Below are 72,089 nucleotides of genomic sequence, written 5' to 3' on the forward strand. Positions count from 1 at the left end.
GTGAGACCTATGTGGGCGGGTAAGCTCTTGTCTGATGACTTCTAGTATCTTAGCAAAGCTGGAGAGAATCAACTGGGGGGAAGATGACGTCTCCAAGCAGTGGTGGATTAAAGGAAGGGTTTTTTGAATGATCTTACTAGTGGTCTCTGTCGAGTTGATCATCGCCCACTTGACAGCATAACCATTAATTTTACTCATCTCCAGAGAGTGCTGCACTAAGAGACTTGTTTTTGGGCAGGCTGAGGATGGAGTATTTAATACTATGATTATGCTATTTGGGTAGTGGTCGCTTGAGGGATCGGTGCCAGTTGTAAATTGCTTCAGTCGGTTGTTTAGGGATTGGGAGCATAAAATAAAATCGATGATTGTGGTAGCTCCTCTACCATGAAAAGTCGTCTTAAACTCTACAGCAGGACACACTAAGATGTTCGCGAATTCAAGTTCTAGTACCGAAATACAAGTATTTAGTGCATGACCCACTGTACTGTGGGTGAAGTGGGCCAGGGGGACGTCGTGCTCATCTAAGAGCCCGCAAATACCTTTGCTATAGTTATTACACAAATACACATTGAAGTCCCCACCCCACACAATATGACAGTTTAACTCTTGGTTCATAGCTTTTTGGTCTTGTAAATACAAAGTAATTCCCAATAGAGATTTTACACAGTCGCTAGATGAAGAGTTATTATACATATTGATGAGATAATAACATGAGTGGTTATCTGGAACTATTTTAAGGATTTGAAAAATTGGCGAGGCTAGCGGAACTTCCATGAACGTAAAAGGAATTAAATTGGAAGCATAGATGGCTAAGCCGCCCTTAGGTCTACCATGTGTGGACGGTAAGGAAGGAAGGTGAAATGTTTTAAAACCCTGGATATGAATAGGGTCAATTGCCCAAGTTTCTTCTAGGCAGATTAACTTAAATTTGTTGGTTGCTTCCGCCCAGGACTGAAGATGGATTTTCGATCTTAAGCCAGCTATGTTCCAGAATAGAATTGGAAGGTCCTGGGTTGATGAAAAAGTAGGGTTTGGAGGCTGAGGTTCAGCGGAAAAGTGTGGGAATTCGGACGGGGACTGAGTAGTTATAGCAGGAAAAGAAGAATTGGGTTTGGGCTCACTAAGTTGAGAAATAGTGGTTTGTATATTTGGAAGCAGGTCTACGGGGGTAACTAACGCGGTGTGACACACGGCCTGTTGGGGAGAAGATAACTGCTGTTGGGTCAGGGTGTGCTGGGGAGGGGAAGACTCAAGCTCGGTACCACTCAAGGGTGGCAAGAAGGAATCAGCCGTCCGGATGCTGTTACAGGGGTCTTTTGGGTTGGGAAAGACGCTGTTGTAGCTGCTGTCTGTTGTGGGTAGAGAAGGTAGTCAGTCCACCATATCCAAGCAATCATATCGATTGGATAGTGGTGGACCTCTCCAATTGCTAAAATGGCCTGATGATGGATTATTAAAGCCATACCCCGACCACTGATCTCGGCCTCTGACTCCGCCCCAGTTTCCTACCCTGGTCCAGGACCACGGAGGACCTGCGTTACGTCGTGTACTAGGGGGATAGAAATGCGACAGATTATGGGTAGCTATCCCTTCAGTAGAGATTTGATCACCCCAGGAGCAAATATGCTCGACTGTATTTGGGTCTTCAAAATTTACTATAGTACAGTCGCCCTGTGTGTTTTTTGGTAGATTGCCTAACCAAGGCACTCTACGCACTGTAGTAACTCTGTTGTCCATAAAGATTGGGAGCGGTCTATTATTGGACAACCAGAATATTACTTTATTTTTTAAGGACCAAACCGGTTCATCTTGGTTTGGGGGGAGTCCTGGAACCCCAGTCATTATTACTACATATGGAGAGGCCTCAGGTGGGAGATGGATAGGAGGGATCCTTCTCTTACGATTGTTGGGAATGGTATTGAATCCAGTAGCATTATTGGATTGGGCAGGAGCCGGAGTGGGGGCTGCAGAGGTGGGTAAGGAAGAAGGAGGGTTTGGTAGGGAGGGTGCTGTTGGTTTAGGTTTGGTTACAGTGCGGGGTGGTAAAGGGTTGGAGGATTTAGGAGGCGGTTGCGTCTTGGTTGTAGATGCTAGGGAATGGTTTTTAATAGGCTTCTCAGGGACTTTTTGTTTGTTGGAATTGGGGTTCTGCGCAGAGGTTCCAGGTTTTAGCGCTTTGGCGTTTGGAGTGTTTGAAGTAGTAGACCTGCCTTTCGCCAGATTGGAATCCTTCTTGTTTCCTGTACTTTGGGATAGTGCAAGGGACAGTTGGGTAAGTTGAGACTGAACCATATGTAGGGCCTTTTCTATGGGTTCCAAGTGAGATTTAAATAAATCACCAATTCTGGTGAGCAATAGGCTGTCGTTGCTACACGTGTTGGTTGTAAGATTACCAGTTACCATATCTCCTCCGCTGTAATGGCTACTTGAGCTGGTACAGCTGATGTTCAAATTAACAGAAATGGAATCCACTATATGAACATTTGACAGTGAAGGAGAATGGTGGTGGGGTGAAGGGTTAGGGTTTTGCGGAGGAAAATTAGAGGAAAGAGGAGTTGTAGGGATAGTTGTAACAGGAGGAATGGTGGTATGGGGGGACTTAGTGGTTGTCTTCTTCTTTAGTTTTTTAGGGATTGCTCCTTCTCGTATACCCCTAGCCATTGTGGAAGAGGGGGAGTTATCTTGTTGAGTAGCAAAGATAGCAGGAGATTTTTCCAGGGACAGATGGGATTCAGACAAGTCTAAAGATGCAGAAAGGTCCACTGTGCGGGGAACAGTGTGCGTCTCTGCATGCACTGTCACTGGTGGAGGTAGATCAACAGGACGTAAGGGGGTTTTTGCATTAGCCAGTAGGCCCATCGAAGAGCGTCTGGCAATCATCAAGTCCTGTGAGATCCTCCGATCCAGAAGAATGATGCCCTGCTCAATGGCATTGTTGGCTTTAGTTATAAATTGGTCAATTGGGCCAATGACCTCACCAGCGGATTGAGCCTGCTTTTTAACTGTGTTCCTAGTGGTTCTCGTGGACATTGTATTGTGAGGGTTATTTACAATAGTAAGGAACAATGAGTTTTCTTAAGCCAGAACCAAAAGGTTAGTGTGGTATAACAGTGGCAGAATATTAAAGCACAAACTGCAAATAGGGTGGCCCAGTCCAGTCCTGCCCGGTCTTGAACGGGCTTAAATGGGCCCGCCCTTGGCCCGGGCTTCGCCCCGCGCTGCGGGAGGGACTGAACTAGTTTTTATGTTACGCTGTGATGAAGGGGCGTGACAGCCGGGGGAAGAGGCACCAGCTGTGGAAGCTAGAGGCTGCTGGTCCTCGCAGTCCCCCGGTGTGGTCAGCAGTAGTTTATTTTAATCTATGGTCCAGCGCACGCTGGGAGCATGCAGAGATACCGCCGAATGCGGAACTGCTCCCACCAGCAGCGCGACCTGGCAGTAGAGCCCCTTTGATCTCTGGAGCCCTCCGTGGGCGATGAGCAGCCTCCTTGTGCAAGTATCCGGTGAAACAGAGCAAGTGAGCGGCACCCGCGGAGCGGGTGTCGCGAAAGGTAAATGGACGATGATGAGGGGGCGTGACCGCCGGGGGAAGAGGCACCAGCTGTGGAAGCTAGAGGCTGCTGGTCCTCGCAGTCCCCCGGTGTGGTCAGCAGTAGTTTATTTTAATCTATGGTCCAGCGCACGCTGGGAGCATGCAGAGATACCGCCGAATGCGGAACTGCTCCCACCAGCAGCGCGACCTGGCAGTAGAGCCCCTTTGATCTCTGGAGCCCTCCGTGGGCGATGAGCAGCCTCCTTGTGCAAGTATCCGGTGAAACAGAGCAAGTGAGCGGCACCCGCGGAGCGGGTGTCGCGAAAGGTAAATGGACGATGATGAGGGGGCGTGACCGCCGGGGGAAGAGGCACCAGCTGTGAAAGCTAGAGGCTGCTGGTCCTCGCAGTCCCCCGGTGTGGTCAGCAGTAGTTTTATTTAATCTATGGTCCAGCGCACGCTGGGAGCATGCAGAGATACCGCCGAATGCGGAACTGCTCCCACCAGCAGCGCGACCTGGCAGTAGAGCCCCTTTGATCTCTGGAGCCCTCCGTGGGCGATGAGCAGCCTCCTTGTGCAAGTATCCGGTGAAACAGAGCAAGTGAGCGGCACCCGCGGAGCGGGTGTCGCGAAAGGTAAATGGACGATGATGAGGGGGCGTGACCGCCGGGGGAAGAGGCACCAGCTGTGGAAGCTAGAGGCTGCTGGTCCTCGCAGTCCCCCGGTGTGGTCAGCAGTAGTTTATTTTAATCTATGGTCCAGCGCACGCTGGGAGCATGCAGAGATACCGCCGAATGCGGAACTGCTCCCACCAGCAGCGCGACCTGGCAGTAGAGCCCCTTTGATCTCTGGAGCCCTCCGTGGGCGATGAGCAGCCTCCTTGTGCAAGTATCCGGTGAAACAGAGCAAGTGAGCGGCACCCGCGGAGTGGGTGTCGCGAAAGGTAAATGGACGATGATGAGGGGGCGTGACCGCCGGGGGAAGAGGCACCAGCTGTGGAAGCTAGAGGCTGCTGGTCCTCGCAGTCCCCCGGTGTGGTCAGCAGTAGTTTATTTTAATCTATGGTCCAGCGCACGCTGGGAGCATGCAGAGATACCGCCGAATGCGGAACTGCTCCCACCAGCAGCGCGCCCTGGCAGTAGAGCCCCTTTGATCTCTGGAGCCCTCCGTGGGCGATGAGCAGCCTCCTTGTGCAAGTATCCGGTGAAACAGAGCAAGTGAGCGGCCCAGAGTTAAAAGAAACCTTTAAAGAATCTACCACCTCTCTAAAGAACAAGGTGGTAAGTTGGCTATCTATCTATAGACCACTCCCACAAGGTGTTACGAGCGAGGTCCTCATGGTAAGAAGGGTCCCATGGGTGGGTAGCACTAGAAAATCTATCAATGGAGACTGTGTCCTGATTAGTTTTAGAGATCCTAGGACCGTTTCCCACATTTGTGGTTAGTCTCCTGACGACCAAGAGAGCAACATTCAGCCCCTACCCCTTTCTTTCTTCTACCCGCCATTGACACATGTATGGGAGGAAGAGAGATGGGATGGCCTACAGGAGAGGGTGGGTAGGTGGGATGCAAGAGCGAGAGGAGATTTCTACTACCCTAGAATCCAATACCAATCGTATTCTACATTAAACAATGGGGAGGAGGGCTGGGAAACTTGTTATGGGGGGAGTGACTGGAGAGGTAGAGAGAGAGGAGATTGCCGCCGCCCTAGAGCCCACCACCCCACATTCTTCCCGACATCAAATGGGTACTCCCACTTAGATATGGTGGATTGACATTTTATGCGCGTTGGCAGTAATCAGTACTGCCACCCACGGGAGGGTAAGGAATTAGACATCATACCTCCTAGATCCACCACTGTCTTGATGACAGAGCTCGGGCAGCCTGAATCTATTCACCTGAATCTCATTTATTGGAGAACTGCGCTAATCGAGGGCGGCAGCTTGTACACAGTGTTTGTGGACTTGCGAGCCGCCTTCGATTTGGTGCCAAGATCCAAGTTGTGGAATGTCCTGGCTGATCTAGGTGTTCCGCTAGACATTCTCGCCATTCTGATGAAATTGCATCAGAATAACTTTGCCCGTGTCAGATGTGGTAGAAATGGCAATTTCACTGAAAGATTCCCTGTTGACAGAGGGGTGAGACAGGGCTGTGTGCTTGCACCGACCCTGTTCTGCCTCTTTGTGAACGGGTAATCACCCATCTGACCAGGATTAATGACATTGATGCCCCCAAATTGAACGGCAGCAGCAATTATGTTTGCGGATGATACCCTGCTGTTGTCGAAATCCCCCATGGGAATACAACGTGTACTGGATGGGTTTCTGGAATTCTGCACAGAGAGGGGTCTTGAGATTAATGTCACCAAAACAAAATATATGATCTTAAACCCTACCCCATCATCACGTCCCAATCCCTCGCTAGGTCTAGCGCGGCTAGAGAGGGTATAACCCTCAATGAGAACATGACCTCGGGTACACAACAGAACAGGGCAAATATGAAACTGGTCCAGATAACGGGTGGTATCTCTAGGATGGCGAATACATCATCATATCGTCCACTTGGTCCTGTCATTCAGATCTACAAATCCCAGGCAAGGGGGGCAGTCACCTATGGGGGTGAGTTGTGGGGCCATACCTCTGCCAAAAACTTAACAAGCACGGAAAATAAATTCATCAGGCAGTTGGCAGCTCCCCCACCAAGTACCCCGTTACTCCCACTGAGAATGGATTTGGGTATCAGGCCAATTGCAGAAGAACTGGGTCTCAAACCACTAACCTTCTGGCGACGTTTATGGAGCAGCCAAGATCTTATCAACTACAGAATGGAGCTCCAGGAGTTTTTTACTTTACAAAAAGCCTCCAACATCCCATGGCTTGGATACATAAAAAGTTCCTGCGAGAGCCTGGACCTACCAGAACTTTGGACTGATCCGGTAAATGCAAGCACCAGGATTCCACGCAAGGTATTGTCAAAAGTCTACTATGACCGAAAGTTGGCCAATATCTTGAACACAATGCGTGAGGGATCCCTAACGAAGTCATTCATTCAAAGCAAAGACTTCTACTTACTGGAATGTGTTCTGGATGGTATAACTCCTGTGCTGACCAGAAAGTTATTTCTGCAATGGAGATACGGCACACTTCCCCTTAGAACATTCACTAGCTACTGTTCTTCTCCCCCGACTACTGAGCACTGCCCGGCATGTGCGCATTTTAAAGAAAATGATCTACATGTGGTCTTCTTTTGCAAAGCTTACAAAAGAATCAGAAGATATTGGCTAATCCCCCCTTTTAAAAATCTGGGCTTCAGACAGTTCCTTCCTGCGTACAGAATTTTAAAAACTGATGTCTCCCCCCCAATCGTGTTCGCAGTGGCAAAGTACCTAACAGCAATGTGGTTCACTCGCAATCACCTTTTGAAGATGGAACTGGCTTTTTAAAACAAACTTAACCTTATTACTGATTTTTAACCTTATTTTTATGTTGAATTGATTAATGTGTAGCAGTGTAACTTCATAAGCAATGTTTTATTGATTTGTGAAATGATTGTATTGATTGTATATCTTTGATGATCTACAGATCGAAATAAAGATTGAAATGGTAAATACAATATTAAATATAAACCTCTTCTGCCCCCTCACACACTTGCACTCTTCCCAATGTTAGTTAGAGTGGATTTGGAATAGCAAATCTGACCCAAGAAATATATGCATTTTTCCTAATGTTAGTTGGGCTACAGTTAGAATAATAAATCTGATCCCAGTCCCCAAATATATCCATGTTCTCCAATGTTAGTTGAAATGTAATCAGACTAGTAATACTGACTCCTCTAATTGTATGCACCTTCACCATTTTAATGGGGCGGCAACTGGAGTTTTAAATATTGCCCCTTAAGTATATGCTCTTTCACCAAAGTCTGTTGGGCTGGAGTTCGAACAGTACATGAACACCCACAAGTATTATTTATTTTTGTCTGTTTTTTAACAAATTACAATACATTATATGTTTGTTTGGGGATTTTTACTTGTTGTGTTTTACATTTAATTATCTTTGCTTATGCATAAATTATTTTGTATTTTGAAAACACTTAAATACTTTGCAGTGTTTTGAATATACATGTTAGTTTCTTAACAAATAAAATGCATTATTTAGAATTTGTGGATTTTTAAAAGATTTCATATGCCGAACATTTTTTTTAAATTATTTGCGAAGATATTTGTTTTTATTTTTAGATACTTAGAAGTTTAGTAAAGACATTTTTTGGGGAAATAATATTTTTTCATAAATATTTTGTATATTCTTTTGTGATTATGTGTAAAATAAACAATATATTTTGAATAAAGTATAATTGACAACATATGTTTAATTATGTCAAACATATTTTTCAAATGATTACAATTTATTGCAAATTACAATTAAATAATTGTCATTTTTAAAATTATATCATCAATGTTTTTACGCTATGTTTTAGTTTTTAATATTTTGTGAATTCTTATGTTAATTTTAAAAATCATTATTATTGTAAGTTATTGCTTAGGATAAGATATTTTCAAACCTTTGATTTGTTGTAGGATAATATTTTGGAATCAATATTTGCATGATTTTAATTAAAGGTCAAGGTTTTGTGATGTTTAGGTCTGTTTATTTTAACCTAGACATTAATGCAAGTCAATATTATCCTAGATATTATTGTAAGTCAACATTCTGGAGAACATCCCTTCCAAATGCTGCAGCTGCCAGCAACCTGTCCCTGAGCAGTGCAGAGGTTGGTGGTAACAGTGGGTGCCACAGGGAACAGCTGCAATGTTGTGAGGTTCTGGAGGTACTGTGGAGCAGCATGAGCCAGCATGGATGCAATGCTATAGAGGAGCAGACAGGAATATTTTGGAGAGCACAAACGACAATGCAGAACTTTGTCCTTGAGCGAGGTGTGAAACAGGTGCAGGGGGCCACTGACGGCAGTCCACCCGCTGCCATGAGACCCTTACCTGCATCAAAAATGGGTTCTCACTGTCGTGATACGATGAAACAGCCTTTTTATTTTTTTTTATCTTTCCATGATTTATGCTTTGTGAAAGTTTTTTTTTAATCTTGAAGATGCAAGTCACTTTACTTTGTAACTTACAAGGAACTATTTCGAAGTCTAAACTTCTACAAATTAAGTAAATGCCATGGACAGCCACGTTTCAATATTCCATTGGAGGATTCAGGGACTTGAGGAATTTGAATTTAATTTTGAATGTACTTCCGTTGCTTTAAGCATCAGAAACTGCCTTTTGCTGTAGGAAATAAAAAAAATACACTTTAAAAAAGTCAAGCAGTCATGAATGAAAGTAAATGTTCATAATATGTTTCCCTGATTGTACCTGTTCATCTTAACTACATCAGCTCAGCTGTTGCATACCTTCTTTGAGGACAACATGACGGTCATAGTCTAGGTTGTTGTAGATACATATTTTTTCAGTTTTTTTTCTCTTTAATCCCAACTTGTCACTATAAATCTTCCTGTCCATTTTTTTTTCCTCAGAGGAGAGATCACTGAACAGAAAAAAATAATGCTCTCTAGCTATATCCATTTGTGCATACTCGAGAATAACTGTAAAGGTACAGCCCCTGATTTTAATGTAAAGTGGACAGTTCGAGCAAGAAGTTGGTCATATCTTCAATTTGATGACAAGAGCAAGTCTCAGAAGATGCTTTCTTCATTTTCTTTAAAACCGTTTCAGTAGTAGTATGGTACTTCTTGCTATTACAAAGAATCTTCTTTTACCTGTAGTTGGTTAGCTTTAGCTGGTAAGACTGGGTATGCTGGGAAGGACTGAAGAGGCTAATTTGCCCTGTAGGTCTACAGTTTTCAAGGGCCTTAAGTTTATTTCCTGTTTGTAGTTTGGTAAACAGTTTGCTGATGGTCATGCGTATCTGTTTTATTGACATTATACTTTGAGAAAGATTTTCAGGAGTTGGAAGTAGTTCCATCCTCATGACTTCTTTCATCCAGGAGGATAACACATTTTGAGATTGAAAAACTCACTCCAAGTTTTTTCTACAAGGTTTTCTCCTGCCGCTTTCAATCTTTCCACACTATGAGGCCGATAACGATGCGGTACGTCAGAGCCTTTCGAGCCGCATTGTAATGGGCTCCTCGGTTTTCTTTCCAACCACCGCCTTATGATCCTGGCGGTTGGAAAGTAAACCGGCCAGTCATTCCGGCTGGCTTCCGACAGACTCCAGGGCCAGTCGGAAGCCAGCCAGTAATCGCAAGTGCAGGCTTTTATGCCCTTGAGATTACGATGCACGGTTTCCGTCATGGTTTTCATGCCGGCCTGTCCTACATGGAAACCATGTCGGAAAGCGTGCTTGGGGCACCCCAGCAGGGCTCCTTTGGGTGTGAGGCCTCCGGTTAGGGGCCAGGGGGGCACCATTAGTGCCCCCTGCTGATCCCTGCACCCTGTGGCAGGCCCCTTGAGGTGCAGGTCTGACCACACATCCCATTTCCCTATGGCAGCATGCATTACGGCCGGTTTGCATGTTCCTATAAGAAAATGTAGGAATTCAACCGAACAGTGTTCAGTCGCATCCTAATTAAGCCGTTGGGACAGCCAACCGGGTGTGAGTCGTTCCCTGGATCGAGTCAGGGTTGGGGGAAGCAATTCTGCCTGCATTGAAATCGGCCCCTATATATTTTATAAGATGATTTGTACTCCGGATGGAACAATAGCTAACTTCTGATTCCAACAGTGGCTAATTCCTGATTTCAGAGAAAAGTGGTTGAAATCAGTTTGCAGCATCAACAGTGACTTTCAAAAGTTGTGTTAAAGACTCCCTGTTTGTGTTGCCATTTTGTAAAGTCCCCAGTACCATAATTTGACTTCCTACCTTTGCCTGAACGACTTTATCAATGTCATGCGAGAGGCAGTTGCCATGAGTATATCACATTTTGCGGATACATTTAGTGAGGCCTCTGATTTTTCTATAGCTGTTTGTAACCTCCAATTGAGGTTGTTGGCAGTAGACAGACTTGGTATGTGAAAGCCCAGATATGTGAAAGTTTTCACTTCTTCAAGTCTTTTGTTGTTAACCATGACGGCTTTTGTATTCTTTCTGAGTGCCACTGTTTTGGTTTTTTCTGTATTTCTCTTAAGCCCAATTTCTTAGCAGTATGTGTCCATCGCTATCAGTTGTGCTTAAAGACTCTTTAGGGTTCTCATTAATAAGATGGAGTTGTCAGCCTATAAGAGGACAGGAACTTGGAAGCCTTCATTTTCTGGGATCTCTTGACTTGCTCTCAGAATGTCTCTGTAAAAGATGTTTATACACAGTGAAAATAACAGGGGTGCAACAGGAATTCCTGTTTTACTCCGCTTACAGTAGCAAATTTGTTGCTGAGGAGGCCTTTTATCTTACCCTAACCTGGGATGTTGTGTCTTAGCACAATATTTTTAGCAAAGACATTAAAGCAGGGTACAGTTCAATTTCATTCATCTTTTTCTATAGCTATACCTTGGTAATAGGTAAAATGCAGCTGCAAACCCAGATATGCCATGTACAGTAACATTTATTTTTTGCTGTGCTGTATTATGAATGATATGAAGAAGGGTGAACTTTTGGTCATTCGTGGGCAGACCTTTACTAAATCCCCCGTGAATTAGGTTTAATGTTTATTTTCTTTTGGGATCTCGTCATCTATAGCCCTTAGTAGGCTTTTGGAGAAGATTTTATAATCAATGTTACTGAATCTGATTGGTCTATCTGATTAGGGTTGTTTTTAGGCCGGTTGTTGGACTTGGCCCTTCTGGCAGGTCCACCCCTGAACTTTTTGCCTAGTGTTAATCAATAATTATGGTGATTTCTGGTCTTTACGCACTTTGACACTGTGGCGCACTGTAAAGTGCGTGCGCTCCCTGAGTGCGTGTGTGAGATAGGCCTGCCCTCCCATAGGAATGCATGGGGAATGTCTGTGTCCCTGGTAGTTCCTGATGCGTGAGGTGTGCATGCGCGAGTTTGGTATGTGCAAACTCGTGAGAGTGAATGCTGCGCAATGGTATGTGCGGCGTGTATGTGTCTAGTGGGGAAGTGCCACTTCTAGACATGGCTGTACGTGTGCTGTGAGGGTGCTGGAGTGTGATTGGCTGGAGCTGGCTGGTGAGCCTGGCTCCAGGAGTCTGTGTGGGTCTGCCCCGGTGGTGAATGGAGAGATCAGCATGCTGATGTGAGGGAGGGGCTGCGCCTGTGTCTTGAATGAGGCTGGGTTTCCCCCACACAATGCTGGCTCCGCCCCCTGTGGTGCGACTGATGACCCTAGCCTGCCTGGTGAATGAAAGGGGAGGTTGAACCATCAAGGGTACTCCAAAACCAGCTGCGACTGGTTCTCCCCCCACCCTGCACCTAAAGACAAAGGGAAAAGGTGTATAAAAGAGGGGCTGTGACCCCATGAAAATGTTCTTGCTCTGGTTGCTGACTTGAATCTACCAGGGGCATGCTGCTGCTTGGGCCCAGGGGAAGGCTTGCCCCCCCCTGGGCCCTGCCCAGCCCCTGGCTTGCTGATGGACCCCTGAAGGACTTTTCCCTAGTGCCTGGAAGCGCTTGATTTTCACCGCCAGCGCCTGGGGAACGCTTTATTTGCTATTTTAGCGCCTGGGAGCGCTTTTCTTTCACCTATAGCGCCTGGAAGCACTGCATTGTCGCTAAGCGCTTGAGAGCGCTCCATGTGTCTTAGCCGGTGCCCACCCGGCATTTGTCACCCCGAGTGGTGGCCGAGCGGCGCAGGTGCCACCCCGCTCATTGCCGTGTTCAGTTGCCGTCGCTTGCCCCGGTTACGAATTCCCTCGAGAGAGAGCCTACCCCTCGGTGAGTTTAACCCCCGCCTACAATGCCCAGCCGGGCCGCCGCGCTGCCCGCGACGACCCGGAAGTGGTCGGCCGGCCGCCCAATGGCAGGGCGGCCCGGCCAGAAGTCCCGCCTCCTCGAGTACCCGAGGAAAGTGAGGAAGTGACGTTCCCTCCACGGCCCGGGGCTCCCGTGAGCTGGGGAGAGCCCTGGGGCCGCCAACCAAGCCAAGCGCGAGCCGATGAAGGCCCGGTCCCGAAATGGGGGACCGGGTGAACAGCGGTGAAGCGGGCGCATGAGGAAGGCGGGGCTCCCATGAGGAGAGAGAGCCCCACCGAGCGCTACCGCCGCCCGGACACCGAGAGCCTGCCGCAGAGAGAAGACGACCCTGTGAGGGCAGACCGGTGAGTGGGGACCGTGCGTGTGCTAAAGAGAGGGGGGTGTCGGGGCACATTGCCGGTGCCCGCCCCCTCCCTTCCGCGGAGTTAGTTGTTTTGGAGCCCGAGAAGGCTCCAGGCGCCCCACTTGTTTCCCGGGCCCCGAGAGGCTCTTGGTTGCCACAGTTTGTTTGCTTTGAGTCCCCAGAGAGGGGGACTCCAACGGCAGAGCATATTTGGAGCCAGAGAGGCTCTCAGCGGCATCCCTATTTCGAGCCTGTGAGGCTCCGGGCATTCCTTGAAGTGCGAGCCCAGTGAGGCTCGTGGGGGCATATTTGATGAGCCCTGCATGGCTCCCTGCCCACAGTTGAGGTAGAGCCCCAGAGAGGCTCTTGGGGGACAGTGCTTTTGCTCAGAGCCTGTGAGGCTCCCACGATGCCCCGCATCATCCTCTACAGCTGCCCAGCACTTTGTAGGCAGCTGCTACGTTTAGGTTTTGGCGCAGTGGCGCAACCTGGACCCTGGACTTTTGATGTAAGTTCTGTGTTAATGTGATTTATGCAAAGTGCTCTGTGCTGCACCTCTGAATGTGTTGTAGATGCATCATGTGCCTTGTTCCTTACACCGCTGAACGTGTGTTGATGCGTCATGTGTTCCTTACACCGCTGAATGTAGGTTTCTGCATCATGTGTTTTCCTCCCCTACACCGCTGAATGTATGTTATGCATCAGGTGTTATGTACTTACACCCCTACAGGTATTGTGATACTTAGGTGGTTGTTTTTCTCCTAGTGCAGGTGGTGCTAGTGAGGTCCTGGTTACCAGTGATTACTGGTTGTGTACCTTATATTCTATGTTCTAAGTGCTAATTCTACCAAGTGCTAAGTTCTAAAAGTGCTGATTCCTGACAGTGGTCCAGGTGGCCCTGTCTTGTACATATGCCTTGTAAATTCTGCCCGTGCCGGTTGGCACATTGTAAAGTGTGTGCTTTATCTAATGTGTTTTGATGTAATACAAAGGCTATTTTTATATATAACCTTGTGTGGAGTTTCCTTTGTGGTGGGCCTTGGGTGTTGTTGCTGGGGTGCGTGCGCAAATACTTAACTCACATCGCCTCCAAGTTTAGCCTTGCTGCTCGCGCCACGTTACCTAGAGGGTGAGCAGGGGTTATCTTGGCTCTCTTTTTTAATTTCGCATTCTTCATCGAATCATCCCGCATCTCTAGTTATGGTAAAGAGTTCATAAGCTATGTTAGCCTGACACTCAGTTTCTCTGGGTAGTTATTTTGTGTCTTAGGATGGAAATAAGTTCCTCAGTGCATGATCCATTTGTACCAGTCATTAATTTTGGGCTCCATTCCCGATTCCATTTTAGCATTTTCTGACTATCGAATTCCTAGCCACTCCTCAGATCTTGGCTTTTTTGGGGTTCTTGAAATATGTTTCCTTGATGTCTAAGGATAGGGCATGTGGTCACTCTCAACTTTCCATAAGACCTTTTGATTTTGGACCAGTCCTCGAACTTAAGCAGAATGTGATTAATAGCCATTGGAGCGCCACAGGCAGCATTTATATGGTGGAATCTGAGAGTCCTTGTTTTCATAAGAGTCCCGGGTTGAGAGCAGGGTTTCGCTGGAAAATAATTTTACAAGTAATTTGCCTCTTGCATCTTTTGTTGTATCCTGATGTCATATTGATGGAATGCCTAATGATGATTTCGCCTCCTTGGTTTCTTCAGCATCGCTTAATTCCCCATCCCCCCATTCTGCGTTTAAAGACACCACAGATGAGAATGATAAGTTTCGAGTGAACAGATTTGAACATTGGTTCTCTGAATCAGGTGATGAAATTTGGGAAGCCCTCCAGTTTCTGTTGCAGTGTGTAGGCATTTATTATTCACAAAATTAAGTTATATAGTAGGGTAATGTCACACATCTGATAGATCTCGTAGAGATTTTCCCATGCTTTGAATTTAGAGCAGTGTTCGGTTAGGCAGGATATGTGTAGGTCCCCATTCATTGTAGCAGGCAGCTGTTTAGCATATTTTGCCTGTTTGGTGTGACCTGGGATATCCGATACTGCTGATAGACAGGTTTCTGGTATGGCTAGAATTTCATAGTTTGTACAGAAGTTCACTAGATATAAACATCCCCTATTTTTTGTGGAATGCTAGCCACATGCCCAGATAAGATTGTGGCTTGCTTCCCCAAGCCCACCTGTTTGAGCCAGTGAAGGGTTTTGCCACAAATTACCACCAATACAGGGATCATAGTAGGGATCACAATTGTAGGAGTGCTTTTGCCAGAAAAGTTTGGATGGGCAAAGAATCATGCAACAAAGGACTTTATCACTTCCTTCACAAATCGAGGGATGTTGTGATGTCACCACCTTCTGAAGAAGGGTGACATACCCTGAAACCGGTCCCAGGATGCTTTTTTCCGGTCCAGGGAGGACCTGGCCTGGCGGTGCTGTCTGGACTGTTCCCATGGGGCACCGGGTCAAAACTGATTTGCTTATAGCTGGGTCCAAACTGGGGTGGCGTCGTGAGCAAAAGAACGATGGATTTAACCCAGATCTTTTGACTGGGGTGAGAATGTTTGCATTGCCAATATTCCGTCCATCATTTGTGTGCTGTGCCACCACCTTCTAAACCATGATCTTATTCTTCTCCTGGGTGCCTTTCATAAAACGTGTGGAAAATTCCACAAGTTTCTTTTAAAGAAAGTCTGAAGAAAGCTCACAGCAAAGCTTTTGTGCTCTACCAAGAATTTCCCACGGAGATGCACAACTTAATTTTTTAGTAGAGGGTGTGCTACCACCTCTTTTGTCTGCACTCGCCTCTTTGAATTGTCTTTAATTACTTTTCAGAACACAGCATACAATGGATCAGATTCTTGTAAAAAGTCATAAATCTGCACCCACTCGTATGCAAATGTACAACTTTCGGGAACTCATAAAACTCTGTGGGTTTCCAACCAGACTCCTTTAAAGAAGTAGTAACTTATTTTTCTTCGAGTGTGTATTCTGTTTGAGAAAAAAAAAAGAGCAAGTTCAAGAGCACCTTTGAACTTTTTTTCCCCCTTCAGTTAAATACTTTTCCCCATGGAGAAACGCCTTCTCCTGTTCCCCACCTTTAGTGGTGGCGTTCCCTTTCATGTCCATGCTATTGCATACTATTTATTGTCTGTGATAATTTCAAGGGCGGGAAGAGCTCTCTAATACGAGGTAGGTACAAACGTCCATGACATTTCCACTTTTGAACAATCGCTGCACTCCCAAAGTAAGGATACGTTTGTGATGAAATTCATTTTTGAGTGCAAAACTAGTTTTCGAGAATTCAAAAAGTTGGTCTTCATTTGCAAACAAAGCTATTTGCACAAACATGTAGGTCAGATTTACGCCTCTGGTGCAGTGGTTCGTATAGTGAGTATAATAATAACTGCTTTGCCGAGTGCATGGGTCGCCACTTAAGTATATCGGCAACGGTCCTTACCTCAGCGAGTGTGGTTCAAAGTAATTCACAGTGCTCTGTAGCGAATGAATGAATAAAATACACGTTTTAAGCAGGAGGGCGTCCTGGCTAGTAGTGGTCGAAAAGCGTAACTACAGTAGCTTCCCATGAAAATTCATGGGACAGGGTCCTCGGCTTTTCCCTGTGGCGCGAAGGCATTGCACGCTGACTCACCTGCAGAGGAGATTCCGGGCTAGGGAAGTCTTCCTCTCCCGCCCGCGCGCCCTGGGCGCAGGTCTGTACTTGCCCAGAAATAGAACAGCATGTACTCGGTCAAGGTAGCACGTGAGAAAATTGTGAGAAAAATGCCATTTCCTTTTCAGAAGTCTGGCCTGGGGACTTTGAGGTTTGCCAGAGATCGGGTCGCCTCTTTGGTAACGCGATGAGCGGTCGCGTGCGTGCCTGAGGCACAGGGTGTCCCCGGGCACTTCCGTTGTCCTGACTGTAAACAAAGGCTCGCAGTGCGCACGCGGCGCGGTGACGTCATTAAACTTCCCCACTTGCGAAATGCTTCACGCTGTGTGTATATTTAAGACTTGGCAGGGCTCGCCAGTCACACTTCACTACAGCCAGCCGGGCAGGCACTAACACTCCCCCGCCGAAAAGGAGCTCGCTTATTTGTCTTTATTGTTCTTTTCATCTGCCAGTTTTTTCGTGGATTATTTTTTGTTGTTAAACTTATTTTGGAAACAAAGTAGTGAGTGCATTTGGGATTGCCACCTATCGACGCGTTTACATCGAACAGGAGCATCGTCGACTTCGAGCAGCTATCTCTTGGTGGGAGCCCCGTGTGTCGCCTTCTGCGTGATCTTCTCCCTGTTTAGAAGGAGTGAGGAAGAAGCGGTGCGACCACGGCCTGGGATGGTAGCACTAGTGTCCCCCCTGCGGCCCCTGGACGCGGCCCCCAGCTCTGGGCTCCTGTGCTCTGCCTGCGGGTTCCTGCTCATCCAGCCCAAGCAGACCGAGTGCGGGCACCGCTACTGCAGCCCCTGCGTGCAAGGGCTCTTCAGGTGAGCAAGGAAGGCGGACGTCTGGCTGTGGGGTGTGCTGTAGTAACTTTATCAATAGCGCTTAGTACCAGTGACGAGGCATTGAAGCACTATTAGTGAATGCAGCAAACACTAAGGTCCCCCGTGTGACCGGTGTTTCCTAATAAATAAATAAATAAATAAAGCACAACACCAGGCAGCCCTACTAACTTCTTACCTTGCTTCTACATCTATATTTACCACCAATATGAGTCCGTTCCTTTGTAACGATTGAACTTCTATCCCGTCACGTTGCATCTTGTAAAAACACTGTCAACTGTTTTGTAAGTCTGCACGTCTTGTAATAAAACCAGTTTTTTAAGCGCCCTAATTAATACCTTTGGGTAGTTTCCGCGCTATATAAAAATGCATAAATAAATATCGCATTCACGATTCCTCTCCCTAGCCCCACAGACGTGTCACCACCACTTTCTGCGTACATTACATTATTACCTGCACCACTAAGACGTCACACCACCAACCACATCACTGACGGGGGCATGATATGCCCCCGCCAGGAAAGGCACTGTAGGCTGTTGGCATGTGTCAAGATCTGTTGTTGATCCCATCTATGTCTCCCTCATGCCAACTGTGCGACTGGCTACCCCAGTGCATTCTGGTAATTGCAATCTCGGTGAAAGAGAACAGACAATCATTCCCAGGTGGCGAGTGCATTTAGTGTATAACATGCCTGCGCTGACTAATGTAGGACTGAATTGCTGAGTCATTCCCTCTCATGCGTCTTTGGCAGTGTCTGATCCGCACTCAGTGTCTAATGATCAGGGGCGGAGCTAGTGACGTGTCAGAACGCCTTACTGCTTGATGACGTTTATTTGTATTCCAGTGCTCAGTTTATTAATCAAACAACGTCATCACCAAAGGAAGACATAGGGCGTTAGGCACTATAAAAGTTAACAACTGTGTGACCTTAAACCTCCGTTTTAAGAGTCCCTCCCTAACAGACTTACCCACACATAGCGCCCACTTTAGGCGCAAGATCCCAGAGGCTTCACTGCTCAGGTCATCGCTGCCTTTAATGGTGTCATTCGGGGTGCTATGCAGGGGCGCAATTAGCGGTGCTATGAGAAGTCCTCTATGACGTCCTAGAGAGACACCTGTGATGTCATAGCTGGGGTGCATGACGTCATCCGCAAAGCCTTCAGTGTGGGGCGGGGTTTGGCCTTTTTGAAGGTGCTAGACGGAGGGACGCTGAGGAACAGAGAAGGGAGTGTGTGGGGGGGGGAGGGGAAAACGGGGGGGGGGGGGTGAAAGCTGTAAGCATATATTAGGGTTTTTCGGGCGTGTACATGTTTCAAACATTATGTCCAAATGACTTCTTCAATCCAACCCTCTCCTCTGTCCCCCCATGCAGGAAAGAACAGGAGGTGAACTGCTTGGTGTGCGAGGAGAAGCTGAGCCTCAGCAAGGTAAGAGCCCCCGCGAGCACCGCTTTCTTACCCCCCCCCCCCCCCCCCGCCCCCCCCACCACCCCCCCTGCCCGGGAGTCCCGGGGAGGCAGACACGGTTGTCACAGTACAGATAAAGCAGCGGGTCAGGGTGGAAGACCTGAAGCAGAGATCTCCGTGTAACACGAAAGGGCACACGTGCCTCAACTCCCGTAAGCCAGCTCAGCGGGGGAATGTGCATGCTGTGGAGATCGCCATGCAGCTCTGTGGCAGATTTGGAAGGATTGCTGTGCGCATACTGCGAGGCCCGCTGGCCAAGAAGTGCCGCTTCCGCCCGTCATCCACCTGCGTTCAGTGTAATGGGCTCCATGGCCGTATCTGCTAATACCTATATGAAGTGAACATCTCTGTTTGTTCCTCAACGTGACGCATTTCACGCTTTTCATTGTTTCTCAATAAAGCGTCATTGCAGAGCAAGCCTATCCGAAAACACCTCATTCGAAAGATTATGTTGTAGAATAATGACTGGAAAATGTATGATAAATAGCCACACCATTTAGATCCTGTATAACTATATCCGAAGTAATCCGATTACACATGACTGGCACCTGTGATTTGATTGGCAAACGGAGTGTGCTTCCTTTCCTCGCTGGAGGATTCTCCCTTCCAGCCCATTCCCCACCTTTTTTTTGAGGGGGGGGGGCGCGTTGCTTTCTACTCTAGTTTTCATTCTAAAGAACGCACCTTTTAAATGTAGCGCCCTGAGTCCCCCAACTCCCCCCCTCCCCTTTGTGGTCGGGTGATGCGCCCACGATCAACCCGTGAATTGTTCTGCGCCCCACCTGGCTCTGAAGGGGTGAGATGGAAAGATGTGAGGCCTTATTAGACAGTTTCAGTGTTTCAGTTTCCATTTGACCTGTTCTCTTAGCTCCACCACCATCAGCACCGCGCTCGCTCATTCTCGCTATGAAAAGCGCATTGACAGGCCAAGAAGGCGCTGGTTTCATGTAGTGTCTGCAGCAGTCCTGCGCCCTCAGCAGGAACAGTGAGAGAAAGGCGGCGACAGAGGCCACTGGAGCACTCGAGGCTGCCAGCCCGCGGTCTCCGGCCTCACCCTTTGCTGTGCTCCCTCTTTCTCCCACCTTTGCTTTTCCTTCCTCCCCGCTTCCGAATTTTCTCTCTCCTTTCAGTTCACTCGCTGCTTTTCTCGCTGTTTGGTCTTCTGTACTTTTCTCTCCTCCCTTCTTCCTCGTCTTCACCTGTCACTTCTCCAAGAACAGACATAAGGTGTCCCCTTCACCCACCCTGGTGTCCCCATCACCCACCCTGGTATCCCCCTCACCCACCCTGGTGTCCTGTACACCCACCCTGGTGTCCCCATCACCTACCCTGGTGTCCTCATCACCCACCCTGGTGTCCCCTTCATGCACCCTGGTGTCCCCTTCACTCACCCTGGAGTCCCCTTCCCCCACCCTGGTGTCCCCCTCAGCCACCCTGGTGTCCCCTTCCCCCACCCTGGTGTCCCCTTCACCCACCCTGGTGTCCTCCACACCCTCCCTGGTGTCCTCCTCAGCCACCCTGGTGTCCCCCTCAGCCACCCTGGTGTCCCCCTCAGCCACCCTGGTGCCCTCTTCACCCTCCCCGGTGTCCCCTTCCCCCACCCTGGTGTCCCCTTCACCCACCCTGGTGTCCTCCACACCCTACCTGGTGTCCTCCTCCTTAGCCACCCTGGTGTCCCCCTCAGCCACCCTGGTGCCCTCCTCACCCTCCCTTGTATCCTCATCATCCGCCCTGTCCCCAATCCCAGGGCCTCCTTAGAACCCGACACTCCTGACGCACAAGTGCCCTCGGGAAGTGACTCATAGGCGCTCCCACGAGGTCACAGCCCGAGTCTGCCGAGAAGGGGTCTCCGGGCTTGTCCCGGCCCCACGATTCCCGCCAAAGGAGGTGCAGGCCAGACCAGAGTTTCCGCAAACCAAAGGGGCAACGCGCGCTGGGGGAAACCCAGGTCCGGATGTCTCCCTCTCGGCATCTATTTCTGTCTCTCCCTCGCTCGCTGCCCTCTCTCTATTTCCCTCTCCCTCTTCTGTGCCCGCTCTCTCTACCTCTAGTTTGTCTCTCTCTCTCTTCTGTGCTCCCCTCTTTACCCCCATTTCTGTCTCTGTCTCTATTACCGTCTCTTTTCTACCTCTCTTTTCTCTGCCTCACTCTGATTCTCTCACATCCTCTCTGCCTGCTTCTGTCTGTCTGCATTTCCTTCTTTTTCCCTGCGTCTCTTCTTTCTCTCTCTGCCCGTTTCCCTCTTTCACCCTCCATTCGCCTGCTTATCTCACTATGTCTCTCTGCCTCTCTATTTAATCTGTCTATTTATTGTGTTCTCTGCCTCTCCTTTGCTTTCTGACTCCCCACTCTCTCTGGATATATATATATATATATATATATATATATATATATATATATATATATATATATATATATATATATATACGCACACACACACGCTGCTTTGAATGGACGCACAGAAACAGCATTTTATCATTACCTTGAGAGGAGGTGCCAATGTTTGGTGTTTTCTGTACTCTGTCTTCTTGCAATAGGGGCTCTTTTAATGAATGCGCCAATGCTGTCATAAGGATCTCAACACAATAATGAAACTCGACATTCTCGTGACCATTAAGCAGCCCCTGTTTCCACCCTGTATGAATTTCGTTTAAATGAGTTAGGACGCTTTTTCCACGCAGCATCATTCAGGGACCTTCACCAATGAGGGGCATTGATGGCTTCTGGACTAAGCTTTCACTTTATTAATACCAGAGTAATTAATACCTGAATACAGCAGTCAGCTGTGCACCTGCCCTCTCCATAGTGTCTGCCCTTGCACTCCACTACGTGCAGCTTGTTGTATTAGTCAGTGCTGAACCACATTTGTTTTTTTTAAGCCTGTACATTACCCAGCAGGTGGTGGAATGTATGGTAAGCGTGGTATATCCATGTCCACCTCTGAAAACGCCATGGCAGCACCATCTGTTTTTTTACCAGTTACCCTGCAAATATAATGTCCTTTTTCCCAGAATATATTCACCCAACTAAAATCTCAACCACCTTATTTCTATTAACTGGGGATTTGTTTTCTTCCAAAGTTGATTGGGAGCCACCCTTCTGGTTAGCTCCCCTTCCCCTAACACAAATTAAGCGCACCTTTTGTTTCTGGGGGCCAGGCCCATCTTTTTTAAGTGTCATCATCACATAAGTTTAGTCTGAACAGAGTAGTCAAATTTCGCCTGACTTCTTATCTAAAACTTTCCTGTCCGAGTGCATTCTGGGATATTTTATTCGGCTTTTCTTCTGTACAAGCAGCCTGCCCTGATCGAAAGCACTGAAGGCTGCTCTGTTGTGCCACCCGAGATTAATGTATTGTTAATAGTAATAATGCAGATTTATAAAACGCAGAGCTGCCCAGAGGTGTCCCGGCTCTAAAGGCGGTCCAAGCACAGAAACTATGCCCCAACTAAATTACAGAGTCTTCATTCTCCAAAATTAAGGCTGAAGGAATGTCATTCCAGTTCTTGGAAGGAGAAGAAACATCAACCCCTCCTTGCAAAAAAAAAAACAGTAGCCTCCAGCATCAGTGCTCTGGATGGGCACTAATGTGTGAATCTTTTGTTGAAACGTTTCGGCCCAGTATTATAGAACGCTCTGTGGGCCTACATCAGAGCCTTAAAATGTATCCATTTAAAAACGAATCACCTGGCCCAAAGCTGCTAGGGGTTGAAGTGGGCCGTATTAGTAATCCTACCCAGTATTCAAGTTCCAGCCCTGTTCCAGGGTTGCTGTTTTTTAACACTGCACCTTTTCTTTTCCCAGTTCCACAACGACAGAGCCGCAGAGAACGACGCCCTCGCCACTGAGGTGAAATGCCCACACGTCGGCTGCAGTTGGCAAGGGCGCCTCAAAACCTACCTGGTGAGTGAATGTTTGCGTGCCATTGTTCCGCATATGATCTTAGTCGGTGAGAAAGTAGGAGTACAGACCCTACATATACGATAAGACAAGCCACCTAGGTGCAGGTGCGAGAGGTAGCTCACCTGTTCCAGACCACCATGGTACAGGTGCTAGAGGGAGCTCACCCACTCCAAGCCACCTAGGTGCAGGTGTAGAGGGTCCTCACACACTCCAAGCCCATGGTGCTGGGTGTGAGAGGGAGCTCAGATACACCAGGCCACTTAGGTGTAGGGTAAGAGGGAGCTCACACACTCCAAGCCCATGGTGCAGGGTGTGAGAGAGAGCTCAGATACACCAAGCCACCTAGGTGTAGGGTAAGAGGGAGCTCATCTACTCCAAGCCTATGGTGCAGGGTGTGAGAGGGAGCTCAGATACACCAGGCCAATTAGTTGTAGGGTAAGAGGGAGCTCATCTACTCCAAGCCTATGGTGCAGGGTGTGAGAGGGAGCTCACCTACTCCAAGCCTATGGTGCAGGGTGTGAGAGGGAGCTCACATACACCAGACATCCTATATAGAGTGTGAGAGGGAGCTCACATACACCAGGCTACCTAGGTGTAGGGTAAGAGGGAGCTCACCTACTCAAAGCCTATGGTGCAGGGTGTGAGAGGGAGCTCACATACACCAGGCCACCTAGTTGTAGGGTAAGAGGGAGCTCACCTACCCCAAGCTTATGGTGCAGGGTGTGAGAGGGAGCTCACATACACCAGGCCACCTAGGTGTAGGGTAAGAGGGAGCTCACCCACACCAGACATCCTACATAGAGAGTGTGAGAGGGAGCTCACATACACCAGGCTACCTAGGTATAGGGTAAGAGGGAGCTTACCCACACCAGACAACCTACATAGAGAGTGTGAGAGGGAGCTCACACACTCCAAGCTCATGGTGCTGTGTGTGAGAGGGAGCTCACCCACACCAGACATCCTACATAGAGAGTGTGAGAGGGAGCTCACACACACCAGGCTACCTATGTATAGGGTAAAAGGGAGTTCACCCACACCAGACATCCTACATAGAGAGTGTGAGAGGGAGCTCACATACACCAGGCTACCTAGCACAGAGTGTGAGAGAGAGCTCAACCACACCAGGCCAACAAGGCACAATTGTGATAGGGAACACACCCACACCAGCCTGACTGTCTTTTTTCTCCCTGTGCCTTTAGAGTTCCCATCAGCAAGAATGCAGCTTTATGCCCGAACCCTGCCCCAATGCCAACTTTGGGTGCAGATTTGTGAGTGCCCAGAAGGGCATGAAGATGCACCTGAGCGACGAGTGCCTGTGGAGGATGGTGCCGTGCCAGTACTGTGCGACCCCTGTCTCGTTCAGTCTCTTGAAGGTATGTATCAGTATTGGTGAAGGGCGTGACACTGGGGCATCTCTGTACTATTCGAAATAACCCAACCCTTCACATCTTCTGTGCATAGCCAATACTCTTTCCCCCTTGGTACCCTCACATCTTCCAGGGTGGTGTGTGCCTAATTCTCTCACCCATTGACACACTCACATCTTCTGTGGCAGTGCACAGCTAATACTCTACCATCCTATTTCACTCTCGCATCTTCTGTGATAGCACAGCAACCCATGGCACCATCACGTCGTCTGTGGCACTGCATAGCTGCACCCTCACATCTTTTATGGCAGTGCTTGGCTAATGATCTCTCACCCTGTGGCACCCTCGCATCTTCTGCGGTAGCGCCTGGCTAATACTCTTTCCCCATTGTGCTCTCACATTCTTTGTGGTAGTGTGTGCCTAATACTCTCACCCTATGGAACCCTCACATCTTCTGTGTCAGTTCATGGCTAATACACTCTTTAAGTGACACCCTCACATCTTCTGCGCTAGCTCATGGTTAATACTGTTTACTCCATGGGACTCTCACTTGATCTGTGGAAGATAAGTATACAGGTAATACTGTATCTCTCCATGGCTCTCTAACATCTTCTGCGGCACACCCCCCTCTTCTGCGGCACCCCCCCTCTTCTGCGGCACCCCCCTCTTCTGCGGCACCCCCCCTCTTCTGCGGCACCCCCCCTCTTCTGCGGCACACCCTCTTCTGCGGCACACCCTCTTCTTCTGCGGCACACCCTCTTCTTCTGCGGCACACCCTCTTCTTCTGCGGCACACCCTCTTCTTCTGCGGCACACCCTCTTCTTCTGCGGCACACCCCCCTCTTCTGCGGCACCCCCCCTCTTCTGCGGCACCCCCCCTCTTCTGCGGCACCCCCCCTCTTCTGCGGCACACCCTCTTCTTCTGCGGCGCACCCTCTTCTTCTGCGGCACACCCCCCTCTTCTGCGGCACACCCTCTTCTTCTGCGGCACACCCTCTTCTTCTGCGGCACACCCTCTTCTTCTGCGGCACACCCTCTTCTTCTGCGGCACACCCTCTTCTTCTGCGGCACACCCTCTTCTTCTGCGGCACACCCCCCTCTTCTGCGGCACACCCTCTTCTTCTGCGGCACACCCTCTTCTTCTGCGGCACACCCTCTTCTTCTGCGGCACACCCTCTTCTTCTGCGGCACACCCCCCTCTTCTTCTGCGGCACACCCCCCTCTTCTGCGGCACACCCTCTTCTTCTGCGGCACACCCTCTTCTTCTGCGGCACCCCCCCTCTTCTGCGGCACACCCTCTTCTTCTGCGGCACACCCTCTTCTTCTGCGGCACACCCTCTTCTTCTGCGGCACACCCCCCTCTTCTGCGGCACACCCCCCTCTTCTGCGGCACACCCCCCTCTTCTGCGGCACACCCTCTTCTTCTGCTTCACACCCTCTTCTGCGGCACACCCTCTTCTTCTGCTTCACACCCTCTTCTTCTGCGGCACACCCTCTTCTTCTGCGGCACACCCTGCTCTTCTGTGGCGCACACCCTGCTCTTCTGTGGCGCACACCCTGCTCTTCTGTGGCGCACACCCTGCTCTTCTGTGGCGCACACCCTGCTCTTCAGTGGCGCACACCCTGCTCTTCAGTGGCGCACACCCTCCTCTTCTGTGGCGCACACCCTCCTCTTCTGTGGTTTTGCATAGCTTATACTTTGGCCCTCTCACCTCTTCCTTGGCAGTGAATAGAGAGTACTCTAGTACCCTATGGCACACTTGTGTCTTCTCCGACAGTCCCTAGCTCATACTCTGTCACTGGAGGCTTTTGTTATAATTAGGTTATTTTGTTTTCCATAGGATCACATGTGCAGCCCCACCAGTCAGAAAGGCATCTCATTACATGGCCCTTTGAAGGCAAGAAAAGCTGAGGTAAGGACAAGTTACAACACGTAACACATTGCTTGCTCCAGTGCTAAACAGCTGAGGACTGGCATTCCACCAGTATCCAGATAGTTCCACCTCTCCTGGCTCATGGAAGGGCTCTTCACAGGGCTGGTGCTGGTGCTGAAATAGGCGCACTGCAGCTAGCTGCCTTACCATACCACCTCAGATGGTCGCAAGTGGCGACAAATGACTAAAGGTGCACCCACGCAATGGCACGTTTTTTGTCTGTGGCTCTGAATATTCTTGTACCAGAGCAGGCTGTTGAGAAGAAATTTAGAGCCTGAAGGTGTTGAAAGCTCTTGATCTCCTAGGTTTTAGGAAAACCATTTAAAATTGGTGCAGCCTTGCTAAATATATTTTTAAAATAATGTATTCAATTTGTAAACACAGGCCTAAAGTAGGGGCGAGAGTAGCTGGTGTAATTGCCTCTTGCGTAACTAATTGTAATTCCTCAAAATAGCTCCTAATTATGCGTAATTGTGTGAGAAACGCAATCCAGCATTTAGAGCTGTTTTCTTGGTGGAAAATACACCCTCATGTCCAAAATGGACCACAGGATGCATTTTTGTGCAAAGAAAAAAAAGAAAATGCTACAGGACATGAATAGCAGAAGCCAGCGGCCGCTTGCTCTATCTTTGCTTGTTGTTTCTGTTCTCCTGCGGTAGGATTTTTACCCCAAATCAATCTTAATTAGTCTAGCTGGCTTAATTGCATACGTTTGGTAATTTCGCATCACAAGAGTAATACGTATACAGAAAGTACTCCAATTACTCTGGTGTAATTAAAATTTTGCCCAGGCCAATTTTAAGGAACAGATATGGGCTCCATTATGATGTCGGGCGGATCGCCACCACCATGGTGGCGGTGGCGATCCGCCTGACAGAAATGCCCGCCCGCCACCCTTTCCCCCCCGCCACATTACAATGGCGGGGAGGACCGCAGCGGAGGCAAACACTCGCCGCCACTTTTCGGCGGCCGGGGCGGAAAACGAGTAACATGCAGGCGGTGTCTGTCAGACACCGCCCGCAATATTACAATGGGCTTCTTTCAATGCCTTTCCGTGGCGGCATTGCCGCCACGGAAAGGCATGCGGTGTTCACTCTGGGGGCCCCCTGTGGGCCCCCAGAGTGAAGGTCCAAGGGGGTGGCACACGGGGGGGTACCTGTGCTACCCCCCTGCCTTTGCATAATCGAAGAGGCAGGCACCGCGCTTATATAGAGGTTTGCAGATGGGATACTCTGTCAAAATGTGGTGGATATCCTATATTCCGTATTACAAAATGGCTGTAAACTATAATGAACATATAGTTTGTTGCACACGACAGCCACTAAGTTTGTGAAAGAGTGCCCCGTCCGTCAAATTCTAAAAAGGCCTTAAGTGCCAATTGCATCCATTAAGAATCGCTACTGTGATTGGCTGGGACCTCAGCATAAGGATAGCCAGGCATGGTCTTTGTGGCAGAATAAAGCTTGATGATGATGATGATGATAGCCAGGCAGACAAGCTAGGCTTGTGTTAAAAAACAGAAGAAACTAATACTCAAGCGTTTTCCTTGCAGGCATCAGCAGAGTCGTTTTCCAAGATGGACGAACAGTCCAAGCTCTCTCTCCATAGCCTGCTGGAATCGGCGGAGATGCAAGGAAAGGTGCGTATTACACCCCTATAAAAACACCAGATTTTGGAATATGTGGAAAGGGTTAGACTCGGTAGCGGTCGACACAAATAACAAGTCCTGCGGTAGACCACCCAGTCAGCAGATCGTAGAAAGTTTACTTGCTCCATTTAGAAATGTAGGCCACTTTTTTACTAACCACTTCGCTAAAGGGGGCCACTTTTGTCCGGGACCCGGGCCTATTTTTTGTTGCAGTTCTACCCTGATGAGGGCATATCTTTCTTCAACTAATGAGACCAGTTTTGTGTTGTACTCATAGGGTGGGGGTCTCAAGGCTTTGCAGCCTTTAATGTTCCATCGCTCAACCTATATGCATAGACATAGTGATCGTGGGTAGAGTGAAGACAGTCACGAGGTGCTTATGAGTAAATGCCCGACTCCCAGGGAGTCAGAGAAGTCAGTCTGGAGCACAGATGTGCCTCAGGAGCAGGGGCCTAGGAAGGGCGCATGGTTCACAGGACGCAGAAGCCTTCAGGGCCATCAGAAGACAGGTCAGTCCGAGATCATAGAGGAGAAATCGCACACTGCTAGTTTTTGCAGGCACCAGAATACACTAACGAATACTACAGAGCAAAACACAACATTCAAAACACACACATACAAAACACTACAATTCACCAGTATTCAAAATGTAAAATACTCTCTCTCCCTCTGTCACCCCCCCCATAGTTGCATCTGTGAATAGCACTTACAGAGCTACACTAAAGTCATTTACACATACTATGCAAGTAACTTGGATCATACTACTATTAACAATTCATTTACACGAATATACAGATAATATACACAACTACCCATTGCTGTCAGACATTATATATAAGATAGGTGGCACACACACAGCCACGGACAGCATACTTACAACTCACCACACATTCATAGTGACATATACCTGATACACAGACATCACCATCTCAAAAAATAAAACCATCATTAAATGTCTGCCATTTGAAATATAAAAAAATCAGCCAAACAATCATCACATAGCTCGGTCTGAATGAGGGTTTATTGATCAGGAACATTAAAAAAAATATATTTGTCCAGAAGCATAGACTAGATGCGCCATCTTATGTTTGATGTCTGGGTGATATTAAGATGGTGTGTCCTCTCTTTCTCCTCCAGGCACACAGTGAAGGTCTGAAGAGCGGCCCAAGGGAAAGCAGTGAACCCCACCTGGTCACGCTGCTCTCCGAGGTCTACCATCTCAACGCACGGCTGGACAAGCAAGAAACAGTCAACACCACATTCAAGCAGCTGGTCATGGATAAGCTGGTCTCCCTGACAGGCTCAGTCAGCAGAATCAGCCACTCTGATACCCCCGACTCCACCTGCCGGCAGCATGGCGAGCAGAAGGTGGAGAGCTTGGAGAAGGTGGTGTCCGTCCTTCAGCAGGACCTAAAGAGACAGATGCTCCTCATGGAGGCGCTGCAACACCGGTGCCTGGAGTATGAGAAAGTCATCCAGGGCCTCCAGAGCCGAAACGGCCAATCACAGAGGCCGCAGGAGCCCGTCAGCACCAACGGGATCCTGGTTTGGAAGATCGAGAACGTGGCATCCCTTCTAAGGGCGGCCCGGGCTGAACAACGGACCTCATATTACTCCCCCTCTTTCTGCACACACCCTTTTGGTTACAGGCTCTGTTGCCGCCTCTACCCGAATGGTGATGGCAGTGGCAAGGGTACCCATGTTTCCCTCTTCCTGGTGCTGATGCGGGGCGACTATGATGACGTGCTACGATGGCCCTTCCAGCAAAAAGTCACCTTCCTGGTGCTCGACCAGACCCCGCATCAGAAGCCGTTCCGTGAGTCCTTTGTGCCGGACACCTCAAGCGCCTCCTTCCACAAGCCAAAGAGTCACATGAACGTGGCCAGTGGAAGCCCCCAGTTCTTGAAACACAACCAGCTGATGGCCTCCTCCAGCCCCTACCTCAAAAATGACACATTCTACATCAAAGTAATCATTGACCCATCAGGGCTTGACATCTGACCTGCAGAACCTCAGGTTCGTGAGGGATGAAGGACCTTCAGATTGGGTCCAGAGACCTCAGCATCACAGAGATGCAGAAGCTTCAACGTCTCCATCACTAGCTCTGAGAAGGACCATGCCCCCTGGCATCTGTGTTACTTCAAGCAGACTCCTCAGCCTAGTGTGTGGACAGTTTGAGACACAGGGACACAAGAACTGAAAGAGGCACAAATGAATCTCCAATGGCTGCTGTAGAAGACTGGTTCACTGCCATGCTTAAGTGAAGGGTCAAGAGTACCTGGCAAGTGCCTGGGCCTCTCTCAAGAAAGCAAGAGCTAAAATATACCTCATGACTATTTTTAAAAATGTTTACAACTGTCTTTAAAATCATGTTATTATTGCACTGACACTGACTCCCACTTTCCTGGACATTATACCTCATTTAAACTTTTTTCTATGACAAGATTTTCGTAGAAGGCCGGGTACTGCGATCTTAGATACTATAGCCAGATTTTGTGTTATCGCCTTAGGGTTCAATCACTAAGGGTAAACAGGGATTGATTTATTTCATCCTGAAACTTGGTCGGAAGAGACTTCCCACCCAGAACTCTGCGGGTTATCTAGTCAAGGCAGGTGTTTTTTGGGTGGGTGGTTATTAGAAGAGGAAACCCTGAATATGTGAAAAGGGCTATTTTTATATAGAAAATGCTTCAAGTATTAGAAGAGTCTTCAAAGTTGCCAACATTTTGCACTGAGAATTAAGAAGATCAGAAAATTTAAACAGCCTGATCCACAAACATTTCATATAAACGTAAGCACTTGCTGATGTGTAGAATTGGATAGCACAATCCCTAAACCTTGGCACAAAATCCATTATTGCACGTTCATATGCTGGACCACTTCAGCCTGCACATGTCGAATCTAGAAGTATCGCTACTTGTTTTTTATATTTATTTATTAATGTGACGTATTTATTAAACAATATTTATTTTGGCAGCTGTTGCATTTTTAATTTTTTTTCTCATATATCTGTGTTATCATGGGTTCATGTTGGATGGATGCTAAATGGTTTCATCATGTCGATGTAGGAATCTACAATGGGAGACCCAATTGTGAATCTCAACAGTCACAAGGGCTCTTTACAAATGGTTTCATAAAGTCTTGGTGGGAATCTACAATGGAAGCTCCAAGGGTGTATCCCAACAGTCACAAGGTCACTTCATAAATGGTTTAATAAAGTCTCAGTGGGAATCTACAATGGGAACACCAAGGGTGAATCCCAACAGTCACAAGGGCTCTTCATAAATGGTTTCATATAGTCTCAGTGGGAATCTACAATAAGAGCCCCAAGGGTAAATCCCAACAGTCACAAGGGCTCGTCATAAATGGTTTCATAAAGTCTTGGTGGGAATTTACAATGGAAGATCCAAGGATGAATCCCAACAGTCACAAGGGCTCTGTAAAAATAGTTTCATATAGTCTTGGTGGGAATCTACAATAAGAGCCCCAAGGGTGAATCTCAACAGTCACAAGGGCTCTTAATAAATGGTTTCATAAAGTCTTGGTGGGAATCTACAATAAGAGCCCCAAGGGTGAATCCCAACAGTCACAAGGGCTCTTCATAAATGGTTCCATATAGTCTCAGTGGGAATCTACAATAAGAGCCCCAAGGGTAAATCCCAACAGTCACAAGGGCTCGTCATAAATGGTTTCATAAAGTCTTGGTGGGAATCTACAATAAGAGCCCCAAGGGTGAATCTCAACAGTCACAAGGGCTCTTAATAAATGCTTTCATAAAGGCTTGGTGGGAATCTACAAGGGGAACACCAAGGGTGAATCCCAACAGTCACAAGGGCTCTTCATAAATGGTTTCATAAAGTCTTGGTGGGAATCTACAATAAGAGCCCCAAGGGTGAATCCCAACAGTCACAAGGGCTCTTCATAAATGGTTCCATATAGTCTCTGTGGGAATCTACAATAAGAGCCCCAAGGGTAAATCCCAACAGTCACAAGGGCTCGTCATAAATGGTTTCATAAAGTCTTGGTGGGAATCTACAATAAGAGCCCCAAGGGTGAATCTCAACAGTCACAAGGGCTCTTAATAAATGCTTTCATAAAGGCTTGGTGGGAATCTGCAATGGGAACACCAAGGGTGAATCCCAACAGTCGCAAGGACTCTTCATAAATGGATTCATAAAGTCTTGGTGGGAATCTACAATGGGAGCCCCAAGGGTGGATCCCATCATTCACAAGGACTCTTCATAACACTGTAAAGAAGCACATGAGTTAGTGGCATAATGCATAGAGGTCAAACTATAGACTTTAATTTCTTTATATAACAATTTTGATTTCACTAGACTAGGTAAACATAAACAAACAATTTATGCGACTCAAAAAAATCTACAGCCGTACATACGATTTTGTTATAGATTCAACAATCTATTTTCTTTGGGTCACCCTGGGCCTCATGGTGGCCAAGAGGAACATAGTAAGGTTGTGGGGAGCAGAATCAACACCACAGCTCAAGGACTGGAAACAAGATATGGACTGGTGCATGGTGGCACGAAGGGTAATCTAAGAGGGTCGCAGTAGTCCCTGTAAGTGGACAAGGATTTGGGGTCACTGGAATGAATACAAGAGTTCTCCGAGTTAGGGATGAGGTCCTCTGCAATTGCTATGGGCGGGAATGTAGCTGCAACTGAATGTAGGGATGTAGATTTATGATACCGTCTAGTTTCAACTTATGTAAAGTGGGGGATCCTTTTACTATTCTGTATATCTATTATAACCTGGTACTACTGATTGGACTGTGATTTTTCTGTCTTCATATACTCAATAAAAATATATGATAAAAAACAACAATCTAGGGCCAGATGTAGGTAACCAAATACCGGTCGGTAACAGCCGAAAATACCGAATTTCGGCCGTTACCGACCGGTATTTGGATATTGAGATGTAGGGGTCAAAAAATGTTCAGAATCGGTAAATTTACAGATTCTGTAAATTTACTGATTCAGAACATTTACCGATTCGGTAAATAAGAAATGGTAAAAATGACTTTTGAGATGTAGGTAACCTCTAAAATGCCGAATTTCCATGAAATTCGGTATTTAAGAGACTGTATTTACCATGCATTGAAAGCAGGTGGTAACCAGGTGCTGGCTATAAAAAAGGCCCCAAAATGCAACACTTTGACCAGAATGGCGGCATTCTACGTCATAGCGAGGTGCCTACGGCTACAGGAAGAAGGAGAGAGGGTCTGGAGAAGGGAGGAGCAGGTCTACAGGCAGAGGATCACCCTATTCCAACTAACTGAGGCAGGGATCCTACAAAGGTACAGGCTACACCCCCAAACTATCCTGGACTTGATCAGGGACCTGCACCCACTTTTGGAGCACACAACCCCAAGGGCGCACACCATCCCACCCCATGTACAGGTGCTGTGTAGCATACACCTGCTTGCCTGTGGGAGTTACCAGAGTGTGATTGCTGCGGTAGGTGGGGTGTCCCAGAGCTGCCTGTCCCGTTTCTTTAGGAAGTTCCTATAGGCCATGATGCAGAGAATGCATCATTACATCAGCTTCCCAGAAACACACTCAGAACTACTCAGGAACAAGACAGACTTCTATCAAATAGCACATTTCCCCAACATCATCGGCTGTATTGATGGCACCCGCATTCCAATTTGCCCACCTGCTGCCACAGAGTACATTTATAGAAACAGGAAGTCAACCCACACAATAAATGTACAGGTAATCTGTGATGCAAACTACATTATCACGGACATCGTGGCCAAGTTTCCAGGAAGTACCCACGACTCCTACATCTTTCAGAACAGTTGGATCTACACACGCCTGACAGCGGGGGGATTTGGCGAAGGATACCTGCTAGGTAAAACACTGTGACACACCCCGATAGATATTGCAGATGTATGTGTATGTGTGCATGTGAGTAATGTCTTTTCTATTTCATATCCTCTTTAGGGGCTATGGCCAATGCCCGTTCGCCAGGTCCTCCTACACAGCACAATATTGCAAGCGGAGCGACCGGGGAAGGGGATGTTGAGGATCAGGACCCAGACGCCCTATTGACGGGCAATAAGGGAGAGCAATTAAGCAGGTGGGGTCAGTCACTGGGGCTAGCGCCGGATCAAACTGAGGGCACAGTAATTTGCTTGGTGGAAGTGCATCCTAATCATACTGACGCTGCTGCATTGACCAAGGGGGTAGGGGCAAACGCAAAGGAGGTGGAATACGGGGCAGCGTTCAGCAAAAGGGCAAGAAAGCTAAGATAACCAAACAGAGTACACAGACACCATTGCTGCCACGGATGACTCTATTATCGAGCTGCCACAATCTCCTACCCCGAATGGAAGAGGCAACAGGGGGGAAGTGCACACGATGGTCATGATGGACATGGAGACAGACCACACGGAGAAACTGAAGGCCCTTGTGGCATCGCTCCTACAGCCCCTATTGGACAAATTGCTACACATCCAAAGTAGCTTGGAGAAATTGGAGGGAAAAATAGAGGCTGGTAGTGGGAGGGGGGAGAAAGGGCTGACAGGGGAAGAACGGGGGGAATGGGACCCTGTTGTCCACTTTAGACCCAGTTTTATGTTATGTTATGGAATATTTGTATAGCGCCTATCCCCGCCGGTCTCTAAGCGCTTAACAGAAGAACATAACACACTGGTGTCCAAAGAAACCTACAGCTGTTTTACCGCCTAAACCATCATAAAAGCCTTTCTGAAAAGATGAGTTTTTAGTTTCTTTCTGAAGGGTAGAAGCTGTGATTCTTCCTTCAAGGTGGGCGGAAGCTCATTCCACAGTTGTGGGAGAAGCACAGACAGGGCCCTGCCTCCTTTAGTTTTTAGTTTGAACCTAGGTTGAATCAGATTAGAGGTTGTTCCTGAACGCAGGGATCTTCCGGGAACATACCTCTTCAAACATTGTTTGATATACTCTGGGGCATTCCCAAAGAGTGCCTTATGGGCCAAGCAGAGGCACTTAAACTGGACTGTGAATTTCATTGGGAGCCAATGTAGCTTCTGAAGCAGGGGGGTTGCGTGTGAGTTTCTAGGCAAAGAGTGGATCAGCCTGGCTGCATCGTTCTGTATTACCTGCAGCTTCCTCAACAACTTCTGTGGCAGGCCAAGATATAGGGCGTTGCCATAGCCAAGTCTCGAAATGACTTTGGCGGATACGATCGATTGCAGGGTGGAGGCAGATAAGATGGGAACTAACTTTCGTAGCTGCCTCAACACGCCAATGCAAGATCCAACGACAGCAGAGACTTGAGGGCCCATCGAGAGATCCGCGTCGATCCTTAGCCCTAGGCTTTTTACTACAGCACCAGGAGACGGGGTAGTTCCCAACTCAGGGGGCCAGTACAGATTGCTCCAGGGATCCTCTTTTTTGCTAATCACCAGCACCTCTGTTTTATCAGTGTCGGAACATCAACTGCACCGGGGCACTTAGAGCGGGCGTCGGGTATGATAAACCCAAGGTGAAGAACAGTAGGGGAAGATCTTATAGCTAAACCAAACGCTCAAGGTTCACAGTGGGGCGAAGGTTCGGCTACAGCAGAGCCAGCGATGAAGACACCACACCCCCATCTAAATCTCCCACCAGAATATACCCCGTATGTGGTTATTTTAACGGGTGTGCCAGAATTAGGGGAGGGTAAAACTGAATCCCACGACCAATTGAAAAACAAGACAACATATTGGTTAAATTCAAATAGACCGCTCCCTGATGATGTAAATTGTCAAATTCTTGCTGTGCGAAGACTAAATTGGGTGGGGAATAGGCGGAAAACCACAGTAGGAGACTGTATTGTAATCAATTTCAATGACCCTAGAGTGGTAGATCATATTTGCAGGGAGCCATGGATAAACTCAAGGTCACAGGCTGGGCAGGCACAGAACCTTAGATACTTTTATAGCCCATCACCCCGTAAACAAGCTTGGGAATGCACTCATGGACAGTGGGGTGGCCCCGAAAGAGAGGGTAGAGTGAGAGGGTATGAGATAGGGATAAGGTGTGACCCCATGGCTGACCCACTAGGGGCGGGAAATCAATATAGTTATCAGGGAGGGGGAGATTGGGAGGCTGGACGAGGACTACTTTTGCACAACAGGTATGCATCACTTCAGGGGGGCAGACATCTCAGTGAGGTGGATTGACTACATGGGACGGACCCTATAGGAGAAAACCCATTAATCACCTCCCCCGATCACCACGGTCTAACCAGAGTGATTAAGGCAGGGCACCTAGGATATGCCCGGTCCCCCAGGCTAGAGAAATATACAAGCCAGGGGTGGTAATCGGCAATAACGGGAAACCAAGTAGGGTATCAAACCCTATTACCAGCAAAATAGGGAACTCCATTAAATTGGTATGTTGGAACGTGGCAGGCTTGACCTCAAAATCCAGAAACAAGGAGTGGTTAGAATTTATTAGTAAATTCCAAATTATGTGCTTCCAGGAAACCTGGGAGGTGGACCGAACTAATTTTCATCTAATGGGATATAAATCCTTTTGGATACAGGCCATTAAGTCAACGGCGGGTAGAACAAGGGGGGGGGGGGAGGGGGCTCCTAACTTTGGTAGATGTATCTTTTAGGTGGGAATTGGGGTGACTTGAGATGGAACTAGGAAGACCTGCTTGCACTGGAGTTCAGAAATAGGGATCACAATATAATTTTGGTGAATCTCTATAGCTCCAAGTGCTCCAGAGTCAGGGAGCTGGATGAGAGGCTCAGTAACCTGAAGTATAAACAGAATTCTATGGCACCAATGTTAGTTGTGATGGGGGATTTTAACTGCCATTTATGCCCAAATTTGCTTCCCATCGCAGCAGAATGGAACTCCTGTAACTTGGAGGAAGGGCCACACTTTGAGCACACCCTGGAGGGCAAGGGGTTGTGCAGGTTAATTAATAAACATGCCCTGGATCACACAATTGATCAAGTAATGGTCCCGCTAGATAGGCAGGCTACGCCCACTTATAAAGGCTGGGGTCCTACTCCTTTTATTGACTTCATTTTAGTGTCACACCCGTTAAAAAGGAAAATTATGGGCTTTGCCATCGAAGCAAGTGGCTTTAGTGACCATAACCCCCTAACATTGTTCCTGCAAGTATCAAATGCAAGCAGGAATGGAAACAAAGTGTAAGGCCCAATTAGGGAAAAGCTAACGGACCAGGGTAGGCGGCTGAAATGGGCAAGAATCGACGGGGAAAGTTTTTATAGGTCCTTAGTAAATCTAGGTGGAGGAGTCATTGATAAATGTTTGGACCTCTCGATAGAAGGGCCCGCACTAGTGGCGGCATTTGAGGAAATGGCACATATAATTGATGCCCTCCTGAGAACAAAAGGACAGGGAAAGCCCAGAAAGGATCCTAGATGGTTTGACAGTGCTTGTTCACTGGCACAAAGGAAGCTGAGGGCCGCCCTGAGGTCAAATCGCATTGATAAATACAGGGTCACGCTGTGTAGAACACGCTACAAAAAGGAACTGAGCAGAAGGAAAAAGACGATCCAAACGCAAGTTTGGGAGGACTTAAGAGGTGCTGCAGAAAGGAAGGATCTGTCCACCTTCTGGAGCATTATTATTAATCCCTGCTTTAAAGAAACCAATAGCCCAGAGATTGGCACTAACATCTTGCCAGAGCAATGGGTAGAACATTTCTCTGGCCTTTATAATCGGAACCATACGGGGCACACAAACAGGTGTAAAGGTGATGGGCATTGGAATATAGCGTTAGAGTTTTCACTGGAGGAGGTCACGGCGGACATCCAGGGCCGTACAAAGAACAAGGCACCAGGCCCGGATGTGATACCGCCGGACTTATTCTTAAGTAAAGTAGAGTTGTGGGCCCCAATTCTAACTAGAACACTGAATGCCGCAATAGTCACAGGGCTACCCCGGTCATGGTCGTCTGCCACAATTGTGTCGATTTTTAAAAAGGGCAACAAAGACGATCCCCAATGTTATCGCCCGATTTCTTTAATAGATGTAACGGCAAAGACCCTGGGACGAGAAGTACTTACCTGTCTGATGACCTGGGCGGAAGATCAGCAAATTATCCCTGATGTTCAGTACGGATTTAGAGCTAACAGATCCACCTCTGATCAGTGCCTGAATTTATATTTATTGGTGTCCAAGTACACAATTGCAGGTGCAGAAACGGTTTAGCTGGCCTTTATGGACCTCACGGCAGCGTTCGATTGCGTTAATAGAGAGAAGCTGTGGGACCTTTTAGATAGTTTAGGTGCAGATAAGAACATCATAAATATTTTAAAAGCCCTGCACTGGAGTACCACGGCCAATGTAAGATACAATATGGAGGGGGGATGCACTGAGTCCTTTGCTTGCAGAAGTGGCGTGCGGCAAGAATGTATATTAGCGCCCTTCCTCTTTTCGGTATATATAAATGGTCTGGAGAAAGCGCTATTAGAACTACAGGTGGACTCCCCAAGAATAGGTAGAAGAGCAATTCCAGTGCTACTCTACGCGGATGACGCGGTTTTGCTGGCCCGTACCCCGAGGGGCCTCCAAACCCTGATAGATGGCTTGGTGACTTTTATGGGTAACCTAGTGCTAGCTAACGTATCTAAGTCCTATGTCATGGAAGTGGGAAAAAGACAGAGGGCAAGCTTTAATTACAGTATAGGAGAATTTAGAATTAAAAAGGTACAATCCTTTTTGTACCTGGGAATATTGCTTGATGGGCATTTACATTTTAAAGTTTAATTAGAGGAGCGTTGTTCCAAGTTGTTGTCAAGTACAGGGGCCATAATGAACTTTGGCCGTAGACTGGGCCGGTGGTCACCAGAGCAAATGATGAAGTTGTATAACTCCATCTGCTACTCTAAAGTGGCATACGGAACGGAGCTCTTGGGATTCTCCGATATGGACAAGTTGCAGGTGGAGGAAAATAAGTTCATGAGAAGGCTGTTGCGGGTCCCTAAGGGCGTCCCTGCCTATATTGCTCACGAAGAGCTGGGGGCCCCCTTTCTGGAAGACAGGATACAGGTTAGGCCACTATTAGCATGGCTCAAGATATGGGAAAACCCGGAAGCTGATTTGACCAGGCAAATTATACTGGACTGTCTCGGAAGGGATAAGGGACTGGACATTCCCTGGCTCAAGTCGATTAAGGTAACCTGCGGGGAATGTTACTGTAAGGACCTGTTGCCAGACCCGGCGAGGAGAATAGTCCGGGACAAGGCTAGCGTGAAGAAGAAGTTTTTTAATTTTAAGATAGCCGTCAGAGAGGAGGAGGAATGGGGGAAACAGTCAGTGAGATCTTATAACCTGGTAAGGTCTTGCGAAAATATGGAACCGTACCTGGCACTTATACATAACGCTCAAGACCGATTTTTAATGACACGTTTTAGACTCAACATTTTACATTATTTATTAGCAGAACCAGCTGGTTTTATAAATCATGGAGAGTCAAAGGGGCCCTGCGGCTGTGATCATAGATCTCCGCAGGACACCCTTCACTTTGTACTACTTTGCCCATATTATCAATTGCCAAGGCGTTTATTTCTAAAAAACTGGTTAAAGAAAATGAAATTTAGACACACCAAGGTAGCCCTTCTATACCTAAAATTAGCACAGGACCCTCTTACCCTCCTTGCCATTACTAGCTTTTTTTAGGTTGGCACTGAAATTAAGAGAGACAAGATCCTCACAGGATAACTGAGGCGGAAAGGAGATGGGTCTACCCTAACCCAAACGGAATGAATTTCACTGTTGTGTTTTTAAGCTATTGAATGTAATTGTCATGGATTTTGTAATGAATTACTGAAGTGTCGTCCATTTCTTCCTTTTGTTTTTTTTTTAAATATACATGTACTTTTATGGTGCTGTAAATAATACCGGATAAAGGAATTTATTTTCAAATAGGGGATAGTGCATATGCCGTCCGCTCGTTCATCCTGACACCCTACCTCAACCCTTCAACCCCCAGCCAGAGGCGATACAACAGGGCACACAAATCAACCAGGAACATTGTGGAGTGCACCTTTGGCCTCTTGAAAAGCAGGTTTTGCTGCCTCCACAAAAGTGGAGGGGCACGCCAGTATACACCTATCATCTACTGTAAGATGTTTGCCACTTGTGCAATGTTGCACAACTTTGCGACTAAGAAGGACACAGAGGTGGAATTGAGCGACTTTGAGGACCATGATGATGATCATGCACTGCCTGAACCCACACAGCAGGAGTTGCTACACCAACAGATGGCAGACACAGACGGGCAGAGATCACACAGAACTACTTTTAAGTAAGTAAAGAGACTCAGAAAGGTGGAGTATGCACCCAACGTAGTTTAATATTTGGCACTCCGCAGGTATTCAAAAGCACAAATGTGCAACACAAATGTCATCCATGTAATAATGGTAGTCCTGGGTCAATTCCCCATTAACTGAAAAAGTCATTTTCGCTCACGCCTACCAGTGCCAGATGTAAGTGGCTGGCTTTCTTCACTGTGCGTTTGGGCTGTTGGCTCACCATGGCGCCTGCTGCTCCTCCGTGTCTCCACAACAAGGGGGCTTGTCATGCTGCTCCTACTGGTGCTATCCTCACTTTCTGGGACGTCCAGGGCACCAGTTTGTGCTGCCTGTGCATTCATCATCAGCTCTACAGCACCAGTCAGACTAGCAATGCCCCTAGACACCTCATTGCTGTTGTGTGAGAGTCCCTCTTGTATGTTAATGCAACGTCTACATAGCAGGGAAGTGGCTGTGGCCAAGCGGTTTATTGCTTTACTTTGCTGCTGCGCATGCTGCCTCTCCTTGCGCCTTGCTAACATGTCCTGGTCCAGTTTGCTGCACAGGAGCTGCACTGATTGTGTCATGTCCCGCATCCCTGCAGCCATCTGCTTGTTCACATCGACCAGTTCTCTAATGCCCTTCCCTATATCTTTCACATTTGTGTTCAGGTTCCTCATCTGGCTTTGCACAGACAGGATGGCCTTCCCCTGCATCCTTTGGATTTTCACCATGCTACCCTAAAGGCCACGGAAGACACTGGGACCCTCCACATGAGCTGTTACAATGCTTTCTCTGTGCCTGCGGCGTCTGCTACCTGTACGGACAACCTTTGCACTGGACTGCTGTGTGGCAAGGCTACCTTCCCCAGGCAAGGTTGGTGTGGCATCCCCCTCCATGCCACCCGCTGGTGACTCCATTTGGACAAGTGGGGCAACTACATACCTCCTGCTCTTTTGTGATGCAGGAGTTGTCATAGGCAGTGATGCAGGCAATTCAAGTGAGGACAGTGGCAGAGGAGAACCTGAAAGTTCTGGGGACGCCTGCAGATGTGGAGACATTTCTGGGTCTTGTGATGGTGGCTGTGTAGTTAGTGCACCTGTATCCTCTGTTACATTCTCTGCACTTGGCCCTGGCTCCTGGCTGTCATCCCTCTCTGGTGCTGTGCCTTCTGTCTCTCTGGTACGCCTGCGTGATGTCTTGCCTGTGGACATATAAGCGTACATTAGCTTGGTGAAACTGTCTCACAGCCACTACAATGAAATCATTTTCACTTGTACAATGTGCATGTTGCCTGCGCTTCACTATGTCTGAAATGATTAGCCTAACTTGTTGCTTGCTGTGCTGTATGACATGGTCCTTCATTTACTGACGACATGTCCCATAATGCATTGCTCCTGAAGTGCTACCTCTACTGGACAGTGGTTGACTTTGCCACATAGGGTAAAGGGAAGGCTGATGGGGTGGGGGTGATTGCTGTGCATGCGTCTTACCTTTTCTGGGGGCAGCTATGGCTGAGTTGTCTGCATCTCCCAGTCCACAGACGCTCTCTGGTTCAATGGTGGACCCCACCAGCTCCCCCAGGTCACTCAGGGGGGTTCATCCCTCCTCCAGTTTTGTTTGCCTGTCTGTGGAGCTCAGCAATTTTTTTCTTTGTCAGGCTCCTGAGGCCATACCACCTCTTTTTCAGGTCGTCTACGTCCCTTGGAGTCACTCCTACTGCATTCACCTTTGTTTGAATGTCCAGCCAAATCTTCCTTTTTGCTGATTCAGCCACAGTCAGGGACAGCTTGCCAAACACTTTCTGGTGTTCCTTAACCACCTTCTCCACAAGGACCTGCAGCTCCATGTTGCTAAATATTATTTTCCTCTTCCTTTCTGGCTGTTCCTTTTCAGTTCTGCTTGCCATTTTCACAGTTTAAAAAGTGCAAAACTTTTTCTGTGGCTCAGGGACTCAGCTCAGCTCCAACTGCCTCTCCAGCAGCTTCTAATTACTTGCAGCTGCCTGTGTAGCCACTTCCTGGTAGGGAGGGGGAGGGTGGTAGCACCTGATTGGCTGCCTGATTCAGTTTAACTTTTATTTGCTTTCCGATTCGGTATTTACCGAATCTGTATTTCCCATTCATTCCTAATGGCCTTTTGGCCAATAGGAATGAATGGAAAGTACAGATTCGGTAAATACCGTTTCGGTAAATCCCAACGGCAGATTCCGAATTTCACGGAATCGGTAAAAAATACCGAATTTTTATCTACATTGCATTTACCGATTCTAAAATACCGAATCAGTAAAATTCGGTATTTTAGAGTCGGTAAATTCAATTTCCCTACATCTAGCCCCTAGTTTCTTAGGGGAATCCTAGTCCATAATGATTTACCATGTTATAGATCAACACGATGATACTGCCAACCGTACACTACTCATTTCTTTGAGACCACTTCCTGCCCTCTCTGGGGCAACACAGAACGAATCTTGTTAACAGTAAGCCTATTAGTTATTATGGGTTCATGTTGGATGGAGGCTAAATGGTTTCATCATGTCGATGTATGAATCTACAATGGGAGCTCCAAGGGTGAATCCCAACAGTCACAAGGGTTCTTTATACATGGTTTCATATAGTCCTGGTGGGAATATACAATTGGAGCTCCAAGGGTGAATCCCAACAGTCACAAGGGCTCTTTATAAATGGTTTCGTAAAGTCTCGGTGGGAATCTACAATGGGAGCTCCAAGGGTGAATCCCAACGTCACAAGGGTTCTTTATACATGGTTTCATATAGTCCTGGTGGGAATCTACAATGGGAGCTCCAACGGTGAATCCCAACAGTCACAAGGGCTCTTTATAAATGGTTTAAATAATAATAAATAATAGAAGGAAACCCAGCCCACGTGGCAGACTGGGCTGGTTCAATCAGAAGTGTAGGGAGGCGAAGTCACTTCTCATTGAAGCAGTAAAGTCCAAAGTACCATCTAGGACTAGGATGGCCAGGAGGTACTACGCATTCTGCCAAAAAAACGCCAAGATGGAGTGGGAGGATAACTTCTGGCAGGACCTTCTGACTGCTAGTCGAGGGAAAGACGCAAAACGTTTTTGGGATTTGGTGGGTATCAGGAACCGTCCTGACGATACCTCGAGGCCCTGTACCATCAACGCCCAAACTTGGTTCTCCCACTTCCAAAAACTCTACTCTGCCATCGAAGGTTCACTTAATGACCCCTTTGACCTCCCGCCCTCTAGTCTGGCCCAAGACCTGGAATCCTTTTCTGTTTTGGAAGTTACAAAACAGATCAAAACCCTGGTCCCTCTTAAAGCAGCCGGCCCGGATGGCCTCCCAGGCGATATCCTCCGAGCATACCCAGAAGAGTGGGGGGCTATAATTTCTGCACTCCTCAATGCAATTGCCGCGGGTGGCAATGTGCCAGACTCCTGGAGAGGTGCTGAGGTGGTCCCCATTTACAAGAAGGGCAGCAGGGACCTACCTGGGAACTATAGGCCTATAAGCCTAATAGATTCGTCCCAGAAATTGGCGGGGAAAGTGATATTGGGGAGGATCTCGCAATGGGTGGATGAAAACCACATCCTGTCCGACATGCAAGCCGGGTTCCGTTCAGGCACTGGAACCATCGAACAGGTATTTAGGCTCCTGCTAATACATTGGAAGGTGGTGGAGCTAGGCAAAGGCAGAGTCTACTTGGCCTTTATTGACCTAAAGACTGCCTTTGACCTGGTTCCCAGGGAGGAACTCTGGAGGGTGTTACACGATCTAGGGATGCCCCCGTACTTATTAAACCTCCTCATCAAACTGCACAAAAACACCTATGCACAGGTTAGATGGGGGTTGAACGGGGAAAAGACCGACAAGATCAGGGTCGAGAGGGGAGTAAGGCAGGGCTGTGTTCTGGCCCCCACCTTATTTTCCCTCTATATCAATGGGGTGGTAGACCATCTACTCGGCGAAGCAGCAGACGCTCCCACCTTGGGAGGCGTAAAAATTCCAACCTTGCTGTTCGCCGACGACACCCTCCTCATCTCTAAAACCCCCCAAGGTCTCCAGACATTACTAAATCGCTTCCAGGACTTCTGCATCTCCAGGGGCCTTGTTATCAATGTGGAAAAGACCAAGTACCTAGTTCTGCACCCGCCCCGCAAACTTGGCCGCCCCCCTATTTTGAATTCTATACCCCTAGAACGAGTGGCAGAATTCGATTACCTGGGAATCCGACTCAACGACGCGATGAACTGGACCGCCCATATCAACAAAATGGTACTGACCCATAAAAGGGTGGGGGGGGCTATCCTCAAAGAGTTTAACAACTCAACTAAACACTGTGTTGCCCCCCTACTTGATATATATAAAGCTCGTGCGGTCCCTGGGTCACTATATGGAGCAGAATTGTGGGGTTTGGACAAAGTGGACCTACTGTGCAAGGCGGAAAATAAATTCATCAAAGATCTCCTTGCCATACCATCGAGTAGTCCGACTATTCCAGTGCTCATGGATGCTGGCTGCAAAGCAATAGGGGAACAGGCTCGCCTGCGACCCCTCTTGCTTTGGGCCCGTCTGTGGAGGGTACCGGAGCTAAAACCCTATGCTGACGGCCTTGCTGAGGTGATGCACGCCGACGGTTGGCACAGAATCAAATGGCTGAAGAACATCAAACACCTTTTAGGGGACCTAGGCCTGGACTCTTGTTGGCATAGTCACTCCGCCCCCCCGAAGGAGACCCTAAAAAAACTGTTCTGGGAGTGGGTCCGCGTGAAGCGCATCAGTAATCAGCAGCACTGCAAAACCACCGCAGCTTTTCTGCTGATAAAAGATATCGTTGCCTACGAGCCATACATGGATCTAATAACAATTGCCATGGACCGGTCCCTGTACATCAAATTCCGGCTGGGGCTGTTACCCTTGGCCGACCTTTGTTCCAGGTGGAATAAATCCCAGCCCTCTTCACGATACTGTGCTCTCTGTCCCGATAAACCAGAGACTGTGCCACACTTTCTTTTTGAATGCCCAGATTACGGCCGACCTAGATCACGTTGGATTGGTCCTATCTGCAGAGAACTGGGTACTCGTCAGCACTCTGTCGCCCTTCGGATTCTATTAACTAATACAGCCCCCCCGATTGTTTGTGCCGTTGCCAAGTTTTTAAAATGGGCTTGGTTGATTAGACTCAGAAGACTGTCCACATCAATTTAATCTTCTCTTAACTAATTTATGATGTTTTAATGTGTTTTAATGTTTTCTACTTATTGTACAGTCATACTTTTTTCGACATGCTGTTTTAATCTTGTGTACCGCTTTTATGATATATGCATATCGAAATAAAGCAATCAACCAACCATAAATGGTTTCATAAAATCTTGGTGAGAATCTACAATGGGAGCCCCAAGGGTGAATCTCAACAGTCACAAGGGCTCTTCATAAATGCTTTCATAAAGTCTTGGTGGGAATCTACAATGGGAACAACAAGGGTGAATCCCAACAATCGCAAGGGCTCTTCATAAATGGATTCATAAAGTCTTTTGGGAATCTACAATGGGAGCCCCAAGGGTGAATCCCAACATTCACAAGGACACTTCATAACGCTGTAAGAAGCAAATGAGTTAGTGGCATAATGGAGAAGGCCAAACTATAGACTTTCATTTCTTTATATAATCATTCTGATTTCACTAGGCTAGGTATACATAAACAAACAATTTATGAGACTTAATAAAATCTACGACCGTACATACTATTTTCTTATAGATTCAACAATCTATTTTCTTTGGGTCACCCTGGGCCTCATGGTGGCCAAAGGGAACATAGTAAGGTTGTGGGGAGCAGAATCAACACCACAGCTCAAGGACTGGAAACAAGTTATGGACTGTTGCATGGTGGCAGTAAGGGTAATCTATGAGGGGTGCGGTTGTCCCCGTAAGTGGCCAAGGATTTGGGGTCACTGGAATGAATACAAGAGTTCTCCGAGTTAGGGAAGAGATCCTCTGCAATTGCTATGGGCGGGAATGTAGCTGCAACTGAATGTAGTGATGTAGATTTATGATACCGTCTAGTTTCAACGTATGTGAAGTGGGGGATCGTGTTACTAATCTGTATATCTATAATAACCTGATACTACAGATTGGACTGTGATTTCTCCGTCATCATATACTCAATAAAAAGATATGATTAAAAAAACAACAATCGAGTTTCTTAGGGGAATCCTAGTCCATAATGATTTACCATATTATAGATCAACCCGATGATACTGCCATCCGTCCACTACTCATTTCTTTGAGACCACTTCCTGCCCTCTCCGGGGCATCACAGAACGGATCTTGTTCACAGGAAGCCTATTTGTCGTATTGTCCAATCACTGTGTAAGTTAATCTGTCCACGGTGGCTGGTGCATGCATTTCAGACCTCCAGTTCTCTGTTTTGTCATATTGATCTTTCAATCTTTTTTCATTGTAAAGTAAAAGGTTAATTCAAAACATTTTATTTTTCTCCATTAGGTTTATAATATAAACTTTTCAAGTATCAGATAAAAAAAAAGTTCTGGAGAAGAATGTAGACTCGGCAGCACTGCCTTCACTCACTACATGCCTCATACCCATTTCTTTATGTAGAGTTTCAGATCATTTGTAATCTGAGTTCTCATGTAACCAGGCCACCCTCAGTAAATGCACTAGTTGCCAATAGACTGCTCGTAGGTTGCAGAAATCTTTGTGGTCATCTCCGCGCAATGCCTGTCTAGCACTTGCATGCATGACACTACCTCACTTTGGACACATTTCCTGAAACAACAATCTCAGTCTATGTTAATGTTAATGTTAATGTTATATGGGCTTGTATAGCGCGCAGCTGCCCCAGCCAAGGGGCGTCCCAGCGCTTTCTGTATGAGGAGTGGGCAGATGGTGGGATCGGGGAGGTAAAAAGGGAGAAGAAAGTTTAGCAGAAGAGGTGAGTTTTTATGGCTTTCCTAAAGGACTGCAGATCTTGTATCCCTCTGATCGGATCAGGGAGGTCATTCCAGAGCTTGGCGGCCAAGTATTTGAAGGAGCGGCCGCCCATCCTGGATAGTTTGATACGGGGTACTGTTGCGAGATTTTGTCCTTCTGAGCGTAGGGTACGTCGAGGGACGTAGTTTGACAGAAGTGGGCAGAGCATGGGTGGAGAAGCCATCTTTAGGATTTTAAATGCTAAGCACAGTGTTTTGAAATGAATTTGTTTCTCCATTGGGAGCCAGTGGAGTTTGGTGAGGGTACTGGCTACGGACGCATGGCGGGGGATACCTACCAGCGCCCTAGCGGCGGCATTCTGTACTTGCTGGAGTCTAGCTTTTTCAGCTACGTTCGTTCCTAGCAAAAGGGAGCTGGCATAATCCAGCCTGGAGAGGATGGCTGCCTGTACCATCGTCTGACGGGTTTGGTTGTCGAAGAATCCTAGGATGGGTCTGAGATTCCTTAGAATGCCGAAGCAGGTTGCTGCCACTTTTTTTGTGTGCTGAGTGAATTTAAGGGCAGAGTCTACCCAGACTCCCAGGTTTTTGACACAGTCCTTGGGTTCCGGTGGTTGTCCTAGGTCTGCTGGCCACCAGTTGTCCCCCCAAGTGTTAGTCTTTTTTCCTACCACCAACACCTCGGTTTTGCCGATGTTAAGCTGTAGGTAGTTCGCTGTCATCCATTCTGTGATGTCAACGAGAGTGCGTTGGAATTTTTGGGTGCTAAGACCACTTTCATCGTTTAGTGCCACCACCAGCTGAGTGTCGTCAGCGTAGGATACGAGCGACAATCCGTGTCTCCTGGCCACCTCCGCCAGGGGCTGGACATACACATTGAACAGGGTGGGGCTAAGAGCTGAGCCCTGGGGTACGCCCTGTTCAATGGGGCATTCCCTGGAGAGGTGGGGGGGGGGGGTGTAGACTCGGAAGGACCGGCCCGATAGAAAGTCTCTGAACCAGTCAAGGGCTGGCCCTGATACCCCGACCGCTTTTAGCCTGAACAGCAGAACCTCGTGTGACACTGTGTCGAAGGCAGCACTGAGATCAAGTAGAATCAGTGCTGCCGTTCCACCAGAGTCTAAAATGGTGCGGAGGTGTTCAGTCACACTTAGTAGGGCTGTTTCAGTGCTATGACCAGCCCGGAAGCCATGTTGTGACCAGTCTAAGATGTTATTAGATGCCAGGTGTTTGGTCAGGATGGTGTTTACATGGGCTTCTGCTACCTTGGCTGGCCAAGGGAGGAGGGATATTGGTCTAAAGTTATATTGCATTTAATTATAAAATGGCATGTTTTGGTCTCTTATGCAGGGAAATGCAGTCATTCCCTGGATTTGTTCTGAAAGGCTTGACCTGTGTCACATGACACTCCAAGTAGTACTCCTGGAAACCTGCATGTTGTGCAGCTTTACAGGCATACTACTACGCAGGCTTGTGATTTGCAAAATAATGTAAAAGTATGTGCAAGCAAAGTTCTAAATCGTTGCACATACTTTTTGGGGGAATTCATCCCCTTGTCAGCTACCTGCTCAAGAGAAGTAGCCATAAATGAGGACCACCTGGAATGAGTATACCTCTTGCTGGCCCGAGGCTGAACCCCTGTACCCTGGTTGCCCGTTATCACTGCCTCCTTAATTTTATAGAGAGCAATGCTATACTCTCTCAACAGAGAAATGCTCAGATTACTTGCCGGTAATCTTCATTACTTCGATTCCTTATTCCCATTACTTACTATATGCATTATGTGACTCGAAGCCTCTCTCCGTTCACTATTCTCAAGCACACATTAAACATGAAAAGCCAGCCCCGCCCATTTACTTACTAAAGGAAAACAAGGATTGCACACTTCCTGTTTTTACTGAGCCTCTCAGACACTCCATATAATAAAAAAGGAAGGCAGGAACATAAGTAATGGGATGAGGTTTAAGGAATCAGAGTAATCAATATTACCGGTAAGTAATCTGAGCATTACCTCCTCATCCATTCCATGTCCCATTCCTTACTATTCGCAAAAATATCCAAGCATATACAGACACCAAGGGCAGAAGTCATGCTCAAATTATTTAATAAACATAATCCAACAAGCTTCATGATTGTCATTTAAGAAAAATAATAGGTTTATACCCGCTTAGAAGTGAGCGCTGTTGTGATAACCTGTAATTCTGAATATTGAGCCAAATTCAGTCTTTAAAAATCTACAAAGGTAGATTGAGAGGGCCAAGTGCCTGCAGCATGTATCTCTGCCCAAGAAGCAAGAAGTTTGCCTAACCCAACTACCAACATCCTACCCTCCCGGAACCTCTGGAACAGACTCAGCACCTTCTACCATCACAAAAACAAGACAGTTTTTGACGTCTTCGATGACAATAACCTTCACGAGGAACCGTCTCCCACAGCCCCACGCAGCCAAACCTGGACAGCTGGACTGCCCTCAGCGTTGAAGACACCCTAAAGTTTATGAAGACCACCCACTCTGGGGCCCCCGCGGATCCCTGTCCCCATCACATCTACCACAGAACCACAGACATCATTGCCCCAAGGCTTCAACAAATCATCAACTGCTCATTCGAGAACGCCTCCTTCCCCGATGACTGGAAATATGCCGAAACCAACCCTCTCCTGAAAAAACCCTCGGCAGACCCCACCGACCTCATAAACTTCAGACCAATCTCCATACTCCCATACCCGGCAAAAGTCTTGGAAAAAGATGTCAACAGCCAACTCGCCCCCTTCAGAGAAGAAAACAACATCCTCAACTCCTAATCAGGCTTCAGGAAGAACCATAGTACCGAAACTGCCCTTCTCTCTGCGACAGGTGACATCCACTACCTCCTCGACAAAGGAGAGTTCTAGACCTCTCCGCAGCCTTAGATACACTATCTCATCGCACCCCAGCCTGCAGGCTCCACAACGCCAGAATCCGGAACAAGGCCCTCGACTGGATCCACTCTTTCCTCTCCGACAGAACCCAACGGGTCAGACTCCCTCCTTTTCTCTCGGAACCCACACTGACCACCTGCGGAGTCACCCAAGGCTCCTCCATCAGCCAAACCCTGTTCAACATCTACATGGCCCCACTCGCATCCATCGTCAGTCCACACAGACTCAACATTGTTTGGTACGGAGGCAACACCCAACTCATCATATCTCTGTCAAACAAACCCATACTCTCCAAATGTAACTTTCAAGTCGTATGGAAGCAGTCGCCAAATGGAAGAAGAACAGCTGCCTGCAACTCAACACAGACAAAACTGAGGTGCTCATCATGGGACCACACCCCAAAGCCTGGAACAACACCTGGTGGCCCTCTGCCCTCGGGAACCCCCTGCCACCACGAACCACGCATGCAACCTCAGAATCATCCTGACTCTGAACTCAAAGTGGACTGCCAGATTAACGCTGTCACCTCTTCCTGCTACCACAGCCGCCTCCTACTCTGAAAGACCTTCAGTTGGATTCCTTCGAACACAGCAAAACCGTCACACACACCCTAATCAGCAGCAGATTAGACTATGGCAATGCACTCTATGTCGGAGTCAACAAGAACCTCACCCGCAAACTACAGAACGTCAAGCATGCCACCGCAAGACTAGTCCTCAACCTACTGTGCCACTGTCACCTCAGCTAACACCTACGGACTCTACACTGGCTCCCCGTCGAGAAGAGAATCACCTTCAAACTTCTCAACCACGTCCACAAAAGCCTCTACAACACCTGACCCACCTACATGAACCACCTCCTTTCTTTCCATGCACCCCAAAGATCCCTCCGCTTGTCCTAGCTCTCCCTTGCGACAGTACCACGAACAAAGAAGACCAGATCAGGAGGATGCTCATTCTCCCTCCTCGCTGCCAAGGCATCGAACTTCCTCCCTCTCAACCTCCTACAGACTCCGTCATTCCCCAAGTTCTTCAAGGACCTCAAGACCTGGCTTTTCGACGGAGCACTGTAATCCTCTGGGAGCTGCACCCCTACCCCCCTCAGCACTGTGATACCCCACTCGGGCGAGTAGCTGCGCTCTAAAAAAAACATGATTGAATGATCCCAAGGGTTGAATGTATCTGAACAGAACCTGGAGCAACCAGATCTGCCTTAGAGTAAGCAATGGAAATTACCTCTCTTATCCAATGAGATAGAGTGGAAATAGACTTCTTACCCCTGTTTGCATACTAAAAGTTAATTAAATGGGAGGCACTCCTTAAATTTGAAGATCTAGTCACCTAGGTAAACTGAGACGAAAGTCTAACTTTACGACTGTCGGTATTCACAAAGGGCATTTACAAGTACTAAAATCAGACTTTTGGTCTGAGTTAAACGTAAAACTAAAACTTAAGTATAACTGAGACAAAAGTCTAACTTTACTTATCATAAATGCCCTTTGTGAATACCGAAAGTCACAAAGTTATAATGTCGTCTCAGTTCACCTTTGTGATTTGGGCCCATAGACTTTAACTACTCTCACCACATCCAAAGGGGAATCAGACTCAGAAGGAGAAGGAAGAACTGGAAGAACAGGTTCCTGAGACCTATGAAATTACCTTAGGGATGAAGCAAGGACCTAACTGTAAATCAATACGATACACGAACAATCTAAGGTAAGGGCCATTACAACACAAAGAAGAAAGCTCACCCAGTCTTCTGGCAGTGACAATATCAACCCACAAAACTACATTCAAAGACAAAAACGTAAGAGAAATGTCAAACAAAAAAAAAGAATTCCAAGGAAGGCACTTGCAAAGTCTTCAAAACTAGAAGAAAGTTCCAAGGCGGAAAAGGGTTTCTTGGCTTTGGCTTTTAAAAGGGCAACCCCTTAAAACAATCTAGAAACCCATACTCAATTTGAGAAATGGCACCTGAGGGAAGTGGAAGGCCTATTGGCACCTCATTGTACCCTCAGAGTAGATATAGACCAACCCTTGTAAAAAAACCCTTGCAAGAACTGAAAAATGGTCTCTGGGGAACAAATAAGAGAACAGCCATTATCATTACACTACCTGGAAACGAGGTCCAATCATGAGATTAAGATCTCATAGTGGAAAGTCTCCTGAAAGCCTGATTGGATTCGAAAACAGCATGAGACAGAGCTATCCTCCTAAGCCCTTCCCCTCTCAGCCTCCAAGCCTCTAGTCTCAACCTCTGGAGAAATAGAAGAGGCAGCTCAGAGCAGGAGGCAAAATTGGACTCGAAGCGAGAGAAGGAAACCAAACTTATGCTTTCAACATATTCATTAGCAGAGGGAAAATGTCTCCAAGACCAAAATGGGCAAACGAAAATCACTTCCACTCTGTCAAGATGAGAAATCAGAGGAAACAGGAACTGGCTGTTTGGCCAATGGCATGTCAATGCATCCACCCCTGCTGCCTGAATGTCGCGGAACCTGGAAAAATATATGGTGAATTGGGCTGATCTGCAAAAAGCTTTATGGAGGGGTTGCAGAACCTCTGGCAAAAAAAGAGACCTCCCCTGTGATTCTCAAATTCTGGGACATAGGAAACACACTGCTTAGAGAGGCTCCTATTGCTTGTGCCTCTCACACACATGAAAAACCCCTAGAGATAACAGATTTCATTACAAGACCGGAGGCTACCATTATGCAAATACTTTTATTTGCTGCCCAAACATGCAGCCCTTTAAAGAATACTATTACATCACAATAAATAGAACTTTAACACATAACAACTAGGATGAGCAGGCTCCTATCTTCCTCTTTTGTTCGCTGCTCTGACACAGATAAATACTACCTTCTAGCATACCATCTAACTTATTTATGAATATTTTGATATATTTTAAATGTATTTTATGACTTTATGATTACTAAATATCTCTTTACTTATTTATTAACAATTACTCGCAGAGTCTACATTAATATTGTTTATTTAAAAGTTTTTCTTATTAGATGTTAACATTAATATTTCCCAGTCCAATTTATGGTCGGGATTAGCCTTTTTTATTCCAGCTAACTACGATCGCTAGAGATTAGTTCATGGTAAGTATTCGATTATTCTGTGTCAATGTCGGAATATCTATAATATTCCTTTAAACTCTGTATGCCATGAATGAGGACCCCTAAATGAATTTCAAAGCGTACCTTCTGTTTAAAAAAAAAAAAGAAATTGAAAAGAAACGGCAACATATATTTTTAATCCCCGTGTCTCTTAGCAACGTAGAGACAAGGGTACGCGGTAGCTTGATGTCCCGCGCATGCCCATTATTCTTCTTGAATGCCTCACGCGTCTCCTAGCTGGGAGACGCGGAGACGCGGTAACGTAGATCAGCCTCGCACTTCAATGCGCGGCTGAGATTTGTTAAAATGCTCCTCCTGGTCTCCATGGCTACATCCCTTTAACGAGACTGTAACGGAGACGGAGGACGCGGAGCCTTTACGAAGCACAATTTAAACGTAAATAATAATATTTACAAAATTAATAAAAAAAAAAGATTTATTTCTGGCAAAGGATCGCCATCTACTGGCCTTTATTAGAATCGACGCAAGAGTTTCTTTAAGATAAGTGATTAACTCACGCTTATAAAGAGTCTTTTCCCGATTATTCCAAGGATATTACCTTATAATTAACCCTTGAGGGGATTATTTAGACCTTATAATTAACCCTTAAAGAGATTATTTAGACCTATAAGGGGATTATTTAGACCTATAACCTATCTGGTGTACCTTTTATCACAATAATCGTCATGGAATACAACACCAGTGATATTAATGTGTCCCCTAAAGAACCTTTGCCTGACAACATTAAAGACCTCTTTAGAGAAGAATTTAGATCTTCTATTAAAGAGGCTGTTGAGGCTGCTCTCGCAAAGAGAAAGAGAATTTTGCCTACGGAGGAGAATTATTTCTCCCTATCGGATGGGGAATCCCCTTCTACATCTGCAGGGCAAAAAAAGGGAAAAGTACTCCAAAAGAAGAATCATTCTATTGAAGCATCCAAAAATGCATACGAGTTTAGTGGCCCTCGCGCCACAAGAGTCATTGGTGCTCCTTGCAGCACAATAGATAGACCTCAATTACTTGAGGCAAGGAGAAGAGGTGTTCCTTGCGGCACAATAGAAGGCGGTACCCTCTACGGGACAAATGATTTTAACGACTATTTGGAAAGTCAACCAGCAGACTATGATGACTGTGACGAATTTATTTTTGATCCTAAAGACTCTTTTGAAGATATTGACGAGGATTTAGAACAACCTTCTACTTCTACCTCAGTCAAAGACCCATTTGGTGGGGAAATGTTTAATCCCACTACAATCCGCCATCCTCGTAGCACTGAATGGTGGCCTATGGATCATGTTGGGAAATACCTATCACAATGGGTTAGAAAACTCTTTGATATCAATACCCGTAATCTTTTAAGGAATGAATGCCCTCGTCCCTCTTCGGAGGACAAGATTTGTAATACACCTAACCTTGATCCTGACCTAATCACCTTCCTGTTCAAATCTGGAAGGGATCCTAGAAAAGGAATCGAAAGATGCCTTAAACAAGCTCAGGATAAACTGCTTGATGTAATGGGACCACTTTCTAAAATTCTGGATATGACGGAAGAAGCTAAAGCTAATGACTCACCTATAGACATTGAAGTACTTCGAGGATGGTCACAACGCGCTGTTTGCCTTATCGGCAATGCTAACGCGAATCTAATTACCGAACGTAGAAAGGCTGTTTTCTTGAGGATGAACCCGAAACTAGCTGATCTCTCAGCTAGTGAAGATATGTCCAACACCAAAGGGCTCTTATTTGGAGACAACTTTGTTAAAACACTCGGGAAGTATGTCTCCACCTTCAACGCCTTTAGTAGGTCACAATCAAATATGCGTAGAGTCTTTGGCACTCGACCACTTTTTGGAAGGGCTGACAGAAGGGGACAACCTGTCAGCCGCACCTCATCCCGGTCCCAGTTTTTATCAAGACAACAGAGGCTATCGTCCCTATAGAGGTTTCCGTGGAAACTCAAACTTCTATTCACAAAGAGGAAGGGGCCCAAGATCCCGTGGCGGCAGACCTCGATCATCCAACCAAGGAAACTACGGTAAGGATAACCCCTTCTATCCTCTTAAAGGTGGCAGGAAGACACTGACGCGCCCACCTCGCGCTTCTCAGCTGCCGCCAATCTCCCAGGCGTGCGCGCTGACTCCGCCCCCTTCAGGCCACGCCCCCTGCTGGCTATACTTAAACCGCTGACTCCCAGCGGCAACGAACAAACCTTTGACCCAGTCCTGAGGCGGAAGCCGGGAGCTGGAGGTACTCGAAAAATTTTAAAATTGAACAAAATTCACTATTTCCTTGCTTTGTGTGGTGTCACTGTTTTCTGTGTTTTTAAAGATTACAACACTCACCTAAGCGCCTCATTGCTTCAGCGCACAGCTGCCCTTGAGCTGACGCGCCCACCTCGCGCTTCTCAGCTGCCGCCAATCTCCCAGGCGTGCGCGCTGACTCCGCCCCCTTCAGGCCACACCCCCTCCCTCCCTTGATATGTGCCTGTACAGGAAGCGCAGCGGACGAGCGCAGCGGGAGCGCCGTTTGCGCGCCGAAGGCGCGCCTAAGGCGCGCCTAAGGCAAGCCCGTCTGCGCCCGTCGTCGCCAAGTCATCGCCTCTCGCCAGACCCCCTGGCCAAATATCATCACCATTCCTCGCCTATGATAGTGAGACGCTTCATAGCTGGAACCCCGGAAGATCTTGCGTAAACATTACAGGTAAGCCCGGTCTCACCTGCCTACAATGCCAAACCTGTAGTTTCTCTACTACTAAACCCCACGCCGTCCAACAGTTTATAGGTCCGGACAAAACCACCTCCATCACGATACTCCACCTCAATGTTAGATCATTAGTTAAACACCACCTGGAGGTTAACACTTTAATACTGGATGAAAATCCAGATATCTTCTTCCTCTGCGAAACATGGCTTCGCGATGGCACCTCCACCATTCCCAATCTTACTCTACCTGACGACTACCTGATGTCGGCCATTAACAGAGAGGGTAGAGGAGGCGGTCTCGCTATAATCCACAAAAAAACGCTCTCATGTTCTTTTGTCAAGGAAGATCTGGCAGACTCTGAATGCGCCAACTTCAAAATTACCATAACTCCCAACTTCACCGTGTCGGGTCTCTACATCTACCGCCCACCTGGCCCCTCTTCAAAATTCATTGAGGCCCTCCTTGAGTCAACAACCTCCTTAATCACCAAAAACCCCAATTTTACCATTCTGGGAGACCTTAATCTCCACTTTGATCTACTTAATGACTCCACGATCAAAACACTCCTTGCAGACCTCTCTGCACTGCAACTCAACCCCTTCATCTCCACTTCAACTCACTTAGCCGGCCATATCCTAGACCCAGTCTTCTCCAACTTAGAAGAACTCACCTCAGAGCCACCCCTTCCTATGGGATGGACAGATCACTCCCTTATTAAATTGGCCATTCCGGTCAACAAAAGCAGGCACAATACGGCACCGACCAGCCGTTTAAAAAGACCGTGGCACAAACTGTCTCATGAGGACCTACACAAGACATTAGGGGATTTCCACCCTGACTCTAACGCTGACATCAACGCTAACTACAGCTCGTTTCACGAGTGGATTACGGGCGGACTAGACAGTCTTATCCCTGCTAAATGGACAAAAGGCCGTAACTCGCCATCGAACCCCTGGTACAACGACACACTCAAAAATCTACGAAAAGAGTGTAAAAAGGCAGAACGCCTTTGGCGTAGGGAATACAATAAAGAAGACAAAGCTAAATACCTTCTGCTACAAAAAACGTATCATAAAGCCATCCGTGCTGCACGGACCGCCTTCTACGCCGATAAAATTGAATCTAGTCCCACCCCCGCGAAAGAAATTTTCAAACTCGTACAAGAACTACAGAGCAGCAAAACACCCCCCCCCTATGATCTCCTCTGAGCAACAATGCGAAGAACTTGCTAAATTCTTCGTTGACAAGGTGCAGAAAATCTACACCTCCTTCCCCCAGCATGACCCTAATACCATCAGCTATCCCTCCGCCTCTCCTAGCTACTCGACCTTGACCTACATCCCAGAAATCTCCAAAGACATTCTTATCAGACTATGCAACAAAGTCAAGTCTGGCTCCCCCGCAGACCCCATGCGCCCGGCTCAATTCCTAGAATCACTCAACTTCTTCCTACCAGCGCTAACCGCCATCCTGAACCTCTCCTTTACTTCAGCGTGCGTACCATCTGCCTGGAAGCAAGCGTGGGTTTCGCCTATCATCAAGAAACCCACCCTAGACCCATCTAAACCGGAGAACTTTCGTCCTATCTCCCTGCTTCCATGGCTTTCCAAACTCGCTGAAGCGCATGTTAACAGCGCTCTATCCCAGCATATGGTCAAAAACAACACTCTGGACCCATCACAAAATGGGTTCAGACCAGGCCATAGCACTGAGTCTGCTCTCTTAGCTACCACAGAGCACCTCCGGACGATCTTGGATGCCGGTCAAGGTGCTGCGCTGATCCTTCTGGATCTCAGCGCGGCCTTTGACACGGTATCCCATGTCATCCTACTTAAACGTCTGGAGACCTTTGGAGTAACAGGCCATGCCTTGGAGTGGTTTAGATCCTTCCTCGAAAACAGGTCCTTTTGAGTCTCTGCCCCCCCTTTTTTATCTAAACCCCACCCTATTGAACAGGGAGTCCCGCAGGGCTCTGCGCTAAGCCCCTCTCTTTTTAATCTCTATGTTCAGCCTCTGGCGGCAGTGGCCAAAGAATGGGGCTTGACATTGGTATCGTACGCTGACGATACACAACTGGCCATTGCCCTCTCAGAAGGACCTTCCAACTTTTCCTCTAATTTTAAAAACGGACTCTCTGCGGTCGCCCAATGGATGACCACAAACTGTTTACAACTCAACGGCGGAAAAACAGAGGTGCTCCTCCTTGGCAAAAAGTCCAGCCTTTGGAATGAGCACTGGTGGCCATCCTCCCTTGGTACCATCCCTCCCCCCAAAACCCTAGTGAAAAACTTGGGTGTCTGGATGGACGACTCACTCAACTTTCGAGCTCACACCAAGAAAGTTGCCGGCACCTGCATTGGCTTACTGAGAAGCCTTAGCCACATACTAGGCTTCTTTGACGCAAAGACCCGCCAACTCATCATCCAAGCCACCATCCTCTCGCGTCTAGACTACGCCAATGTACTCCTTCTTGGCGCCAACAAATGTGAGTTAGCACGACTCCAACGCGTGCAGAACTCGGCCGCTAGAACTCTGGTCGGCCTTCCCCGCAGATGCTCAGCCAGAGCAACCATCAGAAAACTGCATTGGCTCCCGGTTGACTCCAGAATCAAGTTTAAGACCCTCATCATGACCTTCAAAATTCTCAAACTTAACACTCCCCCTCTGCTTCAACCCCTTCTCACTCCCTATGCGCCGTCACGGAACCTAAGATCTTCCAACCAAAACCTTCTCTGCGTCCCACGCATAAAACTCTGCCGCATGGGCGGACGCTCCTTTAGGTTCCTGGGAGCCAAGATGTGGAATGAACTTCCACATCATATTCGCGCGCTGGACAACTTATCTGCTTTCCGGAAGGCAGTGAAAACTCTTCTATTCCCTTGCCTGTAAACTTTCCTCTGTCCTTGGACCTTCTAGCTCAGGATCGGACCTAGGTTTCAGCGCCGGGACGCCTCATTGCCGGGGCAGCTGTAGCGCTTCACCAAAACATTAAGATAAGATAAGATAAGACAATTCGAAAAGAATTGGCTTTGAGTTACCCAAGATCCATGGGTTTTGGAAACTGTTGTGGGATTCAAAATAGAATTTTGGGAAGAACCCTTTCAGGAAAGAGCTCCCAGGGAACTCATTTTAGACGAGGCAAATTCGAAATTAATAGAGACAGAGATCTCCCAAATGTTAGAGAAAGGGGCTATTATAAAAATTCCACTTGCAGAGTTAACGAAAAGCTTTCTGAGTTCTATCTTTCTAGTTAAAAAGAAAGACACGGGTTGGCGACCTGTTATAAATATAAAGTTTTTAAAAATTTTCTAATTTACAGACATTTCAAGATGGAGGGTATCCATCTTTTGAGGGACATTCTTCTTACCAAAGACTGGCTAGTGAAATTGGATCTGAAAGTAGCCTATTTCACCATTCCCATGCACGAGGATTATCGCAGATATCTCCGATTTACTTGGAAAGGAACTCTCTATCAGTTCCAATGTCTCCCCTTCGGTCTATCTTCAGCCCCTTGGTGCTTCACCAAGGTTCTTCGTCCGGTGGTCAGTTACCTAAGGGAAAGGGGGATTCATCTTATAATTTATTTAGACGATATCCTCATCATGTCTCAGGACAAGACAGAAATCCTGGAACATTTAGATATCACTATGAACCTCCTTCGAGACCTGGGTTTTATCATAAATTTGGAAACATCTATTTTAACCCCAACTCAAGAAATAGAATTCTTGGGTTTCAAAGTCAATACTATTCTATCCAACCTGATCCTTCCCCACCAAAAGGTTGTCAAGATCAGGAAACACGTCTCCTACGTCCTTTCAAAAGATATTATCCGTCTGAAAGACCTAGCCAGAGTTTTGGGTCTCCTTTCATCTTCAATTCAAGCAATCTCTCCGGGCCCACTTCATTACAGGGGCTTGCAGAGATTGAAAGCTCAAGGTCTGAGGAAAGGTCTCTGGTACGAAGATTCTCTTCCCCTTTCAAAAGACGCTCGAGAAGACCTGCATTGGTGGTTAAACAACCTACAAGCTTGGAATGGAAAAGCTATATTTGGAAATGTACCAGATTTCATCCTAGAATCAGATGCGAGCAACCGTGGTTGGGGTGCTCGTCTGAACGACCTAAAAACCGGTGGGAGATGGTCCTTTTCAGAACAATCCCTCCAAATAAACTCTTTAGAAATGTTGGCAGCCTTAAATACCCTTATGAGTTTCAAAGAAGTTCTGAAGAACTCCAACACTTTAATCCGTTTGGACAATTTTTCAGCCGTCTCTTACATAAATCGTTTGGGTGGCGCGAAATCCAAAAGTCTCTCGGTTATCGCAAAGAAAATATGGTATTTCTGTTGGGAACACATAATCACCCTCAGAGCAGATTACATTCCCGGTTCATTAAATCTGAGAGCAGACTGGAATTCACGTTTTCTTCACGATTCTAGCGATTGGATGCTGAATCCAAGATTTTTTCATCTAATTCAGGAAGTGTGGGGCCCAATCCGGTTAGATTTATTTGCCAGCCGTTTGACGAATCAAGTTCAGAAATACTTCAGTTGGAGACCAGACCCAAACGCGTCGGGAGTAGATGCCTTTCTCCAACCTTGGGAAGGGACGAAGGGCTGCTACGCCTTCCCTCCTTTCTCAATGATTCAGAGATTGTTGTGGAAAGTGAGACTCAAATCATGCAACATAATTCTGGTGACTCCCTTTTGGAAATCCCAAGTATGGTTTCCCGGTGTAATGGAATTGGCGGTAGACTTCCCATGGTTAATCCCTTCCTGTCCGGGTCTACTACAAGGCCCAGACGGAGAAGAACATCCTTTAATCTTGGAAGGGAAAATGAACCTTCTTGTTTGGAGGATATCAGGGATTCAGGGAGATATTCTGAACTTTCGGGAGAAGCTAAAAGCTTACTGGAAGAATCATGGGTCCCTGGGACCAGAAAGAGATACAGAGGAATATGGAACAAATGGTCTGGTTGGTGCCTTGAAAGGGATTTGGATCCCGTTCAATGTCCTTTACAATATGTAGCTAATTACCTCGCTCATCTTTTTGAGTCAGGTCTTTCTTTTAGAACCATCAACTGTTACATGTCAGCCATCTCTTCAGGTCATTGTTTGATTAATAACCTTGCTATCGGAAGTAATCCACTAATCAAAAGGGTCATGAAGGGTATTAGACTTAGGAGACCTCCTAGAGCTCGCTATGAATCTATTTGGGATGTTAATATTATTTTTAACCTTTTCATGTCCTGGCCTGTTAATCAGTTACTTTCCCTTAAAAGAATTTCAATGAAATTAGCAACCCTATTGTGTTTAATATCCTTCAGGAGGGTGTCTGATATTAAAGCTCTTGATCTTTCCTACAGATTTTATTCTTCTGAAGGTGTTCATTTCGATATTTGGAAAAGAACGAAAACGATGTCAGAATCTATCTTCTATCCTTTCTTTCATGAATGTGAAACATTATGTGTTGTTAATTGCATGAAGTGTTATGAAAATAAGATTTCAGTTTCTAGACCTCCTGGATGTGATCAACTCCTTTTATCTTTTGTTAGACCTTTTAGGCCAGTGTCATCAGCAACTTTAGCGAGATGGATACGCCTGATTATGCATGAAGCAGGTGTAGATCTATCTAGGTTTGGTGCTCACTCTTCTAGAGGTGCAATAGCAAGCAAAGTCTTTTGGGCTGAAGGTTCTCTACCGGAAATACTTAAAGCTGCAGATTGGTCTAATGCAAGTACCTTCTTGAAGTTCTACTTGAGACCGATAGAACATGTTAGCGGTGCAGCTTTGCATGGCTTTAAACATGCATAATGGTAGCCTCCGGTCTTGTAATGAAATGTCGATTCTCCAATTAACATGAAGAGAGAATCTTGATTTCATTAAAGACATACGGAGGCTAACATTATCCCACCCTCCTCTCCCTGAGAGGTTTGGGTTGATTGATGTCAAATGTTTTCTTATTATATCTGAAAATATGATTATTGTCTCTTGCCTTTTTCACTATATGGTATTTTTTTGTTCCTTCTCAGATAACAATCTTAAGGAATAATTGTTTCGATGAAATTTCTTCTCTGTACTCCTGTGTCATCGCAGCCCACGAGGAAGATAGGAGCCTGCTCATCCTAGTTGTTATGTGTTAAAGTTCTATTTATTGTGATGTAATAGTATTCTTTAAAGGGCTGCATGTTTGGGCAGCAAATAAAAGTATTTGCATAATGTTAGCCTCCGTATGTCTTTAATGAAATCAAGATTCTCTCTTCATGTTAATTGGAGAATCGACATTCTTCTTTACCTAATCCATTGGTCTCTCTACCAGCAAATTCAAAACAGGGGAGTCTGTTCCAGATTGCCTGTTCAGATATGACATTGCGCAATTGCATTGTCCATTCTCTTTGGCACATTGGTGTGAACAATCTCTGTCTGAAACATTTTGGAGAGCCACCCATACTGTATGTAGCTCTCTCCAGTTGGACACATGCTTCCTTTTGGTGGATTTCTAGGTTCCTGGTGCTGAGCGATGGCCCAGCACTGCACCCCACTTTTTGTTGCTGGCCTTCGATGTTACTACTACTACAGGCTGTTGGGGAGGAAGAGAACACACGTTCTCCTAATTAGCAAGGTCCCACCACTACTGAAGTTAAGCTCAGTGATACTGAGTTACGGGTACCAGAGACTCTCAAAATTGCTGGACTTTGGTAGCCAATGCTGAATAATGTGAAGCACCAGAGGAACCAAATATGATCTGGCCCAAGGAAACGCAAATAGAGAATCTGCCTACAAGGAAAAAATATCCATAAACAAATTAACAACTGGATCAATCCAGAGTATTCTTACAATCCGCTCAGAACCACGCTCCAATATAATTTAAACTATGGGAAGGCTCCAGATTTGTGTTCTTCTGATTGATGAGAAACACGCGTCCGACCAGTATCTGTAGAACTTTTGCAACGCCTAATGTCAATTTCCAATCGAAATTGGAATCTAGGAGAAAATCGTCCACATAGAGATGGATCTGAATATTCATCTTATGTAAAACCACAATCACTGGAGCCAAACTCCTGGTTAACACCCTTTGGGAAGCCTACCGGCCAAAATGAAGAACTCTGAACGGGCAGTGAATGCTGCCCACTGCAAACCTTGGAAACATCTGAAGAAGAGGAGAAATGGGGACATGCAAACAAGCATCTTGGAGATCCACAGATGCAAATCTCCTTAATGAAACAAAGGAATTACTTGCTTAAGGGTGTTCATGAAATTATTTGTCTGAGAAAGAAATTCAAATCTTTGAGGTCCAAGGAGATTTCCTTACTAGAAGGACAGGAGAGTACCAACCCAGGCCCTCCTTTAGAATCTGAAACAAGGACAATGGCTTCCTTTTGAAGTAAGAATGCTATATTGTCCTGTACGGCTCGACTCTTCTGCAGCAATCAGAGAAGATGAGTCACCAGAAGAGAGTTCTCTGGAGGACGAGGTTGGAATTTTAGGGAATATTCCTTGGGGATCATCTGCAGAACCCAGTTGTCCTTGATTTGATATTGTCATTCTGGGACAAAGAGAGTTAATCTCCTCCTCCAACAGGCCATCCGATCGATTGAGAGTTTATGAGGAGGATCCAGCTCCCCCTCAGATAAGGAATAAGGTCTTGCCATGAATCTTGGAACAGAAGTTTCTCTAGATCTTTCCATTCCCTTTTTAGAGGGCCATGAACTGTGGAATTCATGTGGAATCAGGGAGGAAATAATTTGTTAAATTGTCTAAAACAGTCTCCACTGGTAGAAGGCTATTCCTCATCCAACGTTAGATTCCCATTAGAGGAGATATAAGAAACCAATCCTTGGAAGTCCTCCTTGTGAACAGACTTGGCTCACCCGACTGAAATTCATCAATGTCGTTACTTGGAGAACATGATGAGGAAGGGACTGAAAAAGGACAAAGTCAGAAAACTGTGAAGTCTCCTGACAGGAGACAAACCGATCCACTGTTCCTGATGTCTTCTGAAAGCAACAGAAACAAAAAAGTGCCTATGCCCTCATCATAATGTGGAGATTACGCCCCTCAACTGCAGGGCCTCCGCCACGAGTGTGGATACTCTTTGTGAATCTGGCACAAGAAGCTTCTCCAAAAGGCCTTTCCCTACTCTGATATTTGCAGCAAAAGAAGAACGCCTCTACGTACCCCTCTACTTAGAGGGAGAGAGAGACAGGTGTCAACTCTTCTCACTATGTTTCCCCATTGTGAGTAGCCAATACCAAGAGCCCTCACCACAAAGGTGGTATATATAGTCCCCTGAGGACCCCTGACAAGAGTCAAATGGGAATCATGAAAATAAGAGATACAGAAAAGAAAAATAAGGTAAATACCTACCAATACGTCCGAAAAAACTACCACCACACATCTTTGCAAATGGACCGAACAAAAAAGGAGAAATTGTTAACAGGCAATAACAGAAACAACCCCACTGCTTGATTTCTCATTTCCCCCCATTTTTCTACCAGGCCACTATCTCCCTCAAAGAGAGAGGAAGAACAAGACAACTGGTTTCACAGAAAGGCTTCCAGTTAGCAAAGAGGAAATAACTGCTATCAATAGTTAAGTCAGTTAAAGAAATTTTTGTTATCTCTTTCTTCTCCTATTAAAACCATAATCAACTGCAATGCCCACCTGCCCCAGCAATCCTTGATCGAGAGGAATGGGGGCTCTGCATTGACACAATAAACAGAGACACAGGCCAGCAGCCACATCCCTCCTAGTTAAATGGCAGAAAGGAGACACAATGAACATGCTGTCCTCAAACAGTGTTGGATTGGGGATAAAAATCGGCCACGGCACATTAAAAATGAAAATGGCCCACATAACACTGCTTTGACAAAGTTTTATAAAAAGAAGGGGGAGGGGGGGGGGGGTCACTGACAGAGGCATGTTTTCGTAACTGTTCTTAGATAAAACAAAAAATATACGGGTTAGTTCACTGAAACACATATGAAAACAAATGAGACCACTTTTGCTGGGGCCCCCTGGCCACGCTCAATATGCATATATTAATGTGCCGAGCCAGCGAGAGAAAGGGAGTGAAACCTCTGCACGTTGATAAAAGGGAGGTAATGGACACCCAACTTCCCCCAGAAAGACCACTCAGGCACCCACTGGGCTGCTGGCAGCATCTGAACAACACAGACACCGCCCAAATCGGATCCCCGAGGCTGCCCAAAAAAGCAGCCCACAGCTAGAACTCGGATCCCGGCCCCCTGGCCATTGCCCGAGTGCCCGCCTTACCAATCTGACCCTGTCCACAAATAGAAGAAACGTGGCTCAGGTACAATATCTTAAAAGTGAAAGGGAGAGCGTGAGCCCGTCGTATGCTCTTTGATTTCAGTAACTTTTATTGGTTATTTCAAACACAAAAACCGATTAAAAAGACACAGAATGAAAGAATAAAAAAATACAGCAAATCATCAAATGCCATAGTGGATAAAGGTATTAGGTGAGATGGTTTACAGCGGTACCCGTGACGAGGGTGAAATGGCCAGCCGGGTAGGCAAGAGCACATATGTTAGGTAGATGAGCTAGCCAGGATACAATTTTCACACAAAAGTATGTAATCACAGAATACAAAGGCATGTCTGAGTCCTCATATCGGTTTGACAGATGCAGATTAGTGTACTTTAGGTATGTTACACATGTCTAAATAGTGGTCGATGTGATCGGGGTTCAAGCGTGTCCAGTATATCATTAGTAGAAGCATGTATCCTAGACCTAACAATCCTGGTGGATATCCTTTACCCTCCTTTCAGTTTGAAGAGAATCAAGAGAGAGAGAAAACGACAAAAGTAATGAAATAAATACTAATAAAATAAGGTAAGTAAAGGGAGAGAGTAAGAATAAAAGAGTAAGAAGAAGCTCGGGGTCAAGGAGCACATCTATAGACCAGCATTAGTTAGTTCATCGATTAGCCTTATTCTGATAGGTAACCATCACTCCTTCCTAATTGGGATGATTATATTTTCCTAAAGGGGCTGTATTTAGTACTGTGGTAATCACATTGGGGACTGATATTTCAAGGAGGTTCAAAAACTATAGATGCAGCGTCAAGCAAATTCCATATCTTCCTGTGTTTAGGTTTCCAAGGGGAGGTATTTAAGGCAATATTGACCGCACCTCTTTAAAAATATAGCCACTCTTGCCATTTTTTTAAATTACATTTTCCCAGAGCTCTTCCAGTTACACAGGAATATTTTACACGCCAGAGTTAACATTAAGTCAAGCAGAAAGCGGTCATCCTCTCCCATAGGTCTGGGTCCAGTAATCCTGCTAAAATATATGATAGCTCTTTAACTGGTGGGATGCTCAATATCTGGGGGATGTAGTTGAAGACTTTGTCCCAAAAGTTGTGCAGCATAGGGCACAATAGGAGCATGTGTGGTAAGTCACCTGTTTGTGAGTTGCAGTTCGAGCATTGTGGGGACTGGATTAATTTAAGGTTAATTAGTCTAGCAGGGGTCCAGTAGTTCCTATTTATGATCATGAATTTTGGTTGTGAGATATTAAAAGAGATTTTGTGTTTAAAATGCATAATATGAATTTGTGTCCAGTCAAATGTAATTGTCTTGCTGTTAGGTTGTGACTCCCACTTTGCTACATTACTCAAGTGATGCTTACCAGGAGTGGGAAGTAGTAATTTATAGACCCTTGAGACCGTGTGACCAGCTTGGAGTAGTTGGTGTAGTTTGGAAGGGAGCAAGGGGTAAGTAAGTTAGAGTTTAGTTTAGAGATCTGTACTTTAAGTTTCAGAAAGTCATAAAAGTCTAGTTCAGTTAAACCTTTCTCTTTTTTAAAGGCAGAGAAGGGGATGGGTGAGGTATTATTATAAAGGTCCTTGATAAATTAATACCTCTAGGGAACCATTCTTTCCAGAATATTGTTCTCTTGTTAATGTTATCACTGGATTGTTCCAGATCTCCAGTGTATTAGAATCACCCATTGTTACTGTGGATAATGTGTCCAGTCGTGCAAGGGATTTTTTGGTGTTTACAATTATGTGTTTAGAGTGCTCTAAGTGAGAGACCTGCATTGTCATAATCGCCGGAAGGGGAATTTCCTCAATGAGCTTTAGTTCTTCGTCTAACCATTGGGGTCTTTAATCTAGTTTATCCATAAATCAAACTGCCCCTTGTTTGCAAAGGTATGCTATTTGGTAGAGCCTAAAGTTTGGTAAGCCTACCTCTCCATTGTTTTTGGCGAGTCTAAGTTTACTTAAAGAAATCCTCGCTTTTTTCCCCTTGCCATAAAAATTTACTGATAGCTTTATCTATCTTCTTTAAGAAATTTTCTGACATCATCCTAGGAAGCATACCAACAAGATAGTTTATGAGAGGCGATATCATCATCTTGACCATTTCTATTCCCCCCCACCATGATACAAATTTGGGAGACCATCCCTCTAAGAGGTCCGTGTTTTTTGTATAAGTAATCGTTTTGTTTTCCTCAAGTGTGGAGATAAGATCGCTCGAGAATTCTAAGCCTAAATATTTAATTGTGCCTGGCTGCCATGTCAGACCTCCAGTATCTCTCTGGACCTGCATACATTAAGTAATTTGACCTCAGTCTTATCTTTATTGAGTGTGTAGCTCGAATCATCTGCATAGTCATGAATGGATTTCATAAGGGCCAGGATAGCTAGGGCCGCTTCTTTGGATACCACCAGTATATCGTCTTCATAGGCCGCGACCTTGAAAGAGTTTTTGCCAAAGTCTATGTCCTGAATATCTTGATTTGCCTGTAGGTATGGGAGGATTGTTCAATGGCCAAAGAAAAGAGAGATGGTGATAGTGGGCAACCTTTCCTGGTGCCTTGTTTTAATGGTAATGAATCAGATAGTGCTCCCCCTGCCCTCACTCTAGCCTTCGGACTTTGATATAGTGCCATGATCATCTGAATCAGATTATCTCCTAGATTGTATTTCCTGAGTGACACATTTAAAAATGACCAATCAACTTTATTTGTTTTTGAATTCGATTGGATAAGATCATGGCATATATTTTACAGTTCAGATTAATGAGTGAAATTGGTCTATAATTCTTTATCAGCGAAGTGTCTTTACCCTCTTTTGGGATGACAGTAATTATTGCTTCCGCTGCGGTACCCATTATTTGCCCAGAAGATGCAAATTGGTGAATGAGGAGTAGTAGTGGATCACACAGGTGCTCTTCAAATGTTTTATAAAAGGATGCATTATACCCGTCTGGGCCCGGAGCTTTACCTGTTTTAAGTTTCCTAATAGCTGCCCTAAGTTCTTCCATCGTAATTGTGCCATTGATGGAATCCCTTTCCTTGTCATTTAGAGAGTTAGTAGAGGCCTCTTTAAGATATTTCTGTATCTTGTGTGATTTTACATCGGGGTTAGGGTTATAACGTTTTTGATAAAATTCTTTAAATGTGTCTACCATTTTGTTTGGGTTTGTGTGGATGTTTCCTTTATCATCCTTGATCGCATTGATCGGGTATCTGTGGCATTTGAATTTTAAATAAGTGGCCAGCGGTTTGCCAGCTTTATTTGCTTCACACAGGCGAATACTTTTTTGTTTATTTATCCAGATACCCATTCTCGTGCTAATTAACTTGTTGTATTTGTATTTCTTATTTAGGATTTCTGTTAGAGTCACAGGATCATTATTATAGATATACGTTTTTTCCAGTTTTGAAATATCTTCCTCTAATTTCTGCAATTGTGAGTTAGCCTCTTTATTCATTTTGGCCTTGATTTTTATATTTACTCCTCTAACAGTAGACTTTAATGCCTCCCCTCTTTTTAGCTGAGATGTGTCATTTTCTTTGTTATCAATTAGGTAGTTTTTGATTGTATCTTCGATTACCTTTTTGTTCTCAGGAGAGGCTAATACCTCATTGTTGAATCTCCAGAGAGATTCCTTGTTCTGTGAGGTCTGTGATAGTAAGCGTGATACAGGAGTGGTCAGATACCACTCTTGGTTCTATGGTTGATTGGTTGACCCTACTTATGTGGTTCCATGAAATTAAAAAGTAATCTATACGTAAGTATGAGTTGTGGAGAAAAGAGTAAAAGGTGTAATCCTTTTCAGTCGGGTTCTGTAGCCTCCAAGGATCGAGCATATTGAATCTTCTACAGATGTGTACGTGTGTTCTCTAATTAATATAATAAAAGTCTGGGAACAACGGCTCCCTGCAGACAGCCCTGAGAAATGACTAAGGTAGAACTAACAATAATAAAGGAAAGTAATTAAAGGAGTTGTGGGGAGTGGGGCGAAAGCAAGGCCTTCAAGAACACCAGTAAAAGGCAAGGTGCACACACACATTTGAACAACCCAAAAGGAAGTCAGGCCAAGCACTGGCAACCAAAAAACAAGCATTAGAAATCCAATAGGTCTCACATTTAATTGTGTTGGATCTATTGTCATTGTATATGAGAACATGTTTTATTTATGTGTTATGAACTGCATGTATGTAGCATGCAGTGGAATTATGTGGGTTGAATTGGAATTGTTAGTTGTGGAATTGTGTTGCGGAATTTAGCTGGGCGCTTTAAGATACACATGCACCAGATACCAGGAGCATTGGCCATATAGTGATCTCGGCTAGCACATAATTGGATATTGATCTTTTGTGGTCCGAAAACTAAGGCCTGTGCCTCTATTGTTTTTAAACACCTTACAGTACTTTGTTACTTGAGTGGGTCATGAATATTAATTAAAAATTAAACATCTTACGTAGGTGTTATTGTGCACTGGGGTTCTAATCAAGTCAATATGTTTGCTTACAATGACAGGGCCTTCAATTTCATTTTGTAAAAGTAAAAGGATAGTTAGTAAAAAATATAAACTGTGAGGTGTAATTTATTATGACAAAAACATGACATCTTATTCAAGTGCTCCAGCTGGTGGCCGCCTCCCACCCTCCTCTAAACCGGATATAATGGAGAAGACATTCCGTCCGCGCAGCGGGCACGCCGGCGGCGTGCCGAAGGCGCGCCAAAGGCGTGCCCGTCTGCGCCCTTCCGCGCCAAGTCCGTGCCTAGGGCCATACCCCCTGTGCAAATTGTGGAAAATGGGATGAAATATACATACTCTAGTGTGGAACTCCATTTACTGAGACCTATAGATAGATGTCCAGTTACTATGTTACCTCAAGAACTTACATATTGTCCGGTATGTGGCCGGGATTTTACCTGCCCTCATATTGACATGGTGAATGAAGCGAACGCCAAGTCCAAGGACCAGGACTGTAAAATTACTCTTGTGAAGGCGGGCCTAATCAATGCAAGGTCATTGGTTAAACACAACACGCATACAGCTGAACTTATTGAAAGCCAAAATTTGGATTTTTTATTTATTACGGAAACTTGGGCGGATGCAGCCTCAGACTCTGATTTGGCTTTAGCCGTCCCAGAAGGGTTTGCTCTGTATAGAGCGGAGAGAGAGAAGAAACGCGGAGGAGCTTTAGCAATTATAACTAGGGATAGTTATAGGGTGAAAAGCTCAGAGAAGGGTAGCAATCCAAACTGTGAAACGTTTTTGTTTCAAATTAGGCTTACAAACAATTTCACATTCAATTGGCTATTAATATATAGGCCCCCCAGTGCAAAGAACACACTGATTGATTCACGTAGCCCTTTCTTAGAATCAAGTCTAGCTAACACTGATTATACAATTATGGGTGATTTTAATTTGCAACTAGAGAAAGATGGTGACCCTAAGATAGCATCTTTTAAGGATGCATTAGCCAATTTTTCATTAGAACAAACGGTTTTTGTAGATACTCACTGCGCCGGTCACTCATTAGATGGGGTTTTTTCATCCTGTCAGTGGTTAAATAACATTGACACTCTATTGGTCCCCTGGTCTGACCACAAGGTAATTATGTTCTCATTAGAAATCAGGGAAAGTACGGGAAGACCGGTGGAAAAACTTAGGCAGGCCACATACCCTGATTGGGCAATGACGGACTCTCAGGTTCTTATAGATAATCTACAGGGATCCTATCCCGACCTTGGTCCAGAGAGCAATATAGCCAGTGAGCAACTTAATGACTGGATAAAAGCAGCTGTGAAGGTGGCTGTACCACGAAGAAAAGTGACCTTCAAGAGGAAAACTCCATCACAGCCTTGGTTCTCGGAGGCATTGAGGGCGCAAAAACAGAGTTGTAGAAGGGCAGAGAAAAAATGGAGGTCAAACTATGATACTAAGCATAAAGAAGATTATAAAGTAGCTTTAGGCTCGTATAAAAAGTTGATAATATCAGAAAAAAGCAAATACTTTGTGCAAAAAATTAATGACTCAAGAGAACCTAGTAAAGCCCTTTTTTCTATTGTCAAGAGACTAGCTAAAATCGACAATACTAGTATAGAGACAATTACAGCGGACTTCTGTAATACTCTGGGTGAATTCTTTGTAAACAAGGTTTCCTTGGTTTTTAATTCTTTTAAGACTCACCTCTCAAACAATGCAGATTTGGTTATCTCCGGCCCAATAAAAGCTTCGGAGGACCTGTTGCAAACTCAAATGTTTTATTTCTCCCCACCCACCGCAGAGGAAATTATAAAGGAAGTAAATTTCACAAGTTCAGGCAGTCCAATGGACCCATGTCCACCAAAAGTAATGCAGCTCTTTCCAGAACTACTTAGTTCCGCTCTAACAAAATTCTTCGCACAAATTATAACGTCAGGGATTTTTCCAGATGACTGGAAAAAGATATCAATAAGGCCGCTCCTGAAAAAATCAAATCTGGATAGTGATGAGCCCAGCAGCTACAAACCCATAGCAAGGATCCCATTTATGGCGAAAATCCTTGAAAAGCTGCGAAATAAACAGCTATCTCGGCACATAGCAGAGGGCGGATGGTTAGATCCTTCTCAATACGGATTCCGAGAGGGACATGGCACGGAAACAGCTCTGCTGATGGCGGTTGAAGAACTCAGGAGGCTGCTGGACAAAGGAGGGAAGGCCGCCTTAGTACTATTAGATCTATCGGCGGCCTTCGACACGGTTAGCCATGAAATACTCCTGGCCCGCCTAGCAGAAGCAAGGGTCCATAAGTCTGCAATATCTCTCCTTGCATCATACCTTCGAAATAGAACTTTCTTTGTTGAGTTAGGTGAGGTAAAGTCCAAATCTTTTAGTTCACCGTGTGGGGTACCCCAGGGGTCTGCATTAAGCCCTACCCTTTTTAATTTATATGTAGCTCCGCTGGCAAAAATGATAAGGGAATGTGGCTTTACCCCAGTATCTTATGCTGACGACACCCAGATAGTGGTGTCTATCAGTAAGGAGGTGAATGAGACAGCAGATAAATTCAAACATTGTATGTCACAGGTCAGTCAGTGGATGATAGACAACTGTCTAAAGTTAAACGGCGACAAGAGTGAAGTGCTGTTGCTGGGTGGTAATGATGACATCTGGTCACCAGCATGGTGGCCAGACAATCTGGGGAGTTGCCCAGACCCAGTAGACAAAGTAAGGAACTTGGGAATGACCTTAGACATCAAGCTTTCTTTTGATGCTCAAGCAAACAAACTTGCATCCACAG

The 72,089-nt window shown here is 46.3% G+C and overlaps 1 protein-coding gene across 1 annotated transcript; it reads left to right on the forward strand.

Moving 5' to 3' along the window:
- The first annotated feature begins 16,799 nt into the window (after positions 1–16,799).
- On the forward strand, positions 16,800–30,567 carry LOC147717817 (TNF receptor-associated factor 2-like). Its single transcript, XM_086924602.1, has 7 exons — positions 16,800–17,256; positions 18,647–18,701; positions 22,545–22,643; positions 23,843–24,016; positions 25,851–25,922; positions 27,496–27,582; positions 28,729–30,567. The coding sequence occupies exons 1-7, from the start codon at positions 17,108–17,110 to the stop codon at positions 29,590–29,592; spliced, it is 1,500 nt and encodes a 499-aa protein (XP_086780728.1). The 5' UTR covers positions 16,800–17,107; the 3' UTR covers positions 29,593–30,567.
- Positions 30,568–72,089: the final 41,522 nt, after the last annotated feature.

This window comes from Lissotriton vulgaris, chromosome 5, assembly GCF_964263255.1.
Source record: "Lissotriton vulgaris chromosome 5, aLisVul1.2, whole genome shotgun sequence".
Taxonomy (NCBI): Eukaryota; Metazoa; Chordata; class Amphibia; order Caudata; family Salamandridae; genus Lissotriton; species Lissotriton vulgaris.

Excerpts from the sequence above, each read along its gene's own strand:
- LOC147717817 (XM_086924602.1), top strand. The coding sequence starts at position 17,108 with ATGGTAGCACTAGTGTCCCCCCTGCGGCCCCTGGACGCGGCCCCCAGC. Across the intron at positions 24,017-25,850 it reads TCTCGTTCAGTCTCTTGAAG|GATCACATGTGCAGCCCCAC; the intron begins GTATGTATCAGT and ends TGTTTTCCATAG. Across the intron at positions 25,923-27,495 it reads TGAAGGCAAGAAAAGCTGAG|GCATCAGCAGAGTCGTTTTC; the intron begins GTAAGGACAAGT and ends TTTTCCTTGCAG.